The sequence below is a fragment of the Lathyrus oleraceus genome, chromosome 4 (genome assembly GCF_024323335.1).
Source record: "Lathyrus oleraceus cultivar Zhongwan6 chromosome 4, CAAS_Psat_ZW6_1.0, whole genome shotgun sequence".
In the NCBI taxonomy this organism is placed as follows: Eukaryota; Viridiplantae; Streptophyta; class Magnoliopsida; order Fabales; family Fabaceae; genus Lathyrus; species Lathyrus oleraceus.
The window spans coordinates 65,916,189-65,988,277 of record NC_066582.1 but is presented as its reverse complement, the minus strand read 5'-3'; the positions used below and the strand labels follow the sequence as shown (position 1 = coordinate 65,988,277).

Sequence of the window (72,089 nt, the reverse complement as noted above, 5' to 3'; positions counted from 1 at the left end):
TGTGTTTCGATAAACAAAATGCTTATTCGAAAGTAACTTAAAGAGTGTTTATTTGTAAATTGATTGTGTGATGTGTAACTATAGTAAATCTTGGATATCAGTTCAATTCCTTAAGAAGAAAAAATAGAAATACTCACTGCAGAGAAATAAACTCCATCCAATCGAAGGGATTTTCCACGTTGTAATTTTTTGTGCATCCCAAGGAAACCTGAAAGGGCGAAAAGAAAACCGGTTAACCAATCTTTGGGCGAAGAGATTCTTATTCCCATGTAACCGAGGAGAAACGAAAATAGTATATTGTTATACCAATAGCCTGTCAGCAACAAATTTTATGTACTGGCTCATAAGCGTTGAGTTCATGCCAATCAATGCACAAGGGAGTGCGTCACAGACAAACTCGGTTTCAATTTCAACAGCTTCGTGTACAATATTATGAACCCGCTCACCATCTAGCTTTCTCAGTAACAAGCTGCAAAGCAATTTGAATCATCCAAAACAATACTTTCTTATACAACTTTGTTTATTTAGACCAGTGATTTAAAAAATCAACCAACATTACCTGTATAAAAGGCAAGCAAAATCGCAATGAAGACCCTCGTCTCTAGAGATTAGCTCATTTGAGAATGTCAGACCCGGCATTAATCCTCTCTTTTTAAGCCAGAATATGGCACAGAAGCTGAAAGCAAACCACAATTGAAAAAGAAGAAAAAGTTAAGTAAATGAAACAAGACTAGTTTTACTATACTACAACTCTCGTAAAAGAAACGAGGGATGTTCTATAAGGTGTTTTGTTCTTCAGATAACAAACCTTCCTGAGAAAAATATCCCTTCAACACACGCAAAACCAACAAGCCTCTCCGCAAATGAAGTGGAACTGTAATCCATGCATTACGAGAAGTTATTAGAAAGCAACTTCAACGTTCCCTTTAAAAGGTATTAAACTTGATGGTTTTTAATATAAAAAATCAGAAAAGTCATTCACAGGGAGAATTCTGTATATGTTCAGTAAACTATGTTAAATGGACCGACAAAAAATTTTCTATCCAAAAGTTTGTAGTGAAATTGTGATTAACCGTTACCTGTTAATCCAACTCAATGCCCATTCAGCCTTCCTTGCAACACAAGGAAGATTTTCAATCGCATTGAATAATTTATGCTTCTCTATTGAATCTTTAATATACGTCTCTAATAGCAAACTATACATCTCTGACAAAAATAGAATCTCAAATCAGGCAGCGAGGAAATATTATGCTAAGGAACAGAAGAGGGTGTAAATACTAAGCTATACCAGAATGAATATTCTCGATTGCTATCTGAAACCCGTAAAATGCCCGAGCCTGCCAATAAAAATAGTCAATGGTTCATCAGATTCCACTATGCATTCTTCTATTATCTAAGAGCATCCAAAGCAAGTAGTACGTGAAACAAATTGGTAAAAACACTACCTCCGGGATTTGAACATCATTCAGAAACCTTGCAGCCAAATTCTCCAAAACGATTCCATCAGATGTAGCAAAAAAAGCAAGGACATGTGATATGAAGTGCTTCTCGGAGTCAGACAAGGTTGCCCAATGGTGTACGTCATACGAAAGATCTACCTCTTCGGCTGTCAACCAACTTCGAAGTTATTAAAACTGAATGATCATAGTAAAGACTATGCTTCCAATTGATCCATTATAGTGGCTGTCTTCAGAAACAAAAGAAAACGTACATATACTTCAAATACGAAATCCTCTGTTGTTAAAATCTCATCGGAGTAAGCAAAAGAACCATCTTACGAACCATCAAATATACATTCAAAACTTTGGAGTATGACTCATAATTGGTAAGTTGGCAAGGTTTAATGAGAGGATTTCGTATTTAAACACAAGTCATACATGTTTAAACTGCAACCGTTCTGCAATCGGACACGTAGGCAAAATTGGCCGATCGTAAGTTATTATCAAACATTGTATGTTCATTGTTTGCATTTATAGGGATTACTATTCTAGCAAAAACTATATATTGGTTTTATCATATAATAAATATAATGGTAAGTGATAGAATCGGATGGGACGGAGCGGTATAGAATGGAATTGAGTGGTATTCCATTGTCTGGATCATGAAATGTTTGGATTGAGGGAATCGGATGGAGTAGTATGAGATGGAATAAAGTCTTATTTCATTGTTTGGATAAGTTAAAATCGGATGGAACGGAATAGAATGAGGTGGTATGAATTACATTTCATCCCATCATTTATCATCATATTTATTTCCTTCCGACTTGGATGGAATGAAAAACTTACCTTGAGCTGTCCTAAAATATACAAAAGATGAAATGAAATCTTCATTCCTCTCCACTCCGTTCCATTCTGCTTCGCTCATTATATGATATCCAAACATAATCTTAAAATCGGATGGAGCGGAGCGAATGGAATGAATTTCATTTTATACCATCACTTACCATGATATTTCTTTCCCTCCAATTTGGATGGAATGAATAATTTGTCAAGTTCGGTCCTAAAATTTCCAAACTATGGAATGAAATCTACATTTCACTCCGCTCCACTCCATTATCCAAATATAGCATAAGAGAAACTATGCAATACGATTTAATTACTAAAAAAAAATATGAAAATGTTCAAATCATTTTTTAGAAATTCTGTATAATCACTATATGAATAATCCTTATTGAAATTATGAAATTCAAATGTCTCCATACAAGCTTCAATTTTTTATCACGAAAATTCTACATGAAAGTACCAATCATCCAAAGAAAAATGAAGCAAGAATTGAATTCCTGGGTCTAGAAGTTAAACAGAGTTAGAAGATAGTGAAGAATAAAACGCATAGAGAGAAAAATTATGAAAAAACAGAGGATTTCAGAAAAGAAAGAAAGTAGCGTGGAAGTTATAATTGAAGATTACCGGTCCAGAAACTGGCTTCAGCCTTTTTGTACATCTCCCAAAGTTGTTTGTAGCGAATTGGAAACATACAAAACCTCTGACTTTGTTTCATTAGGATTGGTTCTTCTTCAACTCTTGGTTTGGGTGTTCCATTCTCCAAAGAACCCATTGAAGATTAAGAGTAAACCCTGCAAAAACCTTATTCTATGGAAAAAACAGGGACAAAGATAGACGATGATTTTACAGTTTTGTTAGTTTTCTTAGGCGGTTTATAAACCAAAAATATGGTTTTGGTGTGTAAATAAATAAATAACTTTTTGGTTATATACTACCACCACTTATTAACTTCTTTTTTTTAGGGTGGAAAAGGAAAAAAGCAAAAGCTTCAATAAAGATCACTACACCGTTTTATTACATTCTCCATGTTTCCTTAGACAGTCAACATAATATTTTCCTTCTTAAATGAACGTCTTTTTTATTTTATTTTAGAAACAGGCTCTTTAATATTGTGAATAATTATGATACACTGATGTCAAATATTAAGAGAATCTAAAATAAGTTTGATAGAGAAGTTTGAGTCAAAATAACTCATCAGATCTCAAATGCTAAATTCTCAAATCATACGCAAACCATGATAACGTCTTCAGCTCAGCATGAAGGACGTTGGAATAATCAATATTAACTGCAAAATCGTGAATCCAAACACCATCAATATTTTGAATCAATCCACCAAAATTCGAGACGTTGAAATTGTCGAGACTACTTTCATCAACATTCAAAATCATATTACTATCTTTGTGTGTATTTCACATGATTGTTCTCGTTAGACGAAACATATTATCAACCACCAAATTGTGATAATTTTCAAAATATTTTATATTATATTATGCTTTAGATAACTTCTCATGATTTAATGATAAGTCACATGATTTCAATCAGTTTTATTTTATACTATAAAACTTACTTAATTAAACAATTTTAATTATAAATATATATGAAATATATTTTAAAAAACTACTTGTTAAAAGTACAGTACGTGACGATCTCTTGTAGTATATGGTTTAAGAAATTTTTAAAGTTTTTGTGATGTTCGAATAATTTGGGATGGTGAGAAAATTTGCATGTGGTATTTCGCGTAATAAATTGAATGTCTTTCTCAACCTCAAGATTAAATTATTTATAAGAAATCCCTGAGCCTGGACGTTGCACTCTAAGAGAGTAGTAACCGCTCTCAAAAGCATGGATAGTCAACTCCGCTATTATTCAGGAAAATCTAATATTTCCCCTTTTAACCCTTCTCATGTACCGTTGTGGACCGGGACCCATCACTTCAGATTCTTATGAACGGGCGAGTGATCCAAAAAAACGAGAGACATAATCAAGAAATGGGCAGCTAAGGAGTATTTCGTAAAGATAACATGCTACATCGCCTAACCTAAAAGAATTTTGGCGCCCCCTCTTAGGGGGTATATTTGCATTCTTACTGATACACATTCTCTCAAGCATGAGGTCTTTAAGAAAGACGAAGTGATTTATCTTGTTTTCCTTATTCAAAGCTCCTTAGATGAGACTTTAAGTTTAGTCCATCAAGCGAGACTTTAAGTCGAGTCCCTCATGCGACACTTTAAATTGAGTCTCTCATACAAGACTGTAAGTTAAGTTGTTGTTTCATGCGCCTCATGGATCCTCTCATGGAGGTTTAGTATATGTATTACCCTAAAGGGTGACAATGATCTTTCAGTGGAAGTCCATCATTTATATTTCCTTTTGAGGGCGATAATGATCTTTCAAGGAAAGTCATGCATTTACGTTATCCACTAAGGGAGCAAGGATTTTCCAGGAAGTCCATCATTTAGATTTCCCTTTGTGAGCGACAATGATATTCTTGTGGAAGTCTAACATTTATATTAACTAAGGAATATAATAATCTGAAGTAAATACGATAACAATAAAGTTTTTCAAAGATATTTGAACATTGATAACAATAATGTTTTTCAAAGATATTTGTACTAAGGAATATAGTAATATCTTAAGTTAGCTGAGTTTCATATCCTTAGAATGAGTCGTTTGTTCAACTCTTCGAACTTGTAAGTTCAGTTAGTAGTTTCTGAAATATGCAATAAGACCATTACCAGCTGGGTTGTAGTTTACCTTGTTGGGCAAACATGACAACTCATCAATGTACTAGGTCACCCTCTTGCATTTCCCTTAGGACTACCTTAGAGTTATATCTTATAGTCGCCCTTTGTTTAGTGTAGAATTCTATGATGTGGTTAACATCATGCATCTTGTCAATTAGGTTGGCTACGCATCATTGCCCCGCCCCGTTCTCTTTTCCATTTAACTAAGAGCACCGCCAAGTGGGAGTGTCAATTTCAACGGGCAACATGGTGTCCACATCGTATACCATTGTGAATGGAGCCTCTTTGATGGTTGAATGAGGGGTTGTATGATATGACCATAGCACTCCATGAAACTGTTCATCCAAGAGTCTTTTGGCTTCATCTAACTTCTTCTTTACTCCCATAATGTCACCTTGTTCGTTGACACAATTTTCTCGTTTTCCTGTGGATGGACAACCAAAATAAACTTCCTTAGTACTCCCAGATCTCGATAGAAATAAACCACAGTAGAGCTGATGAATTGTGTACCATTGTCTGAAATAATAACTCCTGGAAAACAGAACATATACATGATTTGCGGCAAATAGAAACAACATAATATTTTTGTTGTGATCTTAGAGAGGACTTCAGCTTCTATCCACTTTGTGAAATAGTATACTTCAATGATAAAAAACTTTACACTACTACAAATTATACTTTTTATGACAAAACTTTTATATCGACCAGCCAAACACCGATGTATATGTCCTGGGAGCGTCATGTTTATTTTTTTTTTGTAAATGAAGTTTTTTTTATAGAAAGGATGAATCATAGTATTTGGAAGGATATGAAGGAAGGTCCATTTGTTCCTACACATGATATTGTTGGCGTTGTAGTGAACATACCTGAAAAGAATTGGAGCAATGATGATAAAGAAAATGTGCAGCGTAGTTTGAAAGCAAAAATTGTCATCACTACCTGAAAAGAATTGGTCTTGATAAGTTTTTACGAGTTTCTCACTGCGAGACTGCAAAAGAAATGTGGGACATCCTTCATATTACCCAAAAAGGAACTACTGAGGTAAAAAAAAGCAAGGTTGGACACATTAATTCATGAGTATGAACTTTTCAGAATGAAACCTGAAGAGAACATTAATCAAATAGAGACACATTTTTCTCAAATCGCGAGTCATATGAGAACTCTGTAAAAAATGCTTTCAAATGAGGAATTGTTTGTGAAAATTATTAGATGATTAAACCAGAGTTGGCAACCTAAAGTCACTATGATTTGTAAATCTAGGTATTTAGCAACCATTGACACACACATTCTCTTTGGTAAATTGTTGGAACGTGAAGTTTAGCAACCATGGACACACACATTCGCTTTGATAAATTGTTGGAACGTACACACATTCTCTTTGGTAAATTTATTTTAATTTTACCTTTTGTTGCAAACAACCCAAATTAACACCCCCCTTCCAAAAAAAATACCTTTTTGTTCAATTGAATTAAACTTTGAACCCTAAAATATCACGAAGCCTTCGAGAATCATACACCGGGATTTCCCATTATTACCACTTTGGCATATTAATACACTTGCTAATTTACCAATCAAGTTTTTTTGCGCCGTTGTCGGGGACTGCCAAATATTATAGAGTTTACAATTTTATTTTAATTGAAATTTTGTTGCTTCGCGACTAATTTTTTTTATTTTATTGTCATTATAACTAGTCTGTTTTTTTATATTTGTATGCGAGGATAATCCTCAACTAATTTTTTTAATGCAAAAATCGAAAGAACCTTACACACTCAACTCGAGAAATATCAATTGCAAAAGCTGGAAGAACAAGAGGAGATAAATTCTCACCATTCATATAAAGAATCAGAAAAAGAAGTAGAACAAATAATGGCTGAAAATTCACCAGCACCTGAAAGACTACTCGGAGACTATGGAAGAACAAGTGCATTGGGAGGTAGACTGACAATAGTAAATCAACCGGTGAATGTTCCTAATTTTCAGTTACACCCTACGACCACCCATCAACTTGAGAAGCGACCTTTCACAGGAAAAATCAATGAAGATGCAAACAAACATCTGCAAAGGTTTCTCATAATGAGCAAAACTCTAAAGATAAAAGGGCACACAGAAGAAACCAACAAATTGAGAATGTTCCCTTTCACTATAGCAGAAGATGTTGAAGAATGATTTTATTCACTACCAACAAATAGCATCACAACTTGGGAAAAATGGAAATAACTTTCCTGAATGAATATTTTCATGCTTCAGTTTTCCTAAAAAAGAATATACGAAATTCTAAATTTCAATTAGAGGGAAGGTGAATCATTGTGTGATGCATATAAAAGATTCAAAAGGCTTCTGGTTACATGTTCTACGCATAATTTAGATTAAACCAAACAAATGAAAATGTTTGTTAATGGACTCAAACTGGAGACTAAACAATTAACTGATACAATTGTTAGTTCGAGATAAGCTTGGATTAAAATCTTAGTGGTTCGTGGTCAGTCTGATCAAAAAATCGGTTCGGTTCCTGAGTTTAGTCTGATTCAAAAGCTCACCTTGGTTCAAGATAAGCATGTGGAAAATCCCGGTTTAACTTGGGGACTAACCGATTGAAGTTGTTGTTTGGAAAGAAGACTAATTGTTTCAATCCACTATTTGGAAGGAAGACTAACTGATTCAAGTTGTTGTTTAGAAAAAACACTAACCATTTCAATATGCTATTTAGAAGGAAGACTAACCACTTATCTTCTGTGGTTGCTGTTTGGTTGGAAGTTAACCTGAAACTTTATTTTTTCTTGTATAAGAGTTCGAGACTTTAACTTACTAAAAACTGTTAAAACTTATTTGATGTTCTCAAGAACAATTCTTATGGAGAGGATTAAGTCACTTTACTTCGATCGAACTTCTATAATTTCTGGTATTATCTTTCTTACTCTCAACTCTTTATTTTTCGCTTATTTATCTTTTCGCTGACAACTTATTAAAAGATTTTAAAATGTTTTTAAATTCTAAAAATAATTGTAAAAGTTTTTCAAACTGAAACCCACGAAGAAGTTCATTTTCTGGATGGATATCTTTGTGCTTTGGAAGAGTAAAACACAAATTGATCTTGTGTTAGAGTATAGGTTAGAATAATGATAGAAGAGATATGCAAATTACTATGACTTAAATTGATCTTACTTTGGCATAAATTGAGCTTAGATAATTATAGGAGAAAATGTGATGAATTAATGATTATAATAAGTATGCTATTAACATAACGTATAATCCGGTCAAATTGATAAAACCAACATATTCATAAAAGAAAAATTAGATAAGAGTCTTATTTTTAACTTCCTTTATTTTGTATTCATATATGAGAGAGAGAGAAATAAAAGTGATAAATATGTGTCACTAGGATTTTTTACAAAAAAAACTCTCTTTTTTAAGAAAATTCCCAAAATACCCCTGGTTTTAAAAAAATTCTCAAACTACCCCACTTTTAGGAGAAGTCGCCAATTAAATTGGAGACTCCTCTTAAAAATTAAATGGAGGCGCCAATTGGATTGACTAGGGCATCTGCCCTAGCCAATTGGAATGACGCCCCTGTGTAGGACTTAAGAGGAGGCGCCAATTCAATTGGAGTCTCAGTGTAAAATGCAATTTTTGTGTTATAAATAGATGCGTTGTGTGAGTCATTGTTCCACATCTCAATTAATCATTTGGCAATCATGTTTGATGTTCGTCGCCGATACGGAAAGGTGATTTATGTGAGAGACAAACCTTAGATGTTGATGCTATTCTGGAACATCACTATGTTCGATCAACTGAAGAGGGAGTTGGTTCGTTGGTTAGATGGGAAAATACCAGAAGGGGAAAAATTAGAAGTATTGAGAGACTCGACAATATCTTTGGTTGGGTGCAAATGAAGACTGATAAGGATGCTAGGGAAATGATGTTCGGTCGAGATGACATCAATTTGATTGTTGTAATCAGTTAGAAATATTTTTGTTTTCAGCTAGCTTATTTTGTACTGATGTTTGCTGTGAACCTCGTTGTAACAAAAACTTAATGATATATAATGATTGAAGGTTACATAGATACAATGTTACAAAAAGCTTAAGACCCAGATGATGCTTCTCGATTGGGAGAGTTGTTCTTGTTGTGTCCTGGTTGACGACAGATACCACATAATCTTACCATTTTATCTGTGGAATCCATCTCTGTCCTGATACGTGTGCTGTTTGGCCTTCCTTTTTTCTTTCTACGCATCTCGTCGTTGTGCCAAACTATATCACCTTCACATGGAGGCCAGTATTCCTCCATTGGTAGTACCGAGAAGCTTTGATTATATACATTCATGATGGTGACGGTCTTGTACACATTAGATAAATGGTTGTAAGCGTCTTGACGAGTATAAGCGCATGCTGCAATGACATGGGAGCAAGGAATGCGGAATGCGGAAGGCCTAAATTTGGTCTCCCCTCGTTGTGATCCATTGTTTCCTGGACGCTGAAATTTTGCCTATGACGGTCAAAGACTGTTATAGCGTGTGTGCTAGCTTTGATGTTCTCCTCTTTCATGACCTTCATGCAACACTCACTGAATACTTGCCCGGACATTAACACCGCACTCCATATTTCACCTCTGGTTGCGAACGTAGAAGCCAACCTATAATAAGTCGATCTTACCAAGGCGGTTATCGGAAGATTTTGAATTCCTTTGAATACCCCGTTCATGCATTCCACAAGGTTTGTTGTCATGTGACCCCATCGACAACCTCCGTCAAATTCCCTTGTCCACTGCTCTACTGGTATCTTATTTAGCCATCTCCCTGCGTCTTCATTGGACAGTCTAATTTCATCACGATAATATTGAAATGACGGCTGAGTTAGAGCATACCCAACATTCACCACCTTCTTGCGAAGATTCTTATCTTTTATAGCACGCATGAAGTTTTGTGCAATGTGTTTGATGCAATAGACATGGGTAGAAGGAGGATCGTGCCATCCGTTGTCATGGTTGTTGTAGGCACTCTCAATGGCAGCATGTCTATCAAAAATCAAACAGAGATTGGCTTGTGGAGCCACATGTGTTCTGAGATGTCGAAGAAAGAAACTCCATCCACCAGCCGTTTCACCTTCAACAAGAGCAAAGGCAATGGGAAAGACATTGTTGTTGCAGTCTTATGCAACCGCCATGAGCAAAGTACCCTTGTATTTTCCGTATAACCAAGTGCCATCAATTTGAATAATAGGTTTGCATAATGCGAAACCTTTGATGCACATATCAAATGCCCAAAAGAGACGGTGAAAGATTCTATTACCTGTAGCACAGGTTCCGTCTGGCATCATCGTTGGCAATGTCTCCATAATTGCCATAATTCCTAGGACATATGTTTTTAGTGCCCATAAAAACCGTGGTAATTCCTTGTATGAATCCTCCCAGTTGCCGAAAACTTGTTCAACAACCTTTGTCCTCGCAATCCAGGCTTTCTTGTAAGATGGAGTATAATTACATGTTGTTATGATATGGGATATAATTACACTCACCTTCACGGATGGGTCTTTATTAACCAACGGCAGAATGTCTTGACATATCAATGATGCGCTTAGTTTGCGATGATCTTGTTCAACGTTAGTTGCAATGCAACTGCGAGGTGGGTCTATTGAAGCGATCTCCCAAGAGTCGTTTTTCTTTTTGTAAGATGCAGCCAAACGAAACTTACAAAGCATGTTACGACATTCGATAACATACCTTCTAGAATGAGTGTGTTTCACTGTAAAATCCACAGAGTTGTTCATGTGGAATTTTTTGATAGTTAGAACACATTCTTCTTTGGTACGAAACATGTCTCCCACCTTTAATTCGCCTTCTGATCTCAGATACAGATTATAAAAAACACTGTTGGATGTTTCATCGTCGTGCATATCCATATTTGTCATATGTTGAGGCAGATTGTAGACATGACTAGGAGGTATTGGTGGCGGTTGATCATCATCTTCAATGTCGTTGTTCACCATGTGATCAACCTGTATCCCGGTCTCCTCTTCTTCTTCATCAACGACATCCACTTCTGCTTCTACTTCTGGGTTGACGTCATCTGACCATTGTGGATCAAATTCACCAGATTCATCCTGACTGGTTATTTGTGACTGCTGAGATGGTATACATGGTTGAAGAGTAATGTGCAACTCAATATATTTGCAGCCTGAATGTTCATGACTAACAAACATGTATTCATAACACAACCCCATGTCCGTCAAACGTTCCGTTCAACCAACACACAAACATATAACCAAAACATACCATATACCCAACCCCAATACCAAGAGCATACCTCATACCACCACCAACAAATTAACCATCAACTTGAGACTCAACATCGCTTCACACTCACCCCATCACCCTATCAAAGTTGCCTAAGGCAGAACACCCAACGATCATTCAACATCAACCGCCCATCCTCCTACCATAGCCAAGAAGCCCAAACCTCACAAAACCAAAACATCCAACAAACCTATCTCTACCAAACACCCCAACAACCTTTCCAACCTTTCCTCGACGCATCATTCACACTCATGTCTCCCTTCAACCGTCCCGGTCGTGCATAAGTGAGTCATCCACAACCCAACTTCTCTGGCATGGGTCATGAGCTTAGCTACGGTGGTACACCATCGATGCATACTGAAGACTATGCCGACTTGTCTGACTACCTCAACAGGCCTTCACCTGTAGTTGGAAGTGATGCTCCTGGCCCCTCAGATGCTCAAACACCGGTACCGAATCATCAACGTGGGTTAGGGCCACGGGTTAGGGTAGCTAGAGGATGTGGGACCGGAGGTCGGTTAGGCGATCTGGTCATCACCATTAGGTTTCTTTGTGTAAACGACAATTTTTATTAATATCAATTGGTCCTATATCAAATTTATCTATCACGTATACCATTTACAAAAAAAAATTGCATTTTACACTGAGGCTCCAATTGAATTGGCGTCTCCTCTTAAGTCCTACACAGGGACGCCAATCCAATTGACTAGGGCACCTGCCCTAGCCAATTCAATTGACACCTCCATTCAATTTTTAAGAGAAGTCTACAATTCAATTGGCGACTCCTCCTAAAAATGGGGTAGTTTGGGAATGTTTTTGAAACCAATGATATTTTGGGAATTTCCTTTAAAAAGTGGATTATTTTTATAAAAATTTTGTGTCACTAATTTAATAAGTAACCCATTATTGGGTCAAATTAATTTATCATTTGTGCATATCTTTATCAATTGAACAAATCAAACTCCTTATTTACATTCAACGTGTGTTTTCCTAAAACAACCTTGTAATTTTATAATAAAAAGGGTTAAATAATAATAACTTTTAAATATTAGTTTCTAAACTAGAAATAGTAGATATTTATTCATTGATGAAATATCTATTCCCTAGAGTGTTTAATTTATTTATATTATTTTTAATATGTGAATTCCGTATATTAAAATATTCTATTTATTGGTGCCTTATATTTATTAAACAAGGCTGAAAATTTTCTAAAATGAAATTTGTTAACAACTTTAAAGGCTTAAAAACAAACTATAACATATTTATAAACACAAAAAAGAAGAAAAAAAATAAACCCAAAAAAAAAAGTAATTAGATTATGCTAGTTTGATACTAGGTGTAGTATAAAGTATAAGTATGTGTATCCAGCACCCGGAATCATCAAAGCTAGAAAGTAAACATGTGAGGACGGAGCACTATGTATGTTCTGATTCTTTCAAGTCTTTTAATAGAGTTTTTAACCGTAATCCATTTTTGAAAATCAAATCCTAAAATACTTTAAATTGAAAAAAAAAACATTCAACTGCCATTTTTTCTGAATAGGTTCGTCTATTCATTAATCGAGTAAATGAAGAGAAATTCAATCAAGAATAAACTCGGCTATTGAATGGACAAGGGTATATATATATATATATATATATATATATATATATATATTCTTTCTTATGTATCAATGTTCTCTTTCTTTCATTGGCCGACGTTCAGATACACATACAAAAATGCAAAGTACATTCGATCATTCAATGATCGGGTTCCCTATTTAAAAGGGATATTTTGGAACTATCTTTATTGTTCAAATCCACCCACACCCATAATTAATCAATAGTAAAAAAAGTCTCATATATATTTCAAAAATAATTTATGATTAAATAAAACACCTTAAAAAATCACATAAAAAATGTTTCATATATATTTCGTAGATATTTATGATTAAATAGAATACCTTAAAAAAAATCACCACTCAATTAAATTAAATTTCAATATATATTATTCAAGATTAAAACATAGTAAAAATCATAATTTTTTTAAATATCTCAAAATGATTTTTATGAAAACTATTTGAAATAATTTTAAATTTAACTAAAATTTTGAAATTAAAATATTAAGAAAAAGATATAGCAAAATAATAAAATATTTAAAATAGTATTTTAAGAAAAAACTATTTAAATAAATATTTCATTTGATGTTTAAAATTAATTTCTGCATCATTCTGCTTTGAAATTCTTGAATTTTTATATAGTTTTTGAGAATATGAAATTCATGCCAAAGTAAATATATTCAGTATTCTGTATTTTGACCAAAAACATGTACTAACTGCATATGTCTAATTTTTGTTGCAGGATATGAAGCGCCAAATTTTAGGTATGGCTGATTCTGGGGTCTATTACATGTATCTCATTTTGTAATTTTTGGAAGTATAGTTATCTGTTTCAATAAGTTTTTTTTGGCGTCACTATATATTTTAAGAGTAGTTTTTTAATAGGAAGTGCATTTTTCAATAAGTTTTTTAAGCATATTTTTTAATAGGAAGTGTTCATATAATTCAGTTTCAGTAGGAGCATGTTTCAGAGATTATGCTGCTTTCCTTTATCATCTCAATAATAAATAAGCAGTAAATTCAGAAAGTTTTAACATAAAATCTTAATCTAATGAACAACATCATAGTTGATGTTTTATTTATAAATTTAAGAAAAGAAAATTAGGACATGTTGTGAAGATATTACATTATAGAAGAAAAATGTCAGGTCTTGAATGCTTAACCTTCATTTCAGAGAATGTTAATCTACCTCTATCTGTTTGCTTGAAAGATCATCAACCAGTAAGTTCTTTTTTTTCATGGATTATTTGTACTATAACCGATAATTTGTGTGAAACATTTTTATTGACTACTCTCTAGAAATTTATGTTAACTTACTCAGTTTATGACATTATTATTGGTAGTTGATGATTGAAGTTTTTATTCAAATAATCTAGTTTTTCAAAAAAATTCTAAAATAACTCAATTTTCAAAAAAAATCTCAAACTATCCCACTTTAAAGAGGAGGCGTAAGATGAATTGACGCATGCTCTTAAACTTAGAGAGGAGACGCCAATTGGATTGGCTAGTCTACCTTATGTTGTCAATCCAATCGGTGCCTATGTGTTAAGTTTTAAAGGAGACGTCAATTGGTCTGACACCTGTGTGTGTTTCGTAATTTTTTTTGGAAAAATATTGCACATGATAGATAAAGTCGAAATCGGACCAATTCATATTAATATAAATATCCGTTTACACAAAAAAGACTAATGTTGATGACCGAGATCACCTAACCGACCTCCGGTCCCACATCCCCTAGCTACCCGAACTCGTGGCCCTAACCCACGTTGATGATTCACCCAGGTATTTGAGTATCTGAGGGCCCAGGAACATCACCATCAATTGCAGGAGATTGCTTGAGATAGTTAGACAAATAAGTGTAGTCTCGTGTATGTGTCATACCCCAATTTTGTCCCTACCCTAATACAATTTTCATCTGATCCATGGTCATACTGCATATACATGCTTTCATTATTTCATCATCATAATTTCATTAAACTTTCATAACCAAATACATATTACACGGACTCAAGGCATGGTGTTTACACCCGGGAAAAACTGGGGTTATCCGGTTAAAGTTCTAAAAAAAATAATAAAAATTGAGTAATCGATTGCCCTAATCATGGTAATCGATTACCCAGGCCAAAATTTGATTTTTTGGCCATTTTGGACTGTGTAATCGATTACCCTAATCATGGTAATCGATTACCCAGACCAAAAATTGATTTTTTGACCATTTTGGAATGTGTAATCGATTACCCTAATCATGGTAATCGATTACACAGACAAAAAATTGATTTCCAAGCCATTTTGGACTGTGTAATTGATTACCCTAATCATGGTAATCGATTACACCTGCGCAGGCAGATGTAGTAGCTCTGTTTTTTACACATAGTACTTTTGGGGTCACCCCCTTTTTCCACTTACCTTCCCTATAAATAGAGGTACTATTTCCCTTCATTTTTCATGCTTCCTAGCCCCCAAAAGTTCTGTCCAAGTACCATTTACTCTCCTTTCCAAACTTAGGTCAAAAAAAAAAATCTTTCTCACTTAGAAAAGTCACCCCACCAACTTTTTTTGTCCTCTTTCATATTTTTTTTCAAAGCTCCTTACTCTCTAACACTCACAACTCAGCTCATTCACTATACTTCCACCATAAACACTTTCATCCCAAACCCCTTGCTCTATATCCAAGCTCAACACCACTTCAACCTACCCTTTTTCAACATTTTTGGATAATGATTTTAGCTTAAACTTTGTTAACTTTTTGGTTCTGTTTTTGTGTTGAAAATGGTTGTTTATTCTTGTTTGATTTTTTGAGAGGTTTTAGACTCAAGCTTGTAAAAAATGATTAACTTTGGTTTACATCTTTTTTTGGGGGGGATTTCTTGCTCTTGCTACTTTTATCCACTTTCTTTAATCAAACTTAGTATTTTGTTTCATTTGCTATTTATTGTTGACTTGTTTTCACATCTATTTGGTTGATGAGATCTATTAGATCATGACTATGGTTGTTTAGAGTGGATAAAACCTTCAATGTTTCAAACCTATTAATGATTGATCAATAGATCCTTCATGATACTTTGAGGCATTGATAGGTTGCCTCTATTTCAACCATGTTTTGGTCATTTGATACATAGATGAAACCATTTTCTTTACATTAACTTGTTATTTTATTTGCTTATTGTTGTCCTACTAACCACTAACTACTAACTCCTAACATTTATATTATTGCACTTTACTTCCTTGCAATTTATTTTATTGTTCACTTTATTTCAAGTACCTTATGTTTATGTTTATGTTTATGTTTATTGTTATCTAACCATATCATTTACATTATGCTAATCTATTTACTCTCTTACTATCTTGCTAAATAAAAGAGGAGTAAAAACAAAAATAAAGAGAATAAGTTATAATCTTTTAAAATATTGATAGATGGACTTAGGGTTGCATAACTTTCTTTGTTACAAATCTATTGTTAGTTGATTTTTCAATCATCTTCAATACTTTGCATCAATGATAAGCTATCCCTTAATGTGTCATGTTTTGAGTCTTTTTGACCTATGAAAAATAGTCCTCAAGAGATTCACTTTGTACATATTACTAACCACTAATTATACTTCACTAACTTTGTTTATCATTAACCTTTGTTATTGTGATTTTGGTACTACTAACTTGTTATTTATTCAAATGTCATTTAAATTCACTAACCATTATTATTGTGATATTGTCATTCTTTATCTTATGATTTACTTTTATGTCATTACCTTGTAATTTACATTCAAGTACTCATTATCATCGTCATTGTACAAACTCATCATGCATGTTTATTTACTTGTTATTCATTTTATTGTCATCATACATTAAAAATAACAAAAACATGATAAAATGGTAAGACAAAAAATATTCACTCCACTCTTAATCAACTTGGACTTAGAGGATTTCATCTTAGGACCTTTGCTTGGAAGACTTCCTTTACTCTTTGTGATACATTGTAAACACTTGGATTTTCATCCGTAACTTACATGCATGTTGTAAGAATGGCATCATGGCACCACCTTAGGGGGCATGTTTGTAAGACCATTATCCTTTGTTTAGCTTAGGTCACTTTAGCACACAAAAGGCTTTCTCTTGGGCTACCTTACAATGAGACTCTTTATTTTCTTGTTGGTTACTTTGCATTCACGTTGCATAAGCTAAAATTCATAAGCAATCTCATTTCGAGACCATTTTCATAATTCAATTCATATGCACATATAAATACAAACCTCAGTCAATATCGAGTGCGCCTTTTCCAAATCAATTCAAAACGCCTTTGTAAGTCGATTACTTGTAAAAGTATCGCCATCAACCTTACATGGCTTACTCTTGGGTCTTCTTACAATGAGACCTATTCGGTTTTCATTAACCGATTAGATGAACTATTCACTAAATAAATTCAATTCATTCACAAAAAATACAAATTTAAAACCTCGACCCAACGTCGAGTATTCTTTATTAAGAACTAAAAACGCCTAATCATAATCAAATATCATTTCACTTAGAAATAGAAAGAGGGATGGTTTTGAGTTTTCAACTCCTCTCCTCGATTATTTGGATACGAGTTCTCTTACTCGGTTAGTCAAATAGTCGTCGCTTCTATCCACCTAAGCACAAACAAATCGAATCATTTTATAATAAGAAATGAAAAGGGAGATGACCTTGAGTCTTCAATTTTTCTCCTCGGTTATTTAAATACAAGTTCTCTTACTTGGTTAGTCAAATAATTATCGTTCCTCTACAAACTTCTAACCCAATTAAATCAAATTATTTTTCATAATAAGCTGAAATGAAAAGGGAGATGACTTTGAGCCTTCAACTTCTCTACTCATTTGTTTGAATACGAGTTCTCTTACTCGATTAGTCAAACAATTTTCATTTTTCCGCAAATCAATAAATCAATCAAACTATACGAAAAAGGAGATGGTTTTAAGTTTTCAATTCCTCTTCTCAAATGCTTGTATATGAGTTGTCTTACTCAGTCGTTCAAGTACTTGTCGTTCGTTCTAAAACACGTCAAACATATAGAACCTTATTTTCATAAATAATCAGATGAAACAGAGAGCGGTTTAGAGTCTTCTATTCCCTTTCTCGATTATTAGGATACGAGTTGTCTTACTCGATTATCCGGGTACTCGTCATCCATTCAAAACACCTTAATTATCATTAAATCCTTTTACAATTAAGGATGAAACAGAAAGCGGTCTAGAGTCTCCTATTCCCTTTCCCGATTATTAGGATATGAGTTATTTTACTCGACTATCCGAGTAATCGTCATCCAACCAAAAATATCTCAAACACATCAAATTTATCTGTCCTCGCCCTCGTGCGATCGAAACCAGTCAAACAAAATATCCAACATATTAATCCAACTTGTCGCCCCCGTGTGGCCAAAACTCTTTTCAGAAAGAACGCTGTTAATCCTTTCTAATATGCACAACAAACTAATGCTTAAGCCTCCGCCGAGAGTAGACAAGCCAGCGTTTAGCCTTTAGAACGCGATTCTAAATAATTGTTCATTAAAAAACACCAACCAACTGTAGTTCCCCAAACTATGAATGCTCTGATTTCCTTATTATACCATAAGGATACGTAGGCAGGAGATTACTGTATCTTCGCGAGCACACTAATAAAAAACCTCCCCTTTCCCTTTTTTGAGGTTCTCATCCATTTCTATTTTCAACATTTTATAACCCAAAGATAACAAACAAACATAAATTAACACTCGAAACGCAAATTAGAACTAAAAGGTTCCCGTTGAGTACAACGGACGTGAGGGGTGCTAATACCTTCCTCTTGCGTAATCCACTCCCGAACCCGAATATGGTTGCGACGACCATTATTCCATTTCCTAAAGGTTTTATCGACATTTTCCTATCCTTTCATTGGGATAAATAAAGTTCGGTGGCGACTCTGTTCAAACACTAATTTTTCCGCGACCATCGCGAGGAATCATATTTTTCGAGATGCGACAGTATGCATCGAAGGGGTACCTCCATAGTTCAGTTCATGACCCATTCCCGAGTAATTGGGTTGTGTTTTTGTTGTTGGAGGGCGACCGAGACGATTGAAGGGAGACATTGGTATGAATGATGCGTCGAGGAAAGGTTGAAATAATTGTTGTGGTGTTTGGTAGAGATATGGTTGTTGAAGATTTTGGTTTTGAGATGTTTGAGCTTCTTTACTATGGTAGGAGGAGGGACAGTTGGTGTTAAATGATCGTTGAGTGTGTTAGGTGCATAGCGATGTTAGATGTCTTGATGATGATCTAGTTGTTGGTGGTGGTACGGGGTATGCTCTTGGTATTGTGGTTGGGTGTTTGGCATGTTAGGGTTATAGGTTTGTGTGTTTGTGGATCGGAAATTTTGATGGATAGGAGGTTATGAGTATCCGGTCTGACAATGTTGTTGGGGGTTAGATGTTGAGCCTTCTGGTGTGTAAGTTGTCTGGCGTGGGTCGTATAGGTACATATCATCGGCGATGAACTCAAATCCAACCGATCTGTACCAAGCCATATAATTACGACTTGGTTTTTCTTCAGTTGGCATCACATCGTCAGTTAAGACATGGTCTTGGCGGTGCTTCCATTTACGACACTCAGATCTATCGAAGCTTTGCCATGGGTTAAAGTTCCATTGGTCATTAACTTTGCGTAGATGCCATTCTCCTAGGTTTGCTGGGGGATATGGGATGTATTGAAGCATACTGAACTGCAATTTAACACGATCACTATTGTGCATCTCCATAGTGGTGAATCTTATGATCGATTTGCATGCAATCCAAACGGTTGCGTCTTGTTCGTTGATTTCATGGTCATGATCCAAATTTAGATATGGACGCCAAATGAACTGAAATGTTAACATATATTAGATTATAAATTTGGTAGAAGAAATTTACAAATTATTACGAAATAGTTAGGTTAATGGCCATACATCTGTTGGTCAAAGGTGATCCAAGAGATTGCGATACTGGGTAATACAGTGTCTAAGACATCTGTTATAACTCATACCACGTGCCGACCATCTACACCATAAAAGTAAACATATTATTTAGAGATAATAATCGGTAAAGTAAGTAAATAGAGTCCATTTTTAAGAACTTACTTTTGTGCATACGGGAATGTGAATGAGTTGTTGTTGACGGGCGCTAGGAACGGTAGTCTGGACCAATCCCATGCTTTGAGAAAAACAACACATCCCTAAAATGTAGATGTGTCTTTGTGTGCATTTTTACACAAAAAGCTATAAAGATAAGCCAAACAAGCGGACCCCAAACAAGCCAAAAAATGTAGATGTGTTTTTGTGTGCATTATTACTCTTCAACCAAGTATACCATCTCAGTAATCTCATATAACTAATCAAGTTGAATTTGATGAATTTAATTCAGAAAACTCAGATGAAGCCGGCCCAGAACCAGAAGCAGAAGTCAACGTCGTTGATGAAAAAGAAGAAGAGACTGAGACTTAGGTCGATCATATGTTGAACAACAACATTGAAGATGACGATCATCAAACGCCATTACCTCTAAGTCATGTATATAATCCGCCTCAACATATGACAAACATGGATCTGCATGACGATGAAACATCCAACAATGTTTTTTATAACCCGTATCCACGATCAAAGGGTGAGTTAAATATGGGAGACATGTTCCGCACTAAAGAAGAATGTGTGCGAGCTATCAAAAAATTTCACATGAATAACTCTGCTGATTTCACCGTGAAATGCACTGATTCGAGAAGGTATGTCATCTAATGTCGTAACATCTTTTGCAAGTTTCGGTTGGCCGCGTCTCACAAAAAGATAAACGGCTCTTGGGAGATAGCTTCTATAGACCCACATAACAGTTGCATTGCAACTAATGTTGAACAAGATCACCGTAAATTAAGCGATGCATTAATATGTCAAGACATTTTGCCGCTTGTTAACAAAGACCCATCAATGAAGGTGAGTATAATAATATCTCATATTGTCATAAGATATAATTATACTCCATCTTACAAGAAAGCGTGAATTGCGAGGACAAAGGTTGTTGAACAGGTATTCGGCAACTGGGAGGATTCATACAAATAATTGCCACGGTTTTTATTGGCACTAAAAACATACGTACCAGGAACTGTTGCAATTATGGAGACATTGTCATCATTTACGCCAGACGGAACCTGTGTTGTTGGAAATAGAATCTTTCACCGCCTCTTTTGGATGTTTGAATAGTGCATCAAAGGTTTTGCATTTTGCAAACTTATTATTCAAATTTATGGAATATGGTTATACGACAAATACAAGGGTACTTTGCTTATGGTTGTTGCACAAGACGACAACAATAATTTCTTTCTCATTGCCTTTGCTCTAGTTAAAGGTGAAACCGCTGGTGGTCGGGGTTTCTTCCTTCGACATCTCAGAACATAGGTCGTTCCACAAGCCAATCTTTGTTTGATTTCAGATAGACATGCTGCCATTGAGAGTGCTTACAATAACCATGATAACAGATGGCATGGTCCTCCTTCTACCCATGTCTATTGCATTAGACATATCGCACAAAACTTCATGTGTGTAATCAAAGATAAGAACCTTCGCAAAAAAGTGGTGAATACAGGGTATGCTCTAACTAAGCCGGATTTCAATATTACCGTGATGAAATTAGATTGTCTAATGCAGATGCAGGAAGATGGGTGGATAACATACCATTAAAGCAGTGGACAAGGGCATTTGGCAGAGGTTGTCGATATGGCCACATGACAACAAACCTTGTGGAATGCATGAACAGCATATTCAAAGGCATTAGAAATCTACCAATAACTGCTTTGGTCAGAACAAACTATTTTAGGTTTGCTTCTACCTTCGCAACCAGAGGTGAAAGCTGGAGTGCAATGTTAATGTCGGGTCAAATATTAAGTGAATGTTGTATGAAAGTGATTAAAGAGGAAAGTATCAAAGCTAGCACACACGCGGTTACAGCCTTTGACCGTCATAGGCAAAATTTCAGTGTATAGGAAACAATGGACCATAATGAGGGGAGGCCAAATTTATCCTATGTTATCAAACTAAATATAAGTTTGTGCGATGGTGGAAAGTTCCAGGCCTTCGGTATTCCTTGCTCCCATGTCATTGCACCATACGCACATACTCGCCAGGATGCTTAGAACCATCTATCTGATGTTTACAAGGTCATTACCATCATGAATGTGTATAACAAAAGCTTCTCAGTGCTACCAATGGAGGAATACTGGCCTCCATATGAAGGTGACATAGTTTGGCATAACGATGAGATGTGAAGAAAGAAAAAAGGACAACCAAACAGCACGTGTATTAGAATAGAAATGGATACGACTGATAAAATGATAAGATTATGTAGTATATGTCTTCAACCAGGACACAATAAGAACAAATGTCTCAATCTAGGAGCAACATTTGCATCATAATTTAGTATCTCCTTTCAATTTTTGTAACCTTGCATTTTTATATATCACTATCTTTTTGTTACAACAAGATTAACAACAAACATCACTACAACCTAAGCAAACTTAAAACAGAACATTTCTAACTGATTACAACAATCAAACTGATGTCATCTCGTCCAAACATAATTTCTCTAACATCCTTATCAGTTTTTACTCGCACCCAACCAAATATACTATCGAGTCTCTCAATACTTCTAATTTTCCCCTTCTGGTATTTTTCCATCTAACCAACGAACCAGCTCCCTTTTCACTTGATCCAAACTACAGATGTTCCAGAAGAGCATCAACATCGGAGACTTGTCTCTCGAATAAATCACTTTTTCATAGCGATGACAAACACCAAACATGTTTATAATATGACAAAATGAGATGTGGAAAAATGAATCACACAACACATTTATTTATAATAATAAAAATTCACATTACACTCAGGCACCAAACCAATTGACGCCTCCTCTTCAAAATTACACATGGACGCTAATTAGATTGGCAACACCATGTGTTGTAGCCAATCCAATTGGCGCCCCCACTTAAAGTTTAAATGTAGGCGCCAATTGGTCTGACGTCTATGCCTTACGTTTTTTTTTCTGAAACCGGGGTAATTTAGGAAATTTTTTGAAAACAGGGTTATTTGGGGATTTTTTTTTTTTGAAAAAGTGGGGTATTTGGGTAAAAAATTCTTGATGATTAATAATGTGAATTTCACCAAACAAGTATAAAAAATATTATTAGTAAAGTAATGCATCATCTGCTATATTAATAATGTTCTGTTAATATAATGAAGCTTTTGAAGATACAAAACTAGTAAATGAAGCCTTAAAACCAATGTTGTCCAAATCAATATCTTACGGAGACATATCCTCTCCTGTTGCTCTCTCATGTTTTGCATGCTGCTCCAATCTTAGCCATTTATGCAGTAATTAATATTAATTATTTTTTATATTTGACCAAAATGAGTGACTGAGATGGAGCAATACCATTCAGCCACTACAGAGGATCCATGTCGTAAGATTGAGAGGGAACATTAAAATCGTAAAATATAAAATTGCAATTAAGATAGGAAGATCTTACTCAATTAATTTTATAAGATCGAGAGGGGATAACAAAATCGTAAAACATATAATAGTAACCAAAATCATAAGATTTTACTAAAAAAAAATAATACTTAAAATATTTTATATTATATATACAACCATAAAGTCTAAAACCTTAATTATAAAATTAAAAATCTCAAATCTTAACTTAAAGTAATAAACTCCATAAAATAAAATACTCAAAATCATAGATACTAGCACAAATCACAAACCCGTCGATAATTTGGATTTTCCCCTATAATATCAACTCCTTCATATCTTCATTAATCTCATCATCTCCTCCACTATAATCATCATCATCATCTCCTTCATCACCTTCATCTACATTTCCTTATTCATTGTCACTTTCTATAGTTTCAAGGACATCAAATTCATCTAAATCAGACACATTTACATGATTACCATATGTATTTTCATCCTCAACAACATACCACCAATCGTCATCATCTTAGAAATCCTCAATTGTTAGATCTCGCTTTTTCCTTTCGGCCTAATTCTTGGTCAATCTTGTATTTACCATCACATACACAAGATCATTCATAGTTTTTTGTCTCAGCCGATTTCTTTTCTTCGTATGAACCTAAAAAGGGAAATATTAAATTAAAATGCATAACATATAGTAACTATAAAAAATATATATGATAAGTTTAAAAACATAACATCTCAAAAGCACTCCAATTTCTCTCACAGCCAAAAGAACTGCATGTCAAACTCAACACACGCACACAAATAGCAAAGTTTTGCAACTCTGTGTGTGCATCACCGTAAGATTCTCACCATTTAGTTGGTGTCTTATTTTCTAGTCCATGTTGTGCTATTTCACTCCCAAAGAAGTCTTTTTTACTCTTAAAATCCTCAAGTTGACCATCAATTTTATGCACCATATTCATGTCTCCTCCTATCATCCTTTCTAAATATGCATACATTCCTTGTTTCACTTCATTATCTGCTTTAAAAATAGGTTTGTAATGCAACGTTGGATTAAGATAATAGTCTACAGCATGCAAATGCCTATGCAATTGTTTGTCCCATATGTTATCTATAATTTTTCATAAAGGTTGGTAGCTTAAGAAAGAAAAGATTAAATTAGTTCATAAATAAATACTAATATACTTTTTATGTCAAATAAATCAATCTAAGATGTTTTATAAAATTATACCTTTTTCTCTTATTATTGTATCTAGTTTGTATTTCCTCTTTTGTCTGATCCATTGCTTCATAAATATAGCTCATGGCTGCCTTCTCATCAGAATCCACCATACGCAAGACTTTTAAGTAATGGAAGAGAGCCCTTAAGGCAAATAATCAAATTCTTCCAAAAGTCCTTATTTCTGACTATATTTTCAACAAATTTTCCATCTTTTGTCTTGGAAAATTGACTATCCTTCCATTGCTTGGAAGTGAATATCCTATACAATCCTCCCCTATTATCATTCAATCAACCCAAACATAAATATGATGTTGCAAAGCGAGTGATGACAGATCTTATCAACTCACCTCCTTCAGTGTAGTTAACTCCTCTCTTGTTGGGATTAGACGTAGTTGGCCGTAATTGTATGTTTTTCTTCTGATCATTGTTGTATGAACTTAGTTATGAATCAATATTGATGTTATCTTCATTTACATGTTATTTCTATATAATTGAATCGTTGTTGAGAAATACTTTTTGAATCCCGACTTAAGATCACCATCTATTAAAAGCTAAATTCTAGACATAGATTTTGATTTTGATATTCACTCCTTGTATCGATTTTTAATGATACCGTTTTGATTAATAGGCTGAGAGATCATCGATTAAACAATACGGTAGAACCCTCGCCATTGTTTAGACATCAACGATGTTGGTGAGCAATACATGATAATGACGGTTAATAAATAGGACTCATACAACCGATCAAGAGAATATATGTGATATAAGTTCATGAAATCTAATCCTGTCAAGCTTATATATTTGTTACTTTCCCAAACATCTATTGTTTTTTAATTTCTATAATTTACGCAATCGATTATTAGTAACCCTTTAACTTAAAACCATATTAACTATTGAATGACAGTGATATCACACTAGTCCTTGTGGATACGATACAAACAATACTTACTTTTGATTACTGAACATCAGTCAGTCTGGTCAAAACTTCGGTTCGGTTCGTGAGTTCAGGCCGATTCAAAAGCTCACCTTAGTTCTAAATAAGATTGTGGAAAATCTCGGTTTAACTTTGGGACTTACCACTTCAAGTTGTTGTTTGGAAAGAAAACTAATTGTTTCAATCTACTATTTGGAAATAAGACTAACTGCTTCTCTCCGATATTTATTGTTTGGTTGGAAATTAACCTGAAACTATTTTTTCTTCTATACGGGGGTTTGAAACTTAAACTTACTAAAAACTCTTAAGAATAATTAGATACTCTCAAGAATAAATCTTGGGGAGAGGATTAAATCACTTCATTTAGATCGAACCTCTATAATTTATAGTGTTATCTCTCTTACCATTAACTCTTTATTTTTCATTATTTATCTTTCCGCTGCCAACTTATTAAAACGTTTTAAAATATTTTTAAACTCTAAAAATAATTGTAAAAAAATTTCATGCTACCATTTTTTTTTAGTTTCATATATTGTTTCAATCAAATCGTGTTATATTTGAAAGAAACGCGAGGTAGATGAGTTTTTCTTGAAAAATAGAAGTGAGTTTTGAAGCATACACTAACTATCAGAGTAAATTGTGTATATGATATCTACTATAAGTAAGAGTAAAAACAAATTGATCATGTGTTGGAATAGAGGTTGGTGGAATGATACAAAGGATATGCAAATTACTTTGACTTAAATTGATCTTACTTTGACTTAAATTGACGTTAAAAAATTATCGGACAAAATGTGATGAATTAATAATACTTTATTATTATAATAAGTATGGAATTGACAAAACCAACCTACAAGAAATTTAGATAAGAGTTTTATTTTCAACTTCCTTTATTTTAATATTCATTTATAAGAGAGATAAATAAAAGTGATAAATATGTCTCACTAATTTAATAAGCGGAACCCGTTAGTAGGTCAAATTAATTTTTCTTTTGTGTATATATCTTTATCATAAATGAAAATAAAATGAGGATAGATCAATTGAACAAAGTCAAATTCCTTAATTACATTCGATGTGTGTTTCTCTAAAGCAACCTCACCTCACAATTTTATAATAAAAAGGGCTAAATAATAATAACTTTTATTTTATAATAAAAAGGACTAAATAATAATAACTTTTATTTTATAATAAAAAGGGCTAAAACTAGAAATAATAGAATATTTTATGAGATATTTATTTTTTAGAGTGTTTAATTTATTTATATTATTTTTAATAGTAATTTATATTAGAATCTTTATACAAATTCTATATATTAAAATTTTCTATTTATTCGTGCCTTATAATCATTTAATAGATTAAAAGTTGAGAATTTTTAATCTAAATAATCCACTTTTTCAAAAAAAAAAAATTAAAATAATTCAATTTTCAGATTATTTTTCTTTAAGTTAAAGAGGAGGCGTCAATTGGATCGGTTTGTGCACCTAGTGTTGTCAATCCAATTGACGCTTGTGTTTAGGTTATAAAGGAAGCACCAATTGGTGTGACACCTATGTGTGTTTCGTAATTTTTTTAAAAAAACAATGTACATTTTAGTTAAAAGTCGAAATCTGACCAATTGATATTAATATTAATATGCGTCTACATACGTTAACCAAAAAGACTAATGTCGTTGACCAGGATGACCTAACCGACCCCTGGTCCCATATCCCCTAACTACTTGAACGCGTGACCCTAACCCATGTTATTGATTCACCCCAGATGTTTGAATATTTGAGGGTCCAAGAACATCACCACCACCTGCAGGAGATTGCCTAAGATATTCAGATAAATCTGTGTAATCTTGTGTATGCAATGAAGCACTACTGTCGTAGCTGAGTTCGTGACCCATGTCATAGTAGTTGGATTATGTTTAAGTTATTAGAGGGCGACTAGGACGATTGAATGGTGACATTGGTATGAATGATGCGTCGAGGAAAGGTTGAAATGATTGTTGTGGTGTTTGGTAGCCATATGGTTGTTGCATGTTTTGGTTTTGTGATGTTTAGGCTTCTTGGCTATGGTAGGAGGAGGGACGGTTGGTGTTAAATGATCGCTGAGTGTTTTGGCTAAGGCGGTTATGGTAGGATGATGTGTTGGGTGCATAACGATGTTGAGTGTCTTGATGATGATCTATTTGTTGGTGGTGGTACGAGGCATGCTCTTTGTATTGTGGTTGGGTGTTTGGCATGTAAGGGTCGTAGGTTTGTGTGTTTGTGGACAGAAAATTTTGATGGATAAGGGGTTGTGAGTAATCGGTTTGACAATGTTGTTAAGGGTTAGATGTTGAACCTTCTTGTGTGTAAGTTACCTGGCGTGGGTCGTATAGGTACATATCCTCGGCGAAGAACTCAAATCCAACCGATTTGTACCAAGACGAATAATTACGAGTTGGTTTTTTTTCGATTGGCATCACAGCGTCAGTTAAGACATGGTCATGTTGGTGCTTCCATTTTCGACACTCAGATCTAGCGAAGCTTTCCCAAGGGTTAAAGTTCCATTGGTCGTTAACTTTTCGTAAATGTCATTCTCCGAGGTTTGTCGGGTGATCTGAGATGTGTTAAAGCATACATAACTGCAATTTAACACGATCACTATGGTGCATCTCCACAGTGTTGAATCTTATGATCGGTGTGCATGCAGTCCAAACGGTTGTGTCTTGTTCGTTGATTTCATGGTCATGGTCCAAGTTTAGATACAGTTGTGTCTTGTTACAACAAGGTTAACAACAAACATCACTCCAACTTAAACACACTTAAAATCGAACAGGTCTAAATAAACAACACAAACAACAAATATCAAAACAAATGAAAATACATGACCACAACATTTGAAAGCAACATTTCTAACTAATTACAACAATCAAACTGATGTCATCTGGTCCAAACATCACTTTCTTAGCATCCTTATCATTTTTTACTCGCATCCAACCACGTACGCAATCGAGTCTCTCAATACTTCTAACTTTTTCTCCTTCAGGTATGTTTCCATCTAACCAGCGAACCAACTCCCTCTTTAGTTGCTCGAAACAACAAATGTTCCAAAATATCATCTCCATCGGGCGACTTGTCTCTCGAATAAATCACTTTTCCACGAAGACGAAACATGTTTGCAATATGATGAAAAGAGATGTGGAAAAATGAATCATCCAACATATTTATTTATACAAAAAAGAGTTATACAATACACGGAGACGCCAGATCAATTGGCGCATCCTCTCACTTTATACACATGGGCGTCAATTGGATTGGCAGCATCATGTGCTGTAGACAATTCAATTAGCGTTCCCTCTTTAAAATTAAGGGTATGCGTTAATTGATCTGACACCTACGCCTTATCAATTTTTTTTTTTTTAAAATTGGGGTAGTTTGAAAAATAATTTAAAAAATGGGTTATTTTGAGATTTTTTTTGAAAATATAGAATATTTGAGTAAAAAATTCAAAAATTGACATTGAAAATTTTCAAAAATGAAACTTGTTAAAAACTTTAAAGACTTAAAAACAACGTAAAAAATATTTATAAACACAAAAAAGGAAGAAAAAGAATTAACCCAAAAAATAAGTAATTATATATTCCTAGTTTGATACAATTTGGTGTAGTGTAGAGTATAAATACATGTGAGTGTCCAGCACGTGGAATCATCGAAGAAGCAAGAAAGTAAGCATGTCAGGCCAAGAATGCTGCTCAAATCCACCAACACTGAATCAAAGTGCAGGAGCTGGTCACGTTGATAAGATCGGTGCTCTCCATGCCTACGTCGCCGGAGACCGGAATTCCAACTCCGCCGTTTTTCTCGTCTCCGATATTTTTGGTAACATCTCTCCCTCTTTTTTGCTCTCTGCAACTCCCAAATAGCTGGAGGAAATTCTTTTCAGTTTTTTAATACCAATACTGTAGAATTTAGTATACTGTTCAGTTGCTTATTATATCTTACTCATCTTTTTTAGTCAAACATTATAATTGATTTTAACTTCATAATTGCTTATAATTTGGAATTTTGATTCTATAACTTTTTTGCTGTATCTTTGACTCACGTTTAGTTAAAATTAATTTTGCATAATCAATTTATTTAAAATTAATTTCTGCGTCATTCTGCTTATATATTCTTGAATTTTTTTTTAGTTTTTTGTGACTATGAATGAAATTCAGTATTTTGTGTATTTTGACCCAAAACTTGTACTAACTGATCATGCTCAATTTTTCTTGCAGGATATGAAGCCCCAAATTTTAGGTATGGCTGATTCTCAGGTCTATTAAATTAATCTCATTTTTGTAATATGCGCTCTTGCTCCCTTTATTGTGTCCATTGTAATGTAAACTCCTGTTAATGTTAAGTAATATTGTTTGTTCTCTGCCATGAAGGAAGCTTGCAGACAAAGTTGCAGCCGCTGGTTATTACGTGGTTGTTCCAGACTTCTTTAATGGTGAACCCTACAATCCTGAGAACCCTAATAAGCCTTTGCCTATTTGGATAAAAGATCATGGGACGGTTAGTTCTTATTTACCAATTATAGGTTTTCTATGATTTTTTTTTCCTTGATAACTATAAACAGAAACATACTTGTTTCTCTAGTAAATTGAAATCCAGTTTTTATATTTTTATTGGATTTTGATAATTGAAGGTGCATGACAAAATTAACATGACTTGTTTAAGTAATTTTTGTATCTCTTCCTGTCACCTTTACTGGCAGTTTTGAATTGTTGATTCAATATTACAATTTGTCTCAAATTAAATGTACAAATCGTGTCATTCTATGATGCATACCTATTATTATTGTTATATTAATAGGACAAAGGTTTTGAAGATGCAAAACTCATAATCAAAGCCATAAAAAGTAAAGGTGTTGCATCTGTCGGGGCTGCTGGATTTTGTTGGGGTGGTGAGTGCTACTCATTCTACTTATTTCATATACATCACCCCCTTTCCTTTTCTATGAAGACGTTTCAGCTCCTGAATCGATTGATAGAATTACATATCGTTCAGATTTAATGTGTGAAAATTGAACCCGGTCAATGTAATATGTTTACTTCCTTTTTCAGGTAAGGTTGTTACTGAACTTGCGAAATTCAAACTTATTCCAGCTGTTGTGCTATTGCATCCATCATTTGTCTCTGTGGAAGACATAAAGGGTATGAATTCAGCTGTTGAAGCATATTTCTTAACTACTGAGGTGTTCATATCCTAACAGTATTATTGCTCTTAAATTCAGGTGTTGACATTCCAATTTCTATACTTGGAGCTGAGATTGACGGTCGTTCTCCTCCGAGCTTGTGAAACAGTTTGAAGAAATCCTTACTGCTAATTCTGTGGTCAGATTAATGTTTCTTTCATTCGTGGTTATCTGCCATCCTTTGATATTCTAATCTTATATTTTTTTCTTCTTACGTATGCACTCGCGCATGCACACACGTTTTGTTAGTTACAAGAATATACTAGTGATTCATGTACCTATTTTTGTTGTGCAGACAAGTTTTGTGAAAATATTTCCTAAAGTTTCACATGGTTGGACTGTGAGATACAAACCGGACGATGCGGAAGAAGTGAAGGCTGCAGAGGAGGCACATCAGGACTTACTGAACTGGTTTGCTAAACATCTCAAGTGAGAAATCTTTGTCAGTTGATATCCTCTGGATCTACATGTTTACCCGAAGCGCAGTATGCAACATTCTGCACATTCCACAAAGCTTCAGTTTACCACAAAATAAATGTGGTATTGTTTCGCGTTGGACATGGATTACAGATCAAATTCAGCAGCATGTATACATAAAAAAATAAAATTTAATGTTCCTTCCCGTGGAAAGTTGTAATTTGTTATATTAAGAAATCATATTTTATATGTTAAATGCTGCAGCTCATATAGTTTGTTACATTTACTTATGAGTTTTGTTACAATTTGTTAAATCAATTGATGGGTATAACTCATATAATTCAGTTTCAGTTGGAGCATGTTTCAGAGATTATGCTGCTTTCCTTTATCACCTCAATAATAAATAAGCAGTAAGTCCAAAAATTCTTATCATAAAATCTTAATATCGTAGTTGATGTTTCATTGATAAATTCAAAAAAAGCAAAAATGAGGCCATCTTGTAAAGAAATTACATTACAGAAGAAAAATGGCAGGTCCTGAATCCTGCTCAAACGCACCAATTCTCAAACCAAACTCTGGAGTAGGCCATGTTAAAAACTCGGTGTTCTAAAATACTAGTAAGTTTTTGGTACTTAGTACTTGATTCATCACTTATCATCACATAATTTTCTGTGATGTGTGTTTATTATACTTTACTTCATTTACAAAATGTGGTCTATGAGATTTTTATCTTCATATGTTAAATTTATTCTGTGGGATTTGAAGCTCTGAACCTAAGGTATGGATGATTTTTTTGATGTCATTTTTCTAAGAAAAGTTTTGTAAAATGATTCCTGGTGCTTTTGTGAGTTGTGATGCAAAATTTATGTCTTTCGTCGTTAAATGTGTGTTTCTAAGTCTCTTAATCCACCTCAGTGATTAAGGAGAAGATATACTAAGGGGGAAAGATTTGATACAACAATATCTTAAATAATATTCTAATTGATACTATTAATAAAGTTAATAGATATTGAATAATAATAAAATAATATTTTAATATTCTCCTTTAAGGTGATGCATATACATCATATGCATCCATCTTGTACATATGTAAGTATTATGAGATCTTCGAAGAGATTTTTGTAAAGAGATCAGCAAGTTGATCCTTAAAATTAACAAAGGAGGTTTTGATGGTTCCGGTGGTAATCTTCTCTTTAAGAAAGTGACAATCGACTTCTATGTGTTTTGTCCACTCGTGAAAAATTGGATTGAAGGAGAGGTGCAAAGCTGACTGGTTATCACATGCAAGTTCCGTATGACCGACTTCACAAAAATAAAGTTCTTGTAGTAAATGTTTTAACCACAAGAGCTCACATGTGGCATGGGCCATGGCTCGATACTCAGCTTATGTACTTGATCGAGCAACGACCGTTTGTTTTTTTTCTTTTCCATGAGATCAAATTTCCACCAATAAAAACATAATAACCTGATGTAGAATGTCTATCACTTGCATCTCCTGCCCAATTAGCATCTGAATATCCAATGATATCATTGTTGCCTCAATCACAAAAAGCAAGCTCTTTTTCAGGTGATCCTTTGATATACTTAAGGATTCGAATAATTGCATCTCAATGGTTGTCACAAGGAGTGTTCAGAAACTAACTTACTACACTGACTGGAAAAGATATATCAGGTCTAGTCAAGGCAAGATAATCCAACTTTCCTACAAGTCTTCGATATCTTCCTGGATTAGTATACGGCTCCCCCTGATTAGGGAGAAGCTTTACATTATGATCCAAAGGAGTGTCAACCGGTTTGCAATCTGTAAGACTTGTTTATCTAGAATATCAAAAGCATGTTTCCTTTGAGAGATGACAATACCTGAATTTGATTGAGTTACCTCAATTCCTATAAAATAACGAAGATGACCTAAATACTTAGTCTAAAAGTTCTAAAATAAGTGTTGTTTTAAAGCCTAGATACCCTTAGAACCATCACCTGTAATTACAATGTCATCAATTTAAACCAATAGATAAATATATTTATTTGAGGAGCATTTGATGAAAATAGAGTGATCTGATTCATAATGGTTCATCCTAAATTGTTGCAATACTTTACTAAATATTCCAAACCATGTTTGAGGTGATTGTTTCAAGTCATACAAATACTTGTTTAATTTACATATCTGACTACACTTCCCATGAGAAATAAATCCAGGAGGTTGCTCCATGTAAATCTCCTCTTCCAAATCATCATGCAAGAATGCATTCTTGATATCCAATTGAAATAGGGGTCACAGTTTCATGCCAGCCATGGCTAGAAAGAGGCGAACACATGTCATCTTTGCAACAGGAGAAAAAATATCACTATAATCTTGACTGTGGACTTGAGTGTATCCCTTTGCCACTAAGTGAGCTTTCAATCGATCAAACTTTCAGTCTGGACCCCCTTTAAAATTATATATCCACCTACAAACAACGACAATTTTTTTAGGTGGGGGAGGAAATAACTCCCATATATGATTAGATTATAAAGTTGACATTTCATCAAGTATTTCCTGTCTCCACCTTAGATAGGATCAAGCTTCCTGGATAATTTTAGAAATAGAAATATATGCAAATGCGGTAAAAAAAAAGCACAATAGGTAGGAGATAAGTTATGATAAAACACATAGTTATAAATAGGATAATGGTTATTGATTGAACGATCACCTCTAAAGATGGCAATGGGAAAGTCAGGAGTCAGAGCAAAGGTGAAGGGGCTTGGAATAAGAGCTGAATCACGTGGTTCCAACCTTTTCTCATATGTAATGCCATATTGGTTCAACGGTGGTGAAGACTCATCTATCACAATGGGTGGACTAGAGGATAAAGGACTGACTGGACTCAAAATACTGAATAGGAAAAACATAATCTAAATTAGTTTGTGGGATGCCTGAGTTGGGAAAGTACGGTACGTCCTCAAAGAATGTAACATCTGAAGATGTGTAGAAACAATATGTAGAAGGAGATTAACATCAATGTCCCTTTTGGATGCAAGAGTAGCCTAGAAAAACATATTTGATAACACGAGCAGACATTTTATCATGACCTAGGGACAAATCATGAACAAAACAAAAACATCCAGAGACACGGGGGGAAACAACATATAAGGGATTTGTAGGGTACACCAGGGAAAGAGGAACCTCGTCATTCAACATAGAGGATGACATTCGATTAACTAAATACCTGGTAGTAAGAACAACATCACCCCAAAACTTTAGAGGTACATTAGCATTTAGCAAAAGGGTAGGAGCAATGTCAACAATGTGTTTATATTTTTTTTTCCAGCAACACCATTTTGTTGAGGCGTATAGGAACAACTCGATTGGTGTACGATGCCTTTGGAGTGCATGAAAGAGTTGAAACGATCAGAGAAATATTCTTTTGCATTGTCACTATGTAAAATGCAAATTATTTTTCCAAACTATGTCAAGATTTCAGAACAAAAATTCTATAAAATATTAAACAACTCAGAATGATCTTTCATTAAAACATCCAAGTACATATAGAGAAATAATCAATAAATGTAACATAATACATATACCCTAGGATAGAAGGAATTCGATTAGGACCCCATACATTGGAATGAACGACGTCCAAAAGAGAGAAATCTTTGTTATTAATGCGATTGGAAAAAAACTCTAACATGTTTTCCTAACTGACAAGACTCATATTGTAAGGACTCTAAATGAGGAATACCATACACCATTAGCAAGATGACCCAAGCGACGATGCATAAGATTAGGAGATTGGGTAGTAACACATATAGCGGAAGTAAACCGTTGGAGATAGTAAAGACCACTAGATTCAATTCTAACTCCAATCGTTTTTCCCGTACTCATGTTCTGTATCAAAAAGGAATTAGAAGTAAATAATATGACAAAGTTTAAAGAGCTAGTTAATTTTCTTATAGAAATTAAATTGAAAGGATAATTATGAATCAATAAAGCATAACACAAAGAGAGTGAAGGAATGAGTGATACTCGTCCAACACTAGTTGCCTAAATTTTAGATCCATCTGCACCAGTAATATAATATGGATATTTAGGTGATGATATTTAAAATAAAAGTGAGTCATTACAGACACATGGTATGAAGCACATGAATCTATAACCCATCCAATAGGAGTAGCGTGACAGAGAAAACCCGTAGAATTACCAGTATGAGCAATAGTAGCCGAGGAGGTAGCGTGTTGTGTTGCCTTCAATCGCAAATACTCCTTATACTCTTTGGTAGAAAAAGTAGTTTCGAGTTCAGCCCTTGATTCATGGTTTGTAGTGGCTTGAGCAACATTAACAGGTTTGTTCAGGTAGCCATGTAAGTCAAACTGTAACGCCCCTGACTGCTTTCAGGATTACCGACTGACGCCACAAACCAACACGGGTCTTTTGAGCATGCTTTGTTCTCACTCACACACTTTCCAGAAACCTTCCCAGAAGGTCACCCATCCAGATACTACTCCAAGTCAATCACACTTAACTATAGAGTTCTTATTTGTTGACTACTGGAAAAAAGATGCATTTTGTCGGTATATATAGTACCAATCAATTCTTATAAGTCTTCCTTCAACCATACAGTCCCATACATGCACAGTCTCAGGATCTTCTCATTCTGATGTGAATTCGAGAGACCACTACTCATCCTCTTCGGCCTCGGGCGTTACAACCATTCTTCGGCCTCAGGGGGTGTTACATGCCCACCAACTTATTCTTGGTTCGTCCCTGAACCATATCGTATTGGGAGAGGTCTACTCCGATACCATTTGTAACGCCTCAGACTGCTTTCAGGATTATAGACTGACCTCACAGACCAATAATGATATTTTCAGTATGCTTTGTCCTTACTCACACGCTTTCTTAGAAACTTACTAGAAGATCACTCATCCAAATACTACTCCAAGTCAAGCACGCTTAACTATGGAGTTCTTATTTTTTGGGATACCAAAAAAGAATATGCATCTTGTTGTATATGTAGTACCAATCAATCCTTTATGTTTATGTTCACTATCATCCATTCACCTCATATGTCATTTACTTTGTGCCATTTTATTTCTTGTTGTTCCCTTATCACTTTGCATAATTAAAAAGAATAAAAAATGATAAAATGAAAAGACAAAAAAGATGCATTCATTTGTGACCTAATGTTGGACTTAAAGGACTTATTAGAGCCTTTGCATTTGGACCTTGAATCATTGTATTTGACTTATTGTTTGATTTGGAGTTTTTTTGGACTTGTAATATTTTATTGCAAGAATGACATTCTTGGCACTACCCTAGGGAGACATGTTCTTAAGCCTGTTATCCACTTGTTAGCATAGGTCATTTTATACACACAAGACTTTCTCTTGGGCTACCTATAATGAGCCCCTTTTATTTCTCGCATTATTTCCCTTGTAATTTTACATGTATCCCCCCCCCCCCCCCCCCTTTTGTTTGTAATTTTCTTTTCCTTTGTTTTCCTTTTAAAATCTTAGGAATTAGATCGACCTCGCCGTTTCAAAACAATAAGCAATAAACCCTTGATCCAACGTCAAACGATATTTTTCTCAGTCAAATTTAAAACACAATAAATATACTAATAGAATTGCGCGCCACGAGCTTTAAGTGGTGGGAATGAGTAAGAATGGAGTTTTCGTACCCTTACTCTGAGTATTTTGGATACAAGACACTTGGTTTGGTTGTATGAAATATTCACTTCTACCCATAGTCTTTAGTACAATTCTAATAAAAACAATCTCTTTTTAAAAACATAAAACAAACATCAACTCAGCAAAACCTATTTTCTTTTGCACCTTAGGCCATCAATCCGAAAATTCTTTTTCAAGGTAAAATCAACCAACAAACAATCATCTTCTACTCAGAACTACAAAGTTCTGATTCTTTATCCCCCGATGAATGATACGTATGCACAAGGGCCCAAATCCTTTGCGAGCACAATAATAAAAAACCAATCATTTTCCCTTTTCCCGATAGTAAGTAAGCATTAAGATAGATAAACACTAATTTCACGTAGACAACTTATATGGTTCTCATCGAGTACGATGGATGTGAGGGGTGTTAATACCTTCCCCTTGCATAACCGACTTCTGAACCTGAATTTGGTTGCGAGACCAATCTTTTCTTTTTCTTTAGAGGGTTTTATCGATAATTTTCCCTTTCCTCCTTTTTATGGAAAAATAAAATCTGGTGACGACTCTATGTATTTTTCATTAAAGCATTTCAGTCAATCAGTTTTCGCGTAGCGACACAATGCAATTCACAAGACATAAATAAAGGGAATTGTAGTTACTCTATAGTCGCAGATGCAAGCAATTTGGTCGAACTGTGAACAAATCTTTTGTGTATTTCTCTCTACTCTAATTTGTATTCACGTTACTGTTCTAACAATCATCATATGTTTTATGAGACTAATGATGCTTTTGACCCATCCCATGAAATGGGTTTTCGTCCAAATATTGTTACGATTAATATTATGATAAAGGTTTTGATGAAAGGTGAATGGAAAAAATATATGAGGTGTTTGATGAAATACTTCAAAAGAAAGTGCAATCCAGCGTTGTTACTTCTTGAATATTCAATTGGCATAACAATAACACAAAAAAAGATAAAGAAATCAAACTTGGTTGACATATACCGGTTTCCCTTATCCACCAAAGATCACATCTAATTTCCACTATATTCAGTAGGATTTTCAATATGTCAAACATGCTTTACAACTTTTAGGCTCATAATTCTTGTAGTCTTAATGATTGTATGGTTATTGCATTGCATCAGAATGGAGGTACTAATTTGACTTTGATTAACAAAGCAAACTCAGTATAAGCATAATATAGAAAAAGCATGTGAATAGGTTGTTTGTTTTCATTTTCAGCATTCTTTGTTCCTCCTATCGTTAATAGTTACTTCCTATAGTAGTCATTGATATTCCATGTAGTTTCCCAAGTTTACTAGTTCAGAATAGCTAAACTTCACAATTTTACGGAAAGAAAGAAAAGTATAAAGAGCAAAAACTAATGAATTGTATAAGTATGGACTATGTTTAGACATTTCCATATAATAAACTTTGAATTAAAAAAAAGAAGCATAAATATGCTTAAATTTGATTCCTAACTTGACTTGTAAGTTATAACTATATGAAGCAAATAAAAAGTAGTGAGACGTTCCTTTTTTTCACTTCTAAATGATTAGATTAAGTTTTAGTTAACTTTTCTTGTTGTTTTCAACTTCCAGGGAGACTAAAAAGTAGTGAGACGTTCCTTTTTTATTCTTCTCATGATTTTCCTTAACAATTAGTATAAACAAGAGATTATGTCAGCGTTTAGCTTCAACCATGTATATTTCATGTCATATCTTCCCATTAATAATGTTATGTTAATTTATTTACTATCATGAGCCATTTTAAAAGTTAGGTTGCTTCATGAGAGTGTGTGAGTGGTTTTAAACCTCACTTTTGCAAGAATAGCATGGAGCAATGCAGGCCCGGCCCATGGGCAAGGCAAACTAGGCCTTTGCCTTGAGCACCACTTTTTTGGGCCAAATAAAAGGCCTCCAAATAATGTAATTCATAAGTAAATACTAGCAAAAGCATAATTATGTAGTGGTCTAGTGGTGTAGTAATTTCTTTCTTTCCTTGGCGGCAGCAATTCAACACTTACTGGTTGTTAGTATTTTCAAGTCTCATTTAAAAAAAAATATATTTTTAATGAATAATTTTAAATTAAATTTCTAAAATAATACTCTCATTTTAATATAATTCTTAAATTATATAAAAAAATATTTTTACTATATAGGTTAAAAAACACATAAAATTAGCAAATTTTATCCATACTACTAAGATTATAAAAAATAACATTATTTTTTATAATTAATTAATACATTTAATATATTTAATTTTATATTATTTAGTGATTTAATTGTAGGAAATAATTATTTAAAAAAATTAATGATAATTTTTTATTTTAAAATAAAAATTAATATAATATATTTTTACTTTTAAAAAAATTATTCTAAAGCGTTTAATAGTATACCTGTAATTTGATCCAAAAGCATTTAATATTGATAATTTATTCATCAAATATAACTAAAAGTATTATAGTGAATTTTATTTTAATTCTACACAAAATCAAGAAAATTAATTATATTTAATTAATTATTTTAATCATTGTGAAAATAGTTTTTTTATATTTATAATGGTCAAAATTATGTTAGGATAACTTTATGAGAATCAAAAAATTTTATATCCATATACTTTTGAACTATAATATTGTAAGCTATGTTACAGTCCTTTAACAAAATTAAAAGTTGTTATAAAAAAATATTGAATAAAAATTGAAAATTTTAAAGACCAAAAACAAAATTTAAAATGAATAAAGTTTAAAAAAGTATTTAACTAAAAAATAAATTAGTAACTAAATGCTTTTGGTTAATAGAATGTTAGATGGATTTTGAATTGAGAAATACTCAAGAGGTTTAATTTTGTGAGAATATACTGTCTACACTCTACATATACGTGGTCAAGTACATACTTGTATACATAATACCATACTCATATATACTCTATCCGATTTTATTTTTATAAAAAAAATGATTTTTAAATTATTATTAAATAATCAATCTATTTAAATAAATCATTATATATAGTCCAGATTATTCAATAAATCTGAAAAAAAACATATATATATATATATATATATATATATATATATATATATATATATATATATATATATATATATATTATATATAACCGGAGTTGGTATATAGATACGTGGAGTATCTAGCACCTGGAACATCGAAGCAAGAAAGTAAGCATGTCAGGACCAGAATGTTGCTCAAATCCACCAGCACTGAATCCGAGTGCAGGATCTGGTCACGTTGACAAGATCGGTGCTCTCAATGCCTACATCGCCGGAGACCCGAATTCCAACTCCGCCGTTCTTCTCGTCGCCGATGTTTTTGGTAACATTTCTCTCCCTCTTTTTTGCTCTCTGCAACTCCCGAATAGCCGGAGGAAATTCTTTCCATTTTTTAATACCAAAACTGTAGAATTTAGTATACTGTTGAATTGCTTATATCTTACTCATCTTCTTTTTAGTCAAACTTTATATTTTCCTCAAAAGTATGTTTTGTTACACTTTTTTAGGACAAAATAAATTGATGTTAGCCTTGTAAAATTCACCTTGAGACATGTTTGGTTACTGTCACTAGAATTGATTTTTTACTTTAGAATTGATTATTATAATTTTGAAGTTAAAATTTAGAGTTTTGATCTTATAATTTTTTGTTGTATCTTTGACTCACTTTTAGTCAAAATTAATTTTGCATAATCGACTTATTTGAAATTAATTTCTGCATCATTTGCTTTGATATTCTTGAATTTTTAGTATAGTTTTTGTGACTATGGAGTTCATGTCATTAGAAAGTTAATAAAACAGTATTCTGTGTATTTTGACCAAAATCTTGTACTAACTGCATATGCTTACCTTTTCTTGCAGGATATGAAGCGCCAAATTTAAGGTATGGTTGACTTTTGTATCTATTAGTATATGTTTCATTAAGTTTTTCTGGCCTCACTGTGCCAAAACTCAAAGTGATGAATCTTGTAATTGAATTTGAAAGGGATTAATGGGGTTAATTTGGCTTTTTTTTACCTGTTAGGTTACTTGGGTGACTGAATTCTAGTGCATGCTTATGTGAGCTCTAGCTCTGGTTTCTTTTCATACTCATGTTCTCTTTAATCCAATGACTCATTGTAATGTGTTCACCTGGTAAGTAATGTTGTTTGTTCTCTGCTGTGAAGGAAGCTTGCAGACAAAGTTGCAGCTGCTGGTTATTACGTGGTTGTTCCTGACTTCTTTAATGGTGAACCCTACAATCCTGAGAACCCTGATAAACCCTTGCCTATTTGGATAAAAGATCATGGAATGGTTAGTTCTTATTTAACGGTCCTTGGTTGTATACGATTTTTTCCCCTTGATAAGTAAAAAAGAAACAATTTTTTCTAATAAAAAATTGAAATCCAAGTTGATTAAGTATTTGAATTTTGATTTTGCAAGGAGCAGAATAAATTTAGATGCTTTAATTATATAATTCTTTTTACCACTTCAGACATTGCCCTCCCACCTTTATTGGTGGTTTTGATTTGTTGATTGAACATCACAAATTTTATCAAATTAAATGTACAAATCGTGTCATTCTATGATGCATACGTATTATTATTATATTAACAGGACAAAGGTTTTGAAGATGCAAAACCCATAATCGAAGCCATAAAAAGTAAAGGTGTCTCATCTGTCGGGGCTGCTGGATTTTGTTGGGGTGGTGAGTGCTACTATTCTACTTATTTCATATGCATCCCCTCTGCTTTTCTATGAAGAAGTTTCAGTTTCAGCTTCTGATATGATGGGTTTACTTATCGGTCAAGTTTAATGTTTGAAATGCAACTAAGCTGAAAATTGAACTCCGTCAATGTAATATGTTTACTTCCTTTTCTCAGGTAAGGTTGTTACTGAACTCGCGAAATCCAAACTTATACCAGCTGTTGTGCTATTGCATCCATCATTTGTATCTGTGGATGACATAAAGGGTATGGATTTTCAATGTTTTCATTTTTGTACTTTTAATTTGCATTTTATGTCAGTTTTAATTGATTATGCAAAGGTTCTATTTTATTTGGAGCTTCTTCCCTGCAAACTCAAATCACTTTTCACTTTGCAATGAATGGATAAAGACATGGCAGAAGTAGTTGAAGCATATTTACTGAGATGTTCATATTCTAACAGTTATTGTTGCTCTTGAATTCAGGTGTTGACATTCCAATTTCTATACTTGGAGCTGAGATTGACAGACTTTCTCCTCCAGAGCTTGTCAAACAGTTTGAAGAAATCCTTACTGCTAATTCTGTGGTCAGATTAATTTTTCTTTCATTCGTGGTTATCTGCCATCCTTTGATATTCTAATCTTATATTTTTTCGGGTCTTCTGTATGCACACGCGCACACACATATTGTTAGTTACAAGGATGTATAATTACTCATTGTTTTACTTAGTCTCTTCAACTTTTTAAACTATTTTTGTTGTGCAGACAAGTTTTGTGAAAATATTTCCTAAAGTTTCACATGGTTGGACTGTGAGATACAAACCGGAGGATGCGGAAGAAGTGAAGGCTGCAGAGGAGGCACATCAGGACTTACTGGACTGGTTTGCTAAACATCTCAAGTGAGAAATCTTTGTCAGTTGATATTGTCTCTATCTACGTGTGTACCCGAAGTGCAGTATTCAACTTGCTGTGCATTCCACAATGTTCAGTTTACCACAAAATAAATGCTGTATTGTTTCGTATTGGACACGGATTATAGATAAATTCAGCAGCGTGTATACATAATACAAATTTAATGTTTCTTCCTGTGGACATTTGTAATTTGTGATATTAAGAAATCATATTTTAAGACTTCATTTTTAATCAACTTATATGTTCTTTGTTTATTCTACGGTGAATGAAAGGAAACTTTGCAAAGGTGATGAAATAAACAGTCATTTTGACTGTGTCTTGCCCAACAATCAACAGAACGTCAGTGATTACGCAAGTTGAAAACTGAAGATTATTTATTAATCATGTATTTTCCTCTCTAATGATTGTGTTGCTTTCAGTCATCACCTCAATAATAAATAAGCAGTAAACTCAGAAAGTCTTATCATAAAATCTTAATCTAATGAACATCTTAGTTATATATAAATCCGAAAAAGAGAAAATGAGGCCATGTTGTAAAGAAATTACATTACAGAAGAAAAATGGCAGGTCCTGAATGCTGCTCAAACGCACCAATCCTCAACCCAAACTCAGGGGTAGGCAATGTTGAAAAACTTGGTGGTCTAGACACCTATACCACCGGTCCCTCCGACTCCAACTTTGCGATTCTTATGGTTTCTGAAGTTTTTGGTACCTTAAAACTCTTCACCTTCTTAGAACTTGGGTTATCATTTATCATCATCATGCCTTATTCTATGATGTACTACTGTCTTTACTATTATTCATGAATATGTGGTCAACTTATTCTGCAGGATTTGAAGCTCCAAATCTAAGGTATGGATGGTTTTAATGTCTTTTCAAAATGGTCCTTATTACAGAGTTGAACATCCATGAAAAAGCACATGTTCTATTAGTTGTGATGCAAAATTTAAGCTCTTTTGCTTCTGTTGGAAAGAAAACTTGCAGACAAGGTTGCAGCTGCAGGGTACTATGTACTGGTTCCTGATTTTTTACACGGAGATCCTTTTACTTCTGAGAATGCTAACAGACCTCTACCTGTTTGGTTGAAAGATCATCAACCAGTAAGTTTTTTTATTTCAAAGATTAGATATTCTTTGTGTGCTTGCTTAGAATTTGAAGCTTTAAAATGCAAAAAGGTTATGTTAACAGAATGAAGCTTTTGAAGATGCAAAACCAGTAATTGAAGCTTTAAAATGCAAAGGTGTTTTGTCTATAGGAGCTGCCTCTTTTTGTTGGGGCGGTGAGTTCCCAATTCCTACTCATCTTCATCCTACTTCAGAATTTAGTTTTACAACACTTATACATTGCGCACCAACCACTTGCGCTAGACTCCGGTGGTGTTTCTTTTTGTTTTTATTTGTTGTAATAGCATGTTTGGTTTATCAAATATATGATTATGATCAAATACTTGGATTTGACGAGACCGATAGATAAATGAACTTACAATCACAAATGTATATTGCTTAATAACTGAGGTGATTAATTGGTGTTGATATTTCATTTCCCTTTAACTTATTAGCCAAGACTGTTGTAGAACTTGCCAAGTCTAAATTAATCCAAGCTGCTGTACTACTACACCCATCATTTATCACCTTGGACGACATCAAGGGTAAGAAGATTTACATGCAAATATTATGTGATGATTGACATTTCTTAACAAATTCATGAATTTAGAAATCTTTTGTCTATGCATCTTTAAAATCATACATGTTTCGCAAAATGTCTGCAGCATAAATACTCCACCAGTCGATATCATATCCTTTTTTGTGTGCTTGATTTTGGTTATGTTCATTCACAAAATTATGTGTCAAAAGGAAAAAATCATTTGATAGTTCACTGCTTATCAATTCTGAAAGACCATAATGGTTGTGAGTTCTTAAACTGCTAAGTAATATGTACATGTTGAATATGGCTCATAATCACACAAAGGGTTAAGGGAGGGTGTGGGAGCCGAGCTAGCGGAGCGCCGCGAGGCTGTAATATTGAAACTCTAATTCATTTAAATAATAAGACGGAACTACAATTGTCATGTAGTCGGAGAGTAGGCACACGTGGCCAAACTGCGTCAACAAATACCGTGTCTGTTGTTTTAGCTGACGCTTAACTTACAAGTTAACATTTGGTGCTACTTTTCAGGAGTTAGCATTCCAATTGCAATACTTGGAGCTGAGATAGACCAATATTGTCCTCCAGAACTCCTCAAACAGTTTCAACAACTCCTAACTGCTGAACTTGGGGTAGTATATGACCCCTTTGCATAACTTTTCACATTCTTTATTCGTTGAGGTATGGCTAATGAACTACTTTGTTGTTTCAGGATGATTGTTATGTAAAGTTATTTCGGGAAGTTTCACATGGTTGGACTATCAGGTACAACATTGAAGATGCAATGGCTGTACAAGCTGCAGATGAGTCCCATCGAATTTTGCTAGAATGGTTTGCCAAACATGTAAAGTGAAAATCATTGTTTAATCAAAATCTTCCATGTGAATTATATACATCCTTTATTGAGATTTCTACCTGTGGTGAGGACATGCATTGATTAACAATAAAAGAGGACAATAAATCAAAATAAATGTATTTTTGAACTGTGCAAACCTTAAAGAATAAAAATTCTTTAAAAGATATACATACAGGTCTTCTTGTTAAAATTTTATTGGTCTTTTATTGATTTATAGAATTAAACATTATTGAATGATATCTTGATGGATCTTGAAATGAAATATAATGCAACTCATTGAATAAATTTATGAGGTGAAATTATTGCAATTTTTCTTAATAGGGTATGATTTAAATTATTATTCATATTTGAACTAATATAGTGAACAATTATAATACTTTAGTGAAAAAGTATTGTTTAAATTATAATTTAAATTTAAATTAATATGGTGAACCATCTTTTATGTAATCCTTTAGTAAAAAAAGTTTTATTTAAACTATTATTCATATTTGATTTAGACAATTATAATCCTTTAGTGAAAAAATAGTGCAGCGGAAGAAGAGTCAACAGGTTTCAGATGTTTCTAGTCCCTTTGGTCAGGCAGAGCCATCTACTTCTGGGGTTCGTGCTTCTCCTCATGCCACCTCATCTTCTTCTCGTAGGAGACGGGATTCACCATCTGATGCATCACTCCCTCCACCATCTTTCAGTCGTCAGGTTTCACCAGTGTCACCTTCTACTGTAGATGTTGTTGATCCAGGGCCACTTCTAGAGGGTGAGGTTGTTGCGTGTGTTGAGCCAGAGGCATTTGGAGGAGGCCCAGTTGGTTTATCATTACTACTTCTGTATCCAGACCATACTGTCAGACATATCTGGGACGGAGATGTAGCATTAGTTGGATTCATTATTTTTTTATGTATTTTAATTGAGAAATTTCTGACATTGATTATTTCTGACAAATTTCAAGAGTGTGATCCGCATAAGTTTCTTAACCACGGGAGGAAGATTGTTGCATTGCCTCAGCCGAGTGAGGAATAGTTTCAGTTAGTTTTGTTCTTATCTGGCCTGAAGGACTTATGCATGACCAATTATACTACGGCCAACCACAAGATGCTTAATGCATTCGTAGAGAGATGATACTCGGAGATCTCGTTGTTTCATCTCTCGCATGGTGAGATGTCTAACACACTTGACGATGTCTCGTGTTTTCTACATCTTTCGATCAGGGGGAGATTCCTATATCATGAGAGGATGATCAAAGACGAGACACTCGAGATGATGGTAGAGTATCTAGGGGGTTGATCTAGTGGAGGCGATGGAGGGGTGGATGAGACTAGTGGTGCTCATGCTAGATTTGTATACTTGAATAAGGTATATGAGGATGCGATCCTGAATGCACAACATGCTTATGGGGATGATGAGTAGGTGGAGCTCCATAGATCGCACGCATTGAGAGCATACAAGTTTTATTTGGTTGGCACTGCAATTTTTGTGGACAAGAGTGCCACATATACATACGCCGTATACATATGTTACTTCGTGGATTTCGAGCGAATCCATGAGTACAACTGGGGGCGACTTGTTTGGTATGCATGTATTCGAAGCTAAGAGAGTGATGTATGTGGAAGACGAAGAAAGTCACAGGCAGTGTCACGATATTGACGGTAATAATTATTGGTCTTTGAATATTTCTATGTCATTTTCATTTCATCTTTGCAAAGTCATTATTGATGATTCGTGTGTTCCAAACTTTTCATTTCAGGCTTGGATCCTCCAGCACTTCTCACGCATCTCTGATTAGGCGAGTGTACCTGATTACACTGAGAATATGTCGCATGTTATTGCTTTTATCCCGCTCAGAGAGAACCATGCCACCGAGCCTTATAGAATATATCTTGGTTGTTTGGTTGTTGTGTACATGCACTTCAACAACTATGTTGATGACATACGACCATTTGACGGGATAATGATATACTCTATATGGTTGGCCTGCGGATTACATCTCACTGCTCCTCATCTACTCGAGCGTGTCATGCGGCGGTTCGACTACACTCAGACCATTCTCAGACACCTTGTTGTCTCTGCTTCTCTTGTCTTGACACGCAGGCAGATGAATGACATGCTTGATGATTATGAGAGTCATCTGGTATCGGAGGAGGCACGGGGTACCATAGCTGAGAGTGATTGGAGCTACGTCGAAGGGTACATCAGATGGTTCTTTAGGGTGTCATAATCGTACATGGTGCATGCTGGTCTAGAAGATCAGCTAAGACCAGCTCATCAGGAGATACTAGAGGAGAAGCAGGCACAACTAGATCATGTTGATGATGTCTTGCCTAGATATCGTCGCAGAGTGGAGATTGCGCGGAAGACATTGACATAGGTATCTTCCCTGATGGGTCTGGTGTGAGGAAGGTCCTAAATGCCATAAGGATGGAGACACGGGGGGCATTGTTGTACTAGAGACAATGCCGGGGGACGGGGGGATTGATGGTCGAGGAGGTAGATGAGGCATAGGAGGTTGAGGAGAGGTAGTCAAACATACACAATAATGTCTTAGTATATAGTAGTAGTAATATGATTTGTATTTTATTTTGACAATCTTGCTACTTTATTGGTCTCGGTTGTATGACATTTTTTACATTTATTAGTATTTTATTTATGTATGGCATTTTTGTACCATCTAGAATTATGTACATAGATTTTTGGTTTTCGACTATATGTAATGGTTTAAATCTTCATTTGAATACAGATAAACAAAATATAACATGAAAGACCAAGTTCTGAGACGTTACAAAGATGTATCTTCGGAATATTCACAAAGATGCATCTCCGGTCGAATTAAACCATATAATGACTTCTCAGTGAGATGTATTGAATGTTTTAAATTGTTACAGAGATGCATCTCCGAAATATTTTAACGTTCATTCAGAAATGGTGCATTAAGAAATCATTTTTTATTTAATATAGTTAATCATTGTAACTTGGATCGGTATGGTCCAATCGAGGGGAGGGGAGAGATTTTTATCAAGGGGAAGGAAGATGGGGGGAAGGAATGGGAGGGGTTTTAATTATAAAAATGTTTGGTTCAAAATATGAAAGAGGGAGGGGAGACATTTTATTTACATATATGTTTGGTTCACAAGGGGAGGGGGAGTATTTTTAAACAAATTTATTTTTTATCCTTTTAAATTTACCATAAGATTCATGGTATTAACGTTTATAATTTAAATATAAATTCATTGACGAAATATAAGTATTCAATCAGAGAACATCATAGAAGATTTTATAAAAACGTAACGATTATAATATATAATTTTAAAAATATTATAAAATACAATAAAATCTAACAAAATTATTATTAAAAAAACATTGCGATAATTAAAAAGTAGCACTAAAATATAAAAATAAAAATAAAAATTTAAACACTTATAATGATAATAAGACGAAAATATAAAAAGAATATAAAATTTGTTCAAAATATAACTTTTAACATTTTAATAAGTTAAATTCATATTTAAATAAATAAATAAAGGTAAATATGTAAATATAATTATAATTATAATTAAATACTTCCCCTCCCCTCCATCTACCTCCCACCCCCCTCTTAAAATTTTAACCAAACACATAAGCTATTAAATATTCCCTCCCCTCATCTCATTAAGGGTCTGTTTGGTTTAATCGAGGGGAGGGGAGGAACTTTAATTACATATATGTTTGGTTCTAAATATGACAGGGGGAGAGAATGGAGGCATTGTATTTACAAATATGTTTGATTCACTAGGGGGTAAATTAATTTACTTTTTATTCTTCTAATTTACCATAAGATTCATGGTAATTCAAATACAAGTTCATTAACGAAATATAAGTATTCAATCAGAAACGATTATAATATATAATTTTAAAAAGATTATCAAATACTATGAGATATTGGATCGAACTCTACTATGGTCGAAGAGTAGCTTCTTGGTTAGACAATTCGACAGGGCCTTAGCATGTCGTCGAAGTGTGTTCACATGTTGTATTCAAAGTATGCTAGGATTGTTAGCATGTCGAATTGGGTCTATTTGTTATGCCCAATTATTTAAGTTAGTTTGTTCTCTAAGTTATCTTATGTAATGGATATGTGTGTAAAAGCCCATTAGTTTAGTGTGTTAGTTTTTTTATAAATAGCATATTAATCTCTCATCATTGCACAACACAAATCCTAATTAGAGTGAGAGAGGTTATTTGCTATTCTATAACACTTGTAATCTTATTTCAAAGAGAAAGTAAAGAATAGCAGTTTATAACCAATTTCGTTTTGTTCTTATTGTTTTCTTCTTTTCTACCCTTGTCGGTTTCTTACCGATCAAGAAAATAATTATACTTTGTAATTTTGACATCGTTTTCACAACAAATTGGTGCGATGAGCATGGAGAAGATACTGTCAATAAAGTTTGAGATTGAAAAGTTCACCGGAGTGAACAATTTCGGTATGTGGCACTTGAAGATGAAAGCTCTACTAGTTCAACATGGTTTTTTAGAATCGTTGAATGGAGCCCGGTCATGGACGTTGCGTTAAAGGATAAAGCAAAAATGACCATGGTAGAGAAAGCCCTCATCGCCATCTTATTGAGCCTTGGTGATAAATGTGAAGGCATGCTTCTCAATATGTTTTGATGAAGATATTCTACAAGCAAGCCAAGACTAGCAAAAAGGAATGGATCAAGACTCTTTGCGAAAAGACAATGTTTTCAAGTTTTATCAAAGTCTTGAAGAATTGGTTAGGAATTGATCTTCAATTTTAAGGTATATAGCACTCAATCCCTCCTTTTGTCCACAAGTGTTCAAAATATTATTCATTCATGCCATGATACATTAAAATGACTTGATGCATTAAAACATAGTTTTTCATTTCATTATAAATCAATTTTTGTATTCTGGGCTGATGTTAATCGGTTAACACTAGAATGTTAATCGATTAACAATTGTTAAAATTGAATATTTTTGGAACGTTGCAAGGTGTTAATCGGTTAACACCAGGATGTTAATCGATTAACATATGGATATATTGAATTCTTTGTACGTTGCAAAGTGTGTAACCGATTAACCTATATGTGTTACTCGATTAACACTGTATCAATGCCAGAAATTTTTTCATTTTTCATTCAAGTATTTTCCAAAAAGAGTTCTTGAACCATGGCATCCTTTCATGCATTGCACTCTTTTGTAGAGGTGTTTTAAAGACTATATAAACATCATTTCTTCAGATTTCAATCTAACCTCTTTTGCAAAATTTTCAAACATTCAAATATTCTCTTCATCTTTCAAAATATTTTCTAAGTGTTCAAAATCAGAATTTTTAGAGTGAAACTTTCTGCACTTAACCTTCATAAAAAATCATCATAAGTTTCATTCCATTCATAGTGAACACTTGTGTAACATTGAGAGGTTTGTTTGTTATAAGGAGAAGATCAATCCATAGGTTAATACATATACAATTCCATTTTACATACTTATCAAAAATTCATATTACTTTGTGTATCCTTGTTGTCCAGGATTGTTGGAAACAAGAGGTTCATTAAAAGGGAGGATTGTTCTGTTTTTGACCTTAGTGAAAAATCCAAGAGGATTGATCTTGGTGTGATTGTTAGTGTCTATATAGAAAGACTAGGAAGAGTCTTGTAAAAGTCCTAACAATAGTAAAATCTCTTTCATATTGAAAGGGGACTGGAGTACTCTCGATCTGTGAGGGGAACCAGAATATCTCTCCGTGTTCTTTACTTTCTGCACTTTACCGTTCATTGCATAACCATACCAGAAAAGAAAGAACAAGTTTTCATAAAACCGGAAAAAGTTTTCAAAGAACCTAATTCACCCCCCCCCCCCTCTTAGGCGCATACTCAACTTAGCATTGGCATTAGAGCGGGTTATTGGTAACTTGCTCCTCATATCCAGAAGATGGCTTCCGTAAGCGTAAACCCGGTTTTCAAAGATGGCGATAGTAGCAACAAACCACCTCTATTTTCTGGAGAATATTTTGACTTTTGGAAAATCCGCATGAAAGCACATTTAGAAGCACAAGGAGATGGTATATGGAAAATTGTTGAAAAAGGTTTGCATAATCCTATTAGTGTGGTCAATGGTGTTGGCACTCCGAAGGTTAAGAGTTCATATGATGAAGACGATAAGAAAAGAATACTTAATGAAAAGAAATCTATAAATATTATTCAAAGTGAATTAAGTATGGATGAGTTCTTCCGCACATCTCAATGTAAATCGGAAAAAGAAATATGATACACTTTGGTGGAGACTCACGAAGGAACCATTGAAGTTAAAAGATCCATATTAAATACATTGAGTCAAGAATATGAAATATTCAGAATGCATCCCGGAGAATCCATTGTTGCATTGCAGAAAATATTTGTTCACTTGACGAATCATTTAATTGCTCTCGGAAAGACCTTTAAAACTGATGATCTCAACCTTAAAGTGCTAAGATCCTTGACTAGAGAATGGCAACCAAAAGAACGGCCATATCGGAGAAGAAAAGTCTTTCTACTAAGACGCTCGTGTCATTATTCGGAAAACTCCAAGAACATGAACTTGAACTTGGAAGACTCAAAAAGCATTAAAGTCAAGAGAAGAAATCCAAAGGAATTACTTTAAAGGTAGATTTAAAGGAAGATAAAGATGATGGCGCACCGGGGGAAGATGAAAAGTGCATGCTCTTTGTTAAAAGGCTTGGTAAGTTTTTTGGTAAAAATGACAAAACCTTTTATGCAAAAAGAAATAAACATTTCAGGAAAAGGGAGGCTTCCATATCTACGCAAGATGTTACATGCTATGAATGTGGAAAACAAGATCATATAAGGTCGGATTGTCTGAAACTCTCCAAGAAAGGTGGCTTTAAAGGCAAGAAGGAATTCAAGAATAAAATGGCGTATGTTGCATGGAAAGATAATGAGATAAGTTTTTCATCCGGATCGGAAAGAGACGAATGTGCAAATTTAGCATTAAAGGCTTCACACCATTCCGACGATGAAGAAGATGAGGTTAGTAGCGATTTTTCTCTTTACGATAGTGATGCACAAGGTGCTATAAATGAACTTCTTAAAGAATGCAAAATTCTGTATAAAACAATATCATCTCAAAAGAAAATAATTTCATCTCTAAAAGAAAAAGTCGTGACAATGAAAAAATATATCGATGATGAAAAACAAAAGATGATTAGTGAAAAACAGAATTTTGTATGTAAAAATTGTGAATCACTTTCTTTCCAAATTGTTCAATTAAAAAGGGTTCTTGAAAGGTATGAGAAAGGACAAATTGGGTTGGAAGGTGTCCTTAGCCAACAAAGATATTCCAATGACAAAAGTGGACTTGGTTATTCAAAGTTTTCCAAATCAAGCTCTAGTAAAACTATCTTTGTTAAAGTTAATGACCAACCAACCAAAGAGAAAGTGAACAAGTCAAAATATGTCCATCACTATCCTAAAAGGAAATCTTATGTTCCTAGATATAGAAGCAATTTTGAACCTACTTGTTTTTATTGTGGAATAGTTGACCATACTCCTAATGCATGCTATGTTAGAAATTTTAGCATAACAAGTGGGCATTACGTATGGGTAAAGAAAGGCACTAATTATGAAGGACCCAAAGCAATTTTGGTACCTAACAAAATGTAATTTTGTTTTGTAGGTACGCTTGAAACCCACATCAAACCTTTGGTATCTTGATAGTGGTTGTTCCAAGCATATGACGGGAGACATTAACAAATTTTCAAATCTAGCATTAAAGCCAAGAGTCATGTCACTTATGGTGATAACAACAAAGGGAGAATTCTTGGTATAGGCAAAGTTGGAGCACCACCTTTCACATCCATTGAAGATGTCCTTTATGTCGAAGGACTATAGCACAATATTCTAAGTATTGGCCAACTTTGTGACAAAGGCTTAAAAGTCAAGTTCACCAAGGATGAATGCTTGATTGAAGATGAAGTCTCTCATGAGGTAAAACTCAAAGGTACGAGATTTAATAATATATTTTTGATTTCCCTTGATGATATGTCTTTGAAGGTAAAATGTCTTATGGCAAACAATAATGAGTCTTGGCTTTGGCATAAAAGATTCGTTCATATTCATATGGAACATTTGAATAAACTAATAAAGCATGATCTTGTTATTGGATTGCCTAAGATAAAGTTTGTCAAAGATAGATTATGTGATGCATGTCAAAAGGGGAAACAAACCAAATCAACTTTCACATCAAAGAATGTGGTGTCCACTACAAGGCCACTACAATTGTTACATATGGACTTATTTGGTCCATCAAGTACAAGAAGCTTCGAAGGTAATGTGTATGCTTTAGCTATTGTTGATTATTTCTCTAGATACACTTGGACATTCTTCTTAGTGCAGAAAAGTGATGCATTCAAGGCGTTCAAGAAATATGCAAAGCAAATTCAAAATAAGAAATCTCTAACTATTGCCTCCATAAGAAGCGACCATCGTGGAGAATTCCAAAATACGTCATTCGAAGAGTTTTGCGTAGAACATGGAATATTTAATAATTTCTCGGCACCAAGGACTCCTCAACAAAATGGAGTGGTGGAGAGAAATAATAGGTCACTTGTGGAACTTGCAAGAATAATGCTTAGCGACTCAAACCTTCCAAAGTATTTTTGGGCAGATGCGGTAAGCACGACATGCTATGTAAGTACTAGAATTATTATTAGACCTATCTTGGAAAAGACCCCTTATGAACTCTTCAAAGAAAGGAAACCAAACATCTCTTACTTTCACATTTTTGGATGCAAATGTTTTATCCTCAACAATGACAAAAATAATCTAGGTAAGTTCGACGAGAAGTCCGACGAAGGTATATTTCTTGGATATTCTCTTACTAATAAAGCTTATAGAATATATAATAAAAGAACTTTAACAATTGAAGAATCTATGCATGTTACCTTTGATGAAACTAGCCCCTCCAAGGAGGATATTATTTTGTGTGATGATTATGATATTGTAGAAGTTCCTCAAAAAGACAATTCAAGTGCAAACAATGATAATCAACCAAAACATCAAGATGAGAAAGATTAACAAAAGACAAATGACAATGATCTACCTAGGGAATGGAGAACTCATCGGGATCATCCAATTGATAAAGTCATTGGTGATATTAGTCAAGGCGTTGCAACAAGATTAAATCTCAAAGATGCTTGCTTAAATATGGCGTTTGTTTCACAAATTGAACCTTCCAAAGTTGGTGAAGCCTTAGGAGATGACCAATGGATAGTTGCTATGCAAGAAGAGTTAAACCAATTCGAAAGGAATCAAGTTTGGGAACTTGTCCCTAGGCTAAGTGGTAAACACATCATAGGTACCAGATGGGTGTTTAAGAATAAGCTTGATGAGAATGGTATAATTGTTCAAAATAAAGTAAGGTTGGTGACCCAAGATACAATCAAGAGGAAGTCATTGATTTTGAAGAAACGTTTGTTCTAGTTGCAAGGTTAGAAGTTATTTGTTTATTACTTGCTTATGCATGTTCATTAAATTTTTAGTTATTCCAAATGGATGATAAGAGCGCATTCTTGAATGGCTACATCAATGAAGAAGTCTGTGTCAAACAACCCATGGGCTTTGAAGACTTCAAGAATCCTTCACATGTTTTCAAGTTGAGGAAAGCTTTTTATGGCCTAAAGCAAGCACCAAGAGCATGGTATGATCGTCTCAACAACTTTCTTTGTGAAAAGGGATTTGAAAAAGGTAAAGTTGACAAGACCTTGTTTATTAAGAAAATAAAAGGTAACACTTTATTGGTTCAAGTCTACATTGACGACATCATATTCGGCTCAACAAACAAAGAAATATGTGAAGAATTTTCATTAATGATGCAAGGAGAATTCGAGATGTCCATGATGGGTAAGATGAACTATTTTCTTCGACTCTAAATTAAGAAACTAAAGGATGTCATCTTCATCAACCAATCAAAGTACTGCAAAGAGTTTCTGAAAAGATTCGACATGGATAGTTGCAAGGCAATATCTACTCCAATAGGATTCGGATCTTATGTTGATCAAGATGAATCAAGTGTTTCGATTGATATCATAAAGTATCGAGGTATGATTGGTTCCTTACTTTATTTGACGGCAAGCCGTCCTGATATAATGTTCAGTGTGTGTCTTTATGCATGTTTTCAAGTCAATCCAAAGTAATTGCATCTCACTGCTGTTAAAAGGATCATGAAGTATCTCAAAGGAACAACAAATGTCGGCCTATGGTATCCTAAAGGTAGTATTTACAATTTAGTTGGTTATTCTGACGCTGATTATGCAGGAAGTAAAACTGATAGAAAGAGCACCAGTGGTATATGTCACATTCTTGGAAATGCATTAGTATCGTGGGCTTGCAAGAAACAAGCATGTGTTGCCATTAACACTGCCGAAGCGGAATACATAGTAACAGGTAGCTGTTGTGCTCAAATACTTTGGCTTAAGCAACAACTTCGTGACTACGGACTCGGTCTTGGATGCATTCCTCTACGTTGTGACAGGACAAGTGCGATAAACATTACAAAGAATCCGGTCGTGCACTCAAGAACCAAACATATTGATATTCAGCATCATTTTCTTTGTGATCATGTGCTTCAAGGAGATGTCGAAGTCACATTTGTGGATACTCATAATCAACTCGTCGGCATCTTCACAAAGCCATTGGCACGAGAACCGTTTTACAAAATTCGAAGGAAACTTGGGATTTTAGATGATTGTGACATTTAATTCTTCAATATTTATTCATTATAATCTATAATGAATCAAAGGTACTCTCTAAAAATTTATTTTCAAAACCTTATTAAATTTCTAAGTATATGAGTTTTTCATGTTTTTCTAAAAAATTTCATATTACATGTTGCTCCATGTGTTTTTATTACATGTTTGGTACATACAAAGTTGCATTATGGTATATTATAACATGTCAAAGTGCATATTTTAAAAATTTCATTGTATGCTGGAATATACAAAGCTACTTTTTTTTGGTATGTGTTAATCGATTAACACATACAGGTTAATCGATTAACATGTCTCTTCTTTTTTTTTTACGTATTTTCAGCTTTTTTAAACGTGTTAATCGATTAACACACTGGTGTTAATCGATTAACCTTGTAACTTTCAGCCACTTTATTTATTTATTTTATCTTATTTGTTATGTGTTTTAACTTTGGTTGTTGTGTTGCTATATTTATATGTGTTTGCGTTTTATGTCACTTGTTTGGGCACTATATATTTTTATGCATACTATTTATGTTGTATAGATACAATTTTCATTTTATCGTCTTTTCGCATCCTTTTGTTAAAGACAAAGGGGGAGAAGAATTATTTGTGTATTGTATGCATGCTTTTCTCTAACACAAAAATGCAGCTAGCAAAAAACACTTTAAAAACTCTCAATCATGGATCAAGGGAGAGCTTTGATCAAGGGGGAGTCTACGTGTTAAAAAAAACAAGAATGGAGTAATTTTAAAGAAAAGTTTGTCATCATCAAAAAGGGGGAGAATGTGAAGGCATGCTTCTCAATATGTTTTGATGAAGATATTCTACAAGCAAGTCAAGACTAGCAAAAAGGAATGGATCAAGACTCTTTGCGAAAAGACAATGTTTTCAAGTTTTATCAAAGTCTTGAAGAATTGGTTAGGAATTGATCTTCAATTTTAAGGTATATAGCACTCAATCCCTCCTTTTGTCCACAAGTGTTCAAAATATTATTCATTCATGCCATGATACATTAAAATGACTTGATGCATTAAAACATAGTTTTTCATTTCATTATAAATCAATTTTTGTATTCTGGGCTGATGTTAATCGGTTAACACTAGAATGTTAATCGATTAACACTTGTTAAAATTGAATATTTTTGGAACGTTGCAAGGTGTTAATCGGTTAACACCAGGATGTTAATCGATTAACATATGGATATATTGAATTCTTTGTACGTTGCAAAGTGTGTAACTGATTAACCTATATGTGTTAATCGATTAACATTATATCAGTGCCAGAAAAATTTTCATTTTTCATTCAAGTATTTTCCAAAAAGAGTTCTTGAACCATGACATCCTTTCATGCATTTCACTCTTTTGTAGAGGTGTTTTAAAGACTATATAAACATCATTTCTTCAGATTTCAATCTAACCTCTTTTGCAAAATTTTCAAACATTCAAATATTCTCCTCATCTTTCAAAATATTTTCTAAGTGTTCAAAATCAGAATTTTTAGAGTGAAACTTTCTGCACTTAACCTTCATAAAAAATCATCATAAGTTTCATTCCATTCATAGTGAACACTTGTGTAACATTGAGAGGTTTGTTTGTTATAAGGAGAAGATCAATCCATAGGTTGATACATATACAATTCCATTTTACATACTTATCAAAAATTCATATTACTTTGTGTATCCTTGTTGTCAAGGATTGTTGGAAACAAGAGGTTCATTAAAAGGGAGGATTGTTCTGTTTTTGAACTTAGTGAAAAATCCAAGAGGATTGTTCTTGGTGTGATTGTTAGTGTCTATATAGAAAGAATAGGAAGAGTCTTGTAAAAGTCCTAACAATAGTAAAATCTCTTTCATGTTGAAAGGGGACTGGAGTACTCTCGATCTGTGAGGGGAACCAGGATATCTCTCTGTGTTCTTTACTTTTTGCACTTTACCATTCATTGCATAACCACACCAGAAAAGAAAGAACAAGTTTTCATAAAACCGGAAAAAGTTTTCAAAGAACCTAATTCACCCCCCTCTTAGGTGCATACTCAGCTTACAATAAGGTTCTTCGATAAGTTTCAAAGGAGGCGACGGCGTCGGGTCTTTGGGAGAAACTCAAAAGTTTGTACATGACCAAATCATTGGTCAATCGCCTCTACCTAAAGCAAGCTTTGTATTCATTCAAGATGAGTGAAGAGAAAGTTCTGGCTGGGCAGTTGGATATGTTCAACAAGCTGATTCTTCATCTTGAAAATATATGTAAAAATCGAGGATGAAGATCAAGCATTGTTACTATTTTGTGCTTTGCCCAAAACACATGTTCACTTCAAATTAATTCTCTTGTATGGAAAAGAGTCTCTGACTTTTGAAGAATTTCAATCAGCCTTGTACTTTAAGGATTTGAATGAATGGAAGGAGCACAACCCATCTTCGACTGGTGAAGGCTTGTCGGTTAAGGCCAAATTCACAAAGAGAGATGGCAAGTTCGACAAAAAGAAGAATAAAAGTCAGCTGAAGTCTTATAGTGGTGATGCATCTGGTACTCAATGTTATCATTGTAAGAAGGAGGGTGATCAGTCACCATTTTCACTATATTTTCATTGCTTATCCGACAAGAAACCAAGGATATTGAGACACTGTGTATGCATTATGGTACCTTTAAAGTTAATTTTCATTCCCGTAAGTTATTTAAGCGATTTTATTAGTTGTCAGTTTTATTTTGTGTTTTTGTGATTTTATGTTTCGGTTGTCGTGTTTATGCCCTCCAGGTCCACGGAGAAGATCCAATGAACTCAATGCGAGAAAGTGGAAAGTTTTGGCGTCCGAAAAAAGAAGATTTCCCAGTTCAGGAGGCCTGACACGGGCCGTGTCAGGAGGAAGGCCAAGAAAATACAAAAAATGCCCAAAACAGTGGCCTGACACGGCCATGTCAGGTCACCTGGGGCGTGTCATCAAGGAAATCACAAGGCAGAGAGCTGCAGGAAATCCCAAAATGCTAATTTTCCAGTTTTCGGGCTTTTTCACCGGGCTTGAGCTGCAGGGATGTTTTGGAGATTTCCACCTTCTGCCAAGGGATTTTCACTATATTAAGAGAATTTCTACAAGAGCAAAGATCATCTTGGAACGAGGCGAACACAGTATTGTCAGAGAAACAAGGATTACAGAGATCAAGGAATTCAGAGAGCGGAAGGTTTTCATGAGCGGAACCGATTGAAGATCCACGTCATCCAATTACTTGTAATGTGTATTTTTCATCTTGAACTTGTTTTGAACAATATGAGTAGCTAAACCCCTCAATGCTAGGGGGTGTCCCTGATTTAGAATTGTAATGACTATGAGTTTACGATTGCATTTATAATATTATTCTTACGGTAACCTTTTGATGTGTTTAATGCTTTCTCTTTCGGACCAATCGAGATTGTTTTGTGGTTATCAATTAGGCTGGACCGCCATTGGTAAGGTTTTCACAAGGTTACTCTGTAGTAGATATCACCTAGGATTAGGGATACCCTGTATGAATCAGAGCATTCTTGATATAATAAAGCTTAACTTCATCATAATTGCCTATGGACATGGAAATTAGGGTAGATTGATTAAAGGTTTTTTCACCATGGACTTGGGAGAAAATACCCTTGAGAATTGATAGTAATTGATATTTGTTGATGCAGTAGTGACTCAGAGTTGTTACAGGGATAAATCATACACCTTCCCTGACATTGTTCCTTTTTCCCTGTAAACCTTTATTTTCATCCTTATTTGCCTTTACCTTTATTTTTATATTGTTACATCTAAAAACCAAATTAATACTTTTTGTTTAATTGAATGATAATTTGAACTCGATATTGACGTGCAGTCCTTGAGATCGACATTCGGGAATTTCCCCCATTATTACTATAAAAGGAAAAATAGTACACTTGTTATTTTCCCGATCAAGTTTTTGGCGTCGTTGCCGGGGACTGCCAAAATATAGAGTTTAATTTTAAGTTCAATTAAAGTTTTGTTGCTCTGCAATAAAATTATTTTCTGTCATTTATATATTTTCATTCACTAATCTGTGTATGCGAGGAGAGCCCTCGGCAAAATTTCTTTTTGACGCAAAAATTGAGAGAACCCTTCACCGGAGACGTAGAAACACTATATTGGATTCCAAAGAAGAAGTTCCCTCTGATCACTCAGATTCAGAAAAAGAAACTATGGCTGAAATTCCTCAAGTTCCATCGCCTCCACCTCAGGAAAGACTCCTAGGTGACTATGGAGGGGCAAATGCACCGGGTGGTAGATTGACCATTGTCAACCAACCGATGAATGTGACGAACTTTCAACTACATCCTAGCAGAATCAATCAACTTGAGAGAAAATATTTCACCGGAAAGGTTAGTGAAGATGCCAACAAGCACCTGCAGAGATTCTTGACCTTGAGTACTACTTTGAAAATTGATGGTCACACCGATGAAGCAAAGAAGTTAAGAATGTTCCTATTCACTTTATCTGAAGAGGCGAAAGATTGGTTCTACTCTCTTCCAACTGGCAGTATTACCTCATGGGAAGAGATGGAAACAGGTTTCTTAAATGAGTATTTTCCCGCATCAGTATTTATGAGAAAAAGGTATGGAATCTTGAACTTCAAACAGAAAGATGGCGAATCTTTGGGAGATACCTACAAAAGATTCAAAAGGGCCCTGGTAGCATGCCTAACTCATAATATGGATCAGACTGAACAAATGCAGATGTTTGTGAATGGGCTGAAAATAAAGACAAAACAGTTAATTGATACAGCAGCCGGTGGATCAACGAATTTCTCAACAGCCATCGGTATTAAAAGGATCATTGAAGCGATAGCCGCAAACGAGCATCTGGAATTATATGATAGATGTACAAGCAAACTTGAAGGAGTCATTGGCCTACAAGTAGAAGCAAATAAAATTTGTTTGGAAGATACAGTCACTGCTGAAGTGGAGAAGAAATTGAAAGCGATGAATATAGGTACTCAATAGGTAGCTAAATTTCAACCTGCTCAGACCATCACTTGTGAAATTTGTAATGGACCTCTCCACACTATGTATTGCTTTGCAACCCCTCAACAAATTGAAGAGATAAAATTCTTACAGCAGAATAACCCCTACTCTAACACTTACAATCCAGGTTGGAAGAATCATCCAAACTTCTCCTGAAAAGATCAGAAAGAGAATGTTCAATAGCATGGTCAAGGTCAATATCAGACTCAATATCAACAACAACAACAACAACAACAACAAGCTCCAAGGAAAGCAGATTAGGAGATTGCCATTGAAAACATGGCAGCTCAAAATAGGCAATTTGAAGAAGAGACGAGAAACAATCAGAAAAACACCACCGCCTCTCTAAAGAATCTTGAAGTTCAGCTGGGGAAGATAGCACAACAACTAGCAAGTTCTCGAACACCAGGTTCCTTACCAAGTGAAACAGTTCAAAATCCAAGAGGTCAAGAAAATATTAGTATTGTCACGACGAAAAAGAAAAAGGCTGCTAAAAAGAAAAAACTGGTGATTAAGTTGCCCTACCCTCAGAGAGTGACAAAGAAGGAACCAAGCGAGTCAGACTTGGAGAAATTCATGACAATGTTTAAAAAGGTTGAGGGTCATATGTCTTTGTTTGAAGCACTCGAAAGAATGACCATGTACAAGAAATTCATGGAAGAGGTAATGACCGAAAAGAAACTAACAACAGAAGAACAGGTAGCTTGAAAGGAAAAGTATAATGCAAACTCACCGGGGCAGAAAATTCCTAACAAACAAAAGGATCCGGGAACGGTAACAGTACCATGCACAATTAAAGAAAGAACCTTCAAAAAAGTACTAATAGATTCTAGAGCTAGTGTGAGTCTGATGCCATTATCAATCTATCACAGGTTGGGTATTAAAAATGTCATTGATACAAAGACCAATCTGAGGTTTACGGATCACTCAAGAAAGGATGCATATGGTATAGCAGAAGATGTATTAGTAACAATAGAGGACTTGATTTTCCTGTTGATTTTGTAATCCTAGACATACCCGAAGATGATGAGGCACCCATCATTCTGGGTCGACCTTTCATGCAGACAAGTTGATGTAATCTCGACATGGATCAGGGAAAGTTAACCTTGAAAGTTCACGACAAAGAGATAACATTGAATGCTATTGAAGACCAGGAGCTAGAGGAAGATACATAATCTCACTATCAAGTAGGTTTAGTCAAGACAAAGGCGAGAAGGCAAAGTAACATGCCAATATCAGAGAAAGATGCAGGAAGGCCCTATCGACTCTCATCACTGCCATTAGCCACCCAGAATGGAAAGACTCCCATCTTTATTCCAAAAACCAGGAGAAAGAAAAGAAAATGAAAACAAGGTAAGGAGATGGAGGTTAAAGAGGACTTGTGGCACAAAGGAATCCATACTGATGAAAGAGACAACTTCCTAGTTTTGGACAAGAGGTGCAACAAGGTGTGGAGGCTGAAGTACCCCCCATAATAAGCGGAATGAATCGTCGAGCTATGCAACATTAAACGAAGCGCTTAATGTGAGGCAACCCACGCGTTACTAGTTCTAATTATTATTTGTGTTTGTTTGTTATTTTAGGTTTGTATAGTGCCTTGCATAAAAGAGAGAAGGTACTCACATGGAAAAGTTGGAAAAATGAGCAGAACAGCAGCCTGACACGGTCACCCGTGTTAGGCCTGCAGATTTGAAATTCGTTTGGAAAATTTGACTTTCGTGTGGGCATGTTGCACTTTCCACCGTCAGCCTCCCCTCAATGGGGTACTGTGAGTCACCCCCCTTCTATCCTGTTCTAAAACATTGAGGTCAATGTTTAGTTCAAGTGTGGGGGAGGTTTTCTATGTTTTTTGCCTTTATTTTTGTTTTTCTTTATGTTTTATTTTACTACCAATTTTTACCATTCACATTTGGTTTAGTTTTACTGTCGGGTATCATATGTTACATGTATTTCAGGTTCTTGGTATTATAGTCGAATGAGGTAATGATCAATAGCAGTAGTGGATGAAATGACCACTCCACTTACTATTGCTTGTTGTGAAGGATCTTCCCAGAAAGTCGATACTGCTGAAGAAAAGATCGGACGCAATGCCTAAAGCTCAACTAACGTAGGTTCCCTGTGCATTCCGAGTTGAGTAAGAAGCCGCACCATACTCGAAGTACTGTGGATGCTGTCAAGCTTTACCTAACATGGTGAGTGCATAAAAAGCCAAACACATTTGTCATCATGAGTGATATTCAGGTATGTCTTTATCACTCTGACTTTGCGTAGGTTCTCTGGGAGTTTCACTTCATGTATAAAGACACTGAGGCACGTTGTTTGATTATAGCCTTGAGCCTTTCTCGTCATCCCGTTAATGCTATCCTTTGCTAACCCCATTTTAGCATGTACCCTTTATTTTTATAACCACATAAATGTAACCCGCGATCCAAAATACTCCCTTACCCTATTCGGAGTCAATGTGATGTCATTAAGTTGTGTTAAATTCTAAGTTTGGGTAAACCCCATAAGTATAAAAAACCAAGGTGAGTACGGAAAAAAAAACATAAAAGAAAAATGAAATGTAGTCAATGGGTCGAAAGAAGCACTCACCAAAGGAAGAGTACTCAATTGAAAAAAAAGTGAATATCAAAGAAGAACTGAGCAATTGAAAAGAAGTAAAATGAAAAAACACAGTGAAAAGAATAATGACATTGGTTCTAAACCCAAAACCACTTATTTCCCCTTTTGTTTGTATCTACCACACCATAACCCAAGCCCCTTTACAAACCAAAAGACCTCAAAAAGTTGTGTTGTAGGCAGTTGATACGAAAGGAGAAACTATTCAAACTTATGAGTTGATATTGCATATGCTGAATTGAGAGTGAAAACACTTTAACCCCAAGAGACTTGGTGAGAGTGTGATGTAAGCTGACAGGTGAAGCGGTACCTCGATGAGGAAGTGCGACAGAAAACTCATTAGAAAAAGCAGGAACTATAAAAGGGAGAGTGAAGGCGTTGGCGAAAGATCTCAGCAATGTCATGGTAAGAATACAAATTTTGGGAAGTGACACTTTGTCGGATAGGACATTACTTGAGGACAAGCAATGAGCTAAGTTTGGGGTTGTGATCAGTCACCATTTCACTATATTTTCGTTGCTTATCCGACAAGAACCCAAGGATTTTGAGACACTGTGTACGCATTATGGTACCTTTAAAGTTAATTTTCATTCTCATAAGTTATTTAAGCGATTTTATTAATTGTCAGTTTTATTTTGTGTTTTCGTGATTTTATGCTTCAGTTGTCGTGTTTATGCCCTAAAGGTCCACGGAGAAGATCCAATGGACTCAATGCAAGAAAGTGGAAAGTTCTGACATTCTAAAAAAGAAGATTTCCCAGTTCAGGAGGCCTGACATGGCCACCCGTGTCACCTGACACGGGCCGTGTCAGGAGGAAGGCCAAGAAAATACAAGAAATGCCCAAAATAGTGGCCTGACACGGCCGCCCGTGTCAGCCTGACACGTCTGCCCGTGTCAGCCTGACATGGCTGTGTCAGGTCACCTAGGTGTGTCATCAAGGAAATCACAAGGCAGAGAGCTGACACGGCCGTGTCAGCCCAAAACACTAATTTTCCAGTTTTCGGGCTTTTTCACCGGGCTTGAGCTCCAGGGATGTTTTGGAGATTTCCACCTTCTGCCAAGGGATTTTCACTATATTAGGAGAGTTTATAAAAGAGAAAAGATCATCTTGGAATGAGGCGAACACAGTATTGTCAGAGAAACAAGGATTACAGAGATTAAGGAATTCGGAGAGCGGAAGGTTTTCATGAGCGGAAGCGATTGAAGATCCACGTCATCCAATTACTTGTAATGTGTATTTTTTATATTGAATTTGTTTTGAACAATATGAGTAGCTAAACCCCCCAATGCTAGGGGGTGTCCCTGATTTAGAATTGTAATGACTATGAGTTTATGATTGCATTTATAATATTATTCTTACGGTAACCTTTTGATGTGTTTAATGCTTTCTCTTTCGGACCAATCGAGATTGTTTTGTGGTTATCAATTAGGCTGGACCGCCATAGGTAAGGTTTTCACAAGGTTACTTTGCAGTAGATATCACCTAGGACTAGGGATACCCTGTATGAATCAGAGCATTCTTGATATAATAAAGCTTAACTTCACCCTAATTACCCATGGACATAGAAAATATGGTAGATTGATTAAAGGTTTTCTCACCAAGGACTTGGGAGAAAATACCCTTGAGAACTGGTAGTAATTGATATTTGTTGATGCAGTAGTAACTCAGAGTTGTTACAGAGATAAATCATACACCTTCCCTGACATTGTTCCTTTTTCCCTGTAAACATTTATTTTCATCCTTATTTGCCTTTACCTTTATTTTTATATTGTTACATCTAAAAACCAAATTAATACTTTTTGTTTAATTGAATGATAATTTGAACTCGATATTGACGTGCAGTCCTTGAGATCGGCATTCGGGGAATTTCCCCATTATTACTAGAAAAGGCAAAATAGTACACTTGCTATTTTCCTGATCAGAGGGTCATATAAGGAAAGTGTTCCATGAACGCCTGAAAGATCACGAAGGTAAGGATAATGGCAACGTAGCCATTGTTCAAGATGATTTCGACTCATTTGATGTTCTTGTTGTTTCAAGAGATGACTCAAGTAAAAAATGGATTATGGATTCAGGTTGAACTTGACACATGACTCCAAACAAAGACTTGTTCGAGGAACTATGTGATCAAGATGGTGGATCTGTATTGCTTGGAAACAATAAATCTTGCAAGATTACAGGTGTTAAATCTGTGAGATTCAAGCTCCATGATGAGTCAATAAGGTTGTTGGTTGAAGTCAGGTATGTACCTTATTTGAAGAGAAATTTGATTTCTCTTGGTGAACTCGACAAGAAAGGATATGTTTTCTAAGGAGAGAAAAGTATCCTAAAAATCATGAAGGGGTCGAAGGAAGTCTTAAGAGGCGTGATGAAACAAGGCTTGTATACCCTTGAGGTTGAAATGGTCAATGGTTCTGCAGATGTTGCATCCACAAAACCTTTGTCGAAGGCAGAAATTTGGCACATGATATTGGGCCATGTCAGTGAAAGGGGTCTGGTCGAATTGGGGAAACAAAATCTACTTGATGGAGATAAAGTCGAAAAGCTGAAGTTTTGTGAATCTTGTGTACTTGGAAAATCTTGCAGAGTGAAGTTCAATAAAGGCAAACAAATAACACATGGATCCTTTGATTACATCCATGATGATCTTTGGGGGCCTGCGAGGTGTTCATCACATTCGGGAGCAATGTATTTTCTATCCATAGTTGATGATTATTCCATAAAGTTATGGGTAATCATCCAGAAGACTAAGGATGAAACTTTTGAGAACTTCAAAAATTGGAAGGCTCTGGTCGAAAATCAGACTGGTAGAAAGGTTAATAGGTTGAGAACCGACAATCGCCTTGAATTTTGCAATGAGGCGTTCGATAATTTTTGTGCAGCCTCTAGTATTGCAAAGCACAAAACTACTGCAGGTACTCCCTAACAAAATGGTTTGGCTGAAAGGTTTAATCGAACCATTTTAGGAAGAATGTTGACTAGTGTTGGGTTAAAGAAGGTGTTTTGGGCAGAGGTTGTTTCAATAGCAACATATCTGATAAATAGACGTCCTTCGACTATGTTAGATATGAAGATGCCATACCCCAAAATTGGCCCTCCCCTTTTTACTTTTCATCTAACATATTGACTTAAGATTCATTTGCGCTCATTCATGCCTCATTCAGATGGATCATTCACTCATGTTAACACTTCCTAATAAGCATCATAGATTCAAAGCCGATGGATAATAAAAACTAGGGTTTGGCTTGAGGTTTGTGACAATCCTCATCACATGAGGGAACCCTAATTTCATGCCCTCTTGGATCTTGGTTCAAGAAGATTACAATCATGACATTCATTTGTGCATTCAAAACCCTAATTCTTGACTTTACTATTCATTGACCTCACGAGCTTTCACTTATGCATCTCAAACCCTAGTTCATTGGGAAGAGGTTCTTGACCATCTTGTCATACACCTACATGCATCTATACGTGGGATTTCTAAAGCGATTGGGTAGGCCGGGATCTTGAGGAATCTGTGACAGGTTGTCATTGCTTTGTAATCAAGATTTGATTATTAGATTAAGTCCTTGGCTAAGAAAAATCACCTGATTGATGGACTGGAAGTAGCCTAGTTAACGGTGAACCAGGATAAAATGCTTGTGTCTTTTATCATTATTCTTATTATTGATGTTGCTATTATTGCGTTAGTTTTGGGAAGCAAAGAGTTATCAAACTGAAAACCCAATTCAAACTCCTCTTTCTTGTGTTTCCTGCACCTTCATAGTTAACGGTGACATATGCAAAAGTGGAGGGGACCACAAAAATTCAAAGACCATTAAAATTAAATGACCAAAATCGCTAGTTTTATAATAGGGAGATCAATCGTTTAAAACGCCAAAACTAGGTGGACCAAAAGTGCATTTAAGGCTTAAAATTATTAATTAATTTATTAATAAATAAAAAATATATTAATTAATATATTAACTCAATCAATAATGTCGCGTAATTAAAAATAATTTTTCTATCTCAATCATCACTGTCACGTATGTAAAATTGGAAGGAGACCAACCAAATTTCAAGTGATGTAAAGTTCAGGGATATAAAAGTTAATTTTTAAAATGGGGGATTAAAATTTTTAAAAACATCAAAGTATGGGCACATGCATTTATGCCTAATATAGTTATGTCTTAGGACATGCACAAGTTGGTGTGCAAGATGATCATGAGATTGATGAAATATGTGTGTGTGTGTGTGTGCGCGCGTTCGCATGCGTGTTTGTGTGTGCGTGCGCGCATGTGTGTGTGTGTGTGTGTGTGTGAGAGAGAGAGAGAGAGAGAGAGAGAGAGAGAGAGAGAGAGACTTGACATTGAGAATGAAGGTCTTAAAGAAGGTCTAAAACCCTAACAAAGTTGTCTTTGGTGAAACAATCTTCGAGATATTTCCAAATATCATGCGCATAATCAATGAAGATCGTGTTCTAGTAGATAGAAGGTGAAAGCGTTTTGGTAATCCACGAATCGTGGTTAAGGTCAGTTTTCGATGGTTTGAGAAGAGACTTATAAGTGGAATGAGTTGAAGAAAGCGTTTGCTTCATGGCTCAACTTTGGTTGTGGTAGTTGGAGTCAGAATATGGCAGAGCAACGAGGATTGTGTTTGAGTTTTAGCTCGGATGGAAAAAATATGAACTGCAGGGATATTGAGTGGGATCTTTATGGGTTGAATTGGTGGTGTAATTTGTGACATTGTTAACGACAATGAAATAGTAATACAATGCATCCTGCATGGTGAAAAGGGGGGAAAATGGATTTCAAAATCCTAGTAGAGCAAGGAAGGAAAAGAAGTGTTAGAGAGTCTTGATTTGTCGTTAGATAAAAATTGAAAGAGAAGACACAATAGATCAAATATCATGGGATTTATTTTATTCATCTATGAGGTGCTATTTCACCACTGTAAAGAAATAAAAAAATATCTTTAATTTTAGAAATAAATTTCCGAACTCATCTACAATACACACATCTCAACACTTTGTAAGTGACCTACTTCCATTTTATTCAAAATTAGTTTGGAAATGCACATGTAAAACTTAAAATTCAGTAATTAAATGCTGAGAAATGGGTCCAAAAGTAACCCCTTCATTATGCCATTCTTGTCCATCACCTTCACACACCTCTTCTTTACCTTCTTGAAGTTAACCCTTCACCTTTTCAAACATGTATCTTTATTTTCTAATCACATGGTAAATCCCATCTAGTTCATAAATAAAAACTGCACACATAGATGGTTTTTCGTAATTAATTAGTTCTTGTGCCTTCTTGGACCATATACAAATATATTTAACTTGTTTTGCATTTGGGAAGGCATTAGCAAGTGGATGATTTGGAAAATATATTGGTCAACCTCACCCCGTATGATGAATAAAGTAATGCCAAAGACTATGTCTTCTTATATCATATTACAGTTGGGCTTAAAGTTGGTTCATTGACAAAGGAAAAGAAGAATGGAAAAGATGAAATATTACTATTGAATTGTCAATTACAATGACAAGAGCAAATTGTTTATGAACCAAATGTTTTCACACATAAATAAAATAAAAATATTGCTCATGCCAGAGAGAAGTGCAGGTATCAACAAAATTATTAAGTCAACAAACAATATTTCCTATATCAATAATTGTACTATTTCCATTTTAAAATAGTTGTTGGTGTAATGTGAGATGGCAAATATAGTGTTGGTAGTTAACACCGGTTGAAATGTACCTCAAAAGTGATGTCAATTTTTATGTTATAATAATGATAATGATAAAAATATCTTATTATTTCCTACATATATTGTTATAAGAAATGTGGGAGTGTTAGAGGGAGTTGCAGTTAGAAAGTGACAGAAACAAACATGTCAGGTCCTGCTTGTTGCTCTAATCCACCAACTCTGGACCCTTTTAGTGGAGTTGGTCATGTTGAAAAACTCGGCGGCCTTGATGTTTATCTCACCGGCTCTCCTCTTTCCACCATCACCATTCTCTTCGTCTCCGATATTTATGGATATGAAGCACCAATTATAAGGTATAATGAATAATCAAACATAAATCACATCTATTAGTACTATGTTGGTGTCTGAAACCAGCACGCTGACACGTCTTCAATCTAAAATGTTAGTGCAACATGTTAATTATATATCATAGTTGAAGCCAACGGAGATGTGGAAGTGTAATATACAAAACTCGTGATTTATAAAGTAGCAATACTGCAATAGCACTGGCTGTATAATAGTAAATGCTATTAAATCATAATTTTAATAGATGATGAATTTGTGATATTTTCTGAAGGAAACTTGCTGACAGAGTTGCAGCATCTGGGTATTATGTGGTGCTTCCTGACTACTTCAATGGCGATCCCTTTGATCCGGAGAATCTTGACAGACCTTTACCTATTTGGATAAAACAACATCACCCGGTTAATACTTTTTCAATGATACATCTTAACAGAACTTTGGTAACACATAATTTTTGGTGCTTATACATTATTTTTATAGGACAAAGGTTTTAAAGCTTCACAACCCATAATTGAAGCCTTAAAGAGTAAAGGAATCTCTACTATTGGAGCTGCTGGTTTTTGTTGGGGTGGTGAGTGCATTTCAATTATAAACCAGTCTTAGGTACTGTAACATTGGTTGTATAAGTTTCAATACAAGTAACTTATATTATAAACTCACATAATGTAGCATATTTTCTTTTTTCTATCAGCTAAGACTGTGTGTGAGCTTGCAAAATCCAACCTCAGTCAAGTTGTTGTGTTAGCGCATCCATCATCTATTACAGTAGAGGACATCGACGGTACGAACTTTCAGTGTTGGAATTACTTCAAAATTTGCATATTCAAACAATGTTTGTATTCGAGTGGTTAATTGTTAGTCTTTGTTTCAGGTGTTAATATTCCGATTGCTATACTTGGAGCTGGGCTTGACACAATCACACCTCCAGAGGTCATAAAACAATTTGAACGAGTCTTGGATGCTAAATCTGGAGTAAGTGAATCTTCCATTCTTTTTGTAGTTATATACTATTATACATATAATCCCTTTAAGATATATCAGTCATGGTATCCTTTTGTTTGTGAAGGTGGATAGTTTTGTGAAAATATTTCCTAATGTCTCGCATGGTTGGACTTTGAGGTATAACACTGAAGATCCAGAAGCTGTGAAGGCTGCAGAAGAGGCCCATCAAATCTTATTGGATTGGTTTAATAAATATCTCAAGTGAGAAATCTGTTAGACCTCTTATTTCAAATATATAAGAGGAAAAGGTAAAATTGATTATATGAGCAGTTTGTAATTAATTATGTCTAGTTTATGGGTGCTGTGTAAGAATAAAAGGGAAAGAAACTGCAGGTGAATTTGGAAAAGGAGGGTTCCTAAGGCTATCGAACCCTCAGTGTTGTATATTTCCTGTGTAATTTCAGTTTTAGGCAAGTCTGTTTGTTTGTATTGTCTCTGATTTGGGACCTTGTTTTCAATAAGATAAGTTGTTATTGAGTTAATATCATTTAACCCCATATTATATTATATAAATGAATTTTGGTTTATTATCTTATAATTTTTTTTTAATTAATATTTTCGTATGAATATACACTGATTAATTTTTTATTTATTTAATATTGTTAGTAGATTTTTTTTTAATTATTTTAAAATCCACGTTATTATTGGAATTAAACAATTTTTTTGAATAATTTCGAGTCAATTTTGATGAATAAGATTAAACCAACCGATCGAAGTTCCACTTGTTCTTCACTCTTCACTCGAGTGAATCAACCAACCTTAGTTACAAGATTATATCGCTGCACAATGATGATGAAAACAAGAAAATAAAATTGAATAAGAAAGAAGACTAGAGTTTGACGAAAATTAAGGAAGAAGATGATTTCTGCAGAGTCACTCTCTGCCCATAACCTATGGAAAATCTCGTTAATTTTGCAATTGCAAGTGATTACAAGATTGTTATAAAAATATAGGTTACTCCCTCTATTTATAATTGAGCTAACTTGCTCTCTAAGCTAAAATCCAAAAATTACAAACATCCAAAATATCTACTTTGGTCTATGTGTCAATCAACCTGCTTCGACGCTTCAACACTTCGACATCTAATACAACTCGAGCACACTGCATGTTTCGACACATCCTTGTTTCTGTCGAGCAATATTTGCTTCGGCACAAGAAATTACAATTTAACACACCACCTAATTCATTGTGTCTAAGCTATTTACATTCATCATAGATCTTAACTTCTTAAACACTTCGATCTGCACTCCTTTCGTCATGATATCTACAATCTGATTCTCAATTCTATAGTGTTCCAAGTTCAACTTCGCTTCTGCTACTTGCTTTCGAAGATAGTGGAACCTCATTTCGATGTGCTTGCTTCGTCCATGTGTTATCGGATTCTTCGCTAGATTGATAGCAGACATGTTATCGATCTTCATCGTAATTGCTCCATGATTCTTTCCCATAATCTCTTCGACCAGATTCATCATCCATGTTGCTTGACATGTATAAAGAGAAGCAACTATGTACTCTGCTTCACACGACGACAGTGCCACTACCGGTTCCTTTCTCGAACTCCAAGCAACTAGTGCGCCACCTAGCATAAACACATATCCAACTGTGGATTTTCTATCCTCAACATCACTACACCAACTTGAGTCGGAGCATCCCACTAGTTTGCATTCTTTTCCTTCATCGGCTACAAAAAACAAATTGTCATAGTCAAGAATTCCTCTTAGATACCTTAGTATCCTCTTCGTCGTTGCTAGGTGTGATACC

The 72,089-nt window shown here is 34.7% G+C and overlaps 4 protein-coding genes and 1 pseudogene across 4 annotated transcripts in view; 4 read left to right on the top strand and 1 right to left on the bottom strand.

The window, feature by feature from the left end:
- Positions 1-3,255, bottom strand: part of LOC127073403 (ribonucleoside-diphosphate reductase small chain A) — a 3,598-nt gene extending 343 nt beyond the window's left edge. Inside the window, exons 1-8 of the mRNA XM_051014556.1 lie at positions 2,907-3,255; positions 1,446-1,606; positions 1,289-1,337; positions 1,080-1,206; positions 809-874; positions 560-676; positions 307-469; positions 138-208 (exon numbers count right to left, since the gene is read on the bottom strand). Coding sequence (XP_050870513.1) covers positions 138-208; positions 307-469; positions 560-676; positions 809-874; positions 1,080-1,206; positions 1,289-1,337; positions 1,446-1,606; positions 2,907-3,054 — 902 coding nt within the window. The 5' untranslated portion in view covers positions 3,055-3,255. The remainder of the gene's footprint in view (positions 1-137; positions 209-306; positions 470-559; positions 677-808; positions 875-1,079; positions 1,207-1,288; positions 1,338-1,445; positions 1,607-2,906) is intronic.
- Positions 3,256-29,201: 25,946 nt separating this feature from the next.
- On the top strand, positions 29,202-31,451 carry LOC127073402 (endo-1,3;1,4-beta-D-glucanase-like; annotated as a pseudogene).
- Positions 31,452-39,941: 8,490 nt separating this feature from the next.
- On the top strand, positions 39,942-42,678 carry LOC127073401 (endo-1,3;1,4-beta-D-glucanase). Its single transcript, XM_051014554.1, has 7 exons — positions 39,942-40,172; positions 40,709-40,730; positions 41,014-41,140; positions 41,444-41,534; positions 41,710-41,799; positions 42,018-42,118; positions 42,297-42,678. Exons 1-7 carry the CDS (start codon positions 40,025-40,027, stop codon positions 42,432-42,434), a joined length of 717 nt encoding a protein of 238 aa, XP_050870511.1. The 5' UTR covers positions 39,942-40,024; the 3' UTR covers positions 42,435-42,678.
- A 201-nt stretch (positions 42,679-42,879) lies between these two features.
- LOC127073400 (endo-1,3;1,4-beta-D-glucanase) lies at positions 42,880-45,112 on the top strand. Its single transcript, XM_051014553.1, has 7 exons — positions 42,880-43,151; positions 43,274-43,295; positions 43,417-43,543; positions 43,632-43,722; positions 44,002-44,091; positions 44,619-44,719; positions 44,800-45,112. The coding sequence occupies exons 1-7, from the start codon at positions 43,004-43,006 to the stop codon at positions 44,938-44,940; spliced, it is 720 nt and encodes a 239-aa protein (XP_050870510.1). The 5' UTR covers positions 42,880-43,003; the 3' UTR covers positions 44,941-45,112.
- Positions 45,113-69,049: 23,937 nt separating this feature from the next.
- On the top strand, positions 69,050-70,810 carry LOC127073399 (endo-1,3;1,4-beta-D-glucanase). Its single transcript, XM_051014552.1, has 6 exons — positions 69,050-69,337; positions 69,601-69,727; positions 69,807-69,897; positions 70,018-70,107; positions 70,198-70,298; positions 70,393-70,810. The coding sequence occupies exons 1-6, from the start codon at positions 69,168-69,170 to the stop codon at positions 70,531-70,533; spliced, it is 720 nt and encodes a 239-aa protein (XP_050870509.1). The 5' UTR covers positions 69,050-69,167; the 3' UTR covers positions 70,534-70,810.
- Positions 70,811-72,089: the final 1,279 nt, after the last annotated feature.

Excerpts from the sequence above, each read along its gene's own strand:
- LOC127073401 (XM_051014554.1), top strand. The coding sequence starts at position 40,025 with ATGTCAGGACCAGAATGTTGCTCAAATCCACCAGCACTGAATCCGAGT. Across the intron at positions 41,535-41,709 it reads TGCTGGATTTTGTTGGGGTG|GTAAGGTTGTTACTGAACTC; the intron begins GTGAGTGCTACT and ends TCCTTTTCTCAG. Across the intron at positions 41,800-42,017 it reads ATCTGTGGATGACATAAAGG|GTGTTGACATTCCAATTTCT; the intron begins GTATGGATTTTC and ends TCTTGAATTCAG.
- LOC127073399 (XM_051014552.1), top strand. The coding sequence starts at position 69,168 with ATGTCAGGTCCTGCTTGTTGCTCTAATCCACCAACTCTGGACCCTTTT. Across the intron at positions 69,728-69,806 it reads GGATAAAACAACATCACCCG|GACAAAGGTTTTAAAGCTTC; the intron begins GTTAATACTTTT and ends TTATTTTTATAG. Across the intron at positions 70,299-70,392 it reads TCTTGGATGCTAAATCTGGA|GTGGATAGTTTTGTGAAAAT; the intron begins GTAAGTGAATCT and ends TTGTTTGTGAAG.
- LOC127073400 (XM_051014553.1), top strand. The coding sequence starts at position 43,004 with ATGGCAGGTCCTGAATGCTGCTCAAACGCACCAATCCTCAACCCAAAC. Across the intron at positions 43,544-43,631 it reads GGTTGAAAGATCATCAACCA|AATGAAGCTTTTGAAGATGC; the intron begins GTAAGTTTTTTT and ends TTATGTTAACAG. Across the intron at positions 43,723-44,001 it reads TGCCTCTTTTTGTTGGGGCG|CCAAGACTGTTGTAGAACTT; the intron begins GTGAGTTCCCAA and ends TTAACTTATTAG.